The sequence below is a fragment of the Tamandua tetradactyla genome, chromosome 19, assembly GCF_023851605.1.
Source record: "Tamandua tetradactyla isolate mTamTet1 chromosome 19, mTamTet1.pri, whole genome shotgun sequence".
Taxonomy (NCBI): domain Eukaryota; kingdom Metazoa; phylum Chordata; class Mammalia; order Pilosa; family Myrmecophagidae; genus Tamandua; species Tamandua tetradactyla.
In genome coordinates, this window is record NC_135345.1 from 9,545,740 (window position 1) to 9,617,828 (window position 72,089).

The window sequence follows — 72,089 nt, forward strand, 5'->3', positions numbered from 1 at the left end:
AACTGGATGCTGAAGTACAAATGAAAATTCTCCCTCTGACTGCTGAAATCATCACTTCTTCTAAGACCTTCAGTTGATTGGATGAGACTTCTCTCTTTGCTGAAGGTAATTTCCTCAGTTGATTGTAGATGTCATCAGCCATAGGTACAATCAACTAGTGATGATTTAAATCCAGAAATAGCCTCGTAGTAACAATCAGGCCAGTGCTTCCTTGACCAAACAACTGGACACCATAACCTGGCAAAATTGACACATTAACTTAATTATCACAGATGCTATGATCCCCAAAGTCAGAACACCCCTGCTAATTCAGAGACCTAAGACAAGAATGACTACATGCTTCTGTGCTCTTTGTCATGGGTATCTAACCCTCTGGAAGCCTGCAGAAGGAAGGGGAAGATGCCTGTCTGAGTCAGCCTCAGCTGAGATTAGAGTGAATTCCAATGAATAGCCTCTGTAAAGTTCATCATTGCTTGAGTTATAGGCATTTAATGTCCTTGATCTCAGGTTTTTGAAAGCCACCCAGATATCTATATTACAGTGCAGATGTTCTGATGAGATTAATAATGAGAACGGTTATATTTTTTCTAGATAAAGTCTGCAACACTTTTATTAAAATTAAAGTCTATAGGGCGGGCCACAGTGGCTCAGTAGGCAGTGTTTTTGCCTGCCATGCCAGAGACCCGGGCTCGATTCCTGGTACCTGCCCATGCAAAAAAAAGAAAGTCTAAAAGGTGTAGAGAAGAGGAAATAATGATCTGTCAACATGCAAAGTCCTAGCAATTAAGGCTAATATGATGTTATGTGTTCTCAGAATTCCAAATGAGAAAATGATGCTTGGCTATCCTTTCCAGCTTCTTTCGACATATGGTAAGAGCTGGCCAATTCAATGCAGAATGGGTAAAATATTTCTGTGACTAGTCAGAATTGGTCAGTAGATTTGAATTTCTGAGAGATATCAACAAGAGGGGTTTCTCAAGAAATCACTCTGTGAGAATATCCCTGCTAGAATGCAGCATCATAACCTTGAGTGGTAGTATATGACAGAGAAGTTCCAAGATCATTTGCATCCTAACAAAACGTTGACAATGTGGAGCACCTATGTACATAGAAGTAAGCCATGAAACTGCAGGAATCTTCTAGGGACAATGAAGAGACACATATACCCAGGGAATTTTTTTCTTGAAGTTAAAGCCAATTCTATTTATCAAAATTTTGTCCTATGTTTGCAGGATGGACCAGTTATGCATTCTAGGGTTATATTTATTCTACTTCAGGATGTGTTTTTCACCCTATGCTGTCCCATCCAAAGTTAAATATTGTGATTTCACAAGCAAATGTAAAATAAATTGTATGGTGGTTATAATACAAAATTTTAGATTGCACCAAGCTGTTTGCGATTGAATACCTATCATCCTATGCTGGTAGTTTTTGTTCTTTCACTACATTGGAAGATCAAAGTGTCTGGTCATAAAGCTTTGGTTAAATTCAAAATTGAGGATATATTTTAAGACAGTTGTTATTCTACAATTATCCAGTTTGGGTGGTGGGGAGAAAGAGATGCCTTTCTCACTTGCTCCTGTATTACAAAGCCATGGCACCCTGATGACTTCTACGTAGTCTATAGAGGCACCAAGGAGGAATGAGTTACCCAGTTCATTTCTATTACACAGACCTTCATTTCTAAGAATGGGTGCATTCACATAGCAAGATTTTGTTCCTTTTCCTTCCAAACAAAGGAAACCAGCTAAGGTGCCTAATAGAACCTGACCCTTTTCCAATTGTAAGTCTTTAGAGAAACGTCTTAAAATGAAGGACTCCTACTTAAAGAACTGATGGATTTCCCAAGATTATACAGTAAATCCTTATATTCTAATATACTATCACTGTCAGGGACTAAGACCAAGACAAATATTTGCTTGAAAACCAAAATTATTCATTTTTTCTTTAAATGATGTATGGACCCTAAAAAAGCCATGTTTTAAACAAAATCCCATTTCATAAAGGTAGAATAATCCCTATTCAATACTCTATGTTTGAAACTGTAATCAGATCATCTCCCCGGATGATGTAATTTAGTCAAGCATGGTTTTCAAACTGGATTAGGTGATGACATGTCTCCACCCACTTGGGTGGGTCTTGAGAAGTTTCTGGAGTTCTGTAACAGAGGAAGCATTTGGAGAATGGGAGATTCAGAGACAGCAGAGAATGCTGCAGCACCACGAAGCAGAGAGTCCATCAGACAGCACTTTGGAGATGAAGAAAGATAATGCCTTCCGGGGAGCTTCATGAAACAGGAAGCCAGGAGAAGAAGCTAGCAGATGATGCCATGTTTGCCGTGTGCCCTTCCAGATAAGAGAGAAACTGTGAACTTCATCAGCCTTCTTGAGCCAAGGTATTTTTCCCTGGATGCCTTTGATTGGATATTTCTATAGATTTGTTTTAATTTGGATGTTTTCTCGGCCTTGGAACTGTAAACTAGCAACTTATTAAATTCCTCTTTTTAAAAGCCATTCTGTTTCTGGTATATTGCATTCCAGCATCTAGCAAACTAGAACAGGTAATAACACATTTATTTATTCCCAGAAACAATATTTTAAGACAACATCCAAAATAAGAGTTAAAATGGCTATGCCTAACTTTATTAAACTCCTCACGTCCATTTAGCTTCCAACTTCATCCTTCGTGCATGTGGTTCCAGGGACTATGTGGAGTTTGGTAGAAGAATCCAGAGGGCTATATGCCCAGCTATGTTGCCTGGAGGCACATTCATATTGCGTAGGCCCCAAGCTAACAGATGCTACCTGGCCAGTCCTACCAGGCATATCCACTTCTAGAGAATGAGCCGTAATTAAGTACAGCAGTTCTGAATAACAGGATGTTCTCAAAGACAGCTTCTGAGTCACAATTAGCAAATAATCCCCAATTATTATGGTTTACAAAAACAACAGTTTATTATTCTGCTTACAGGGCTGAAGTTTGGCTGTACAGCTCTGTTGACACTTGTTCATATTGGACACAGGCTAGCATATTCTTCTCATGGAATTTGCCAGAAGCTCTTAGTGGATGAATTCTGATACATGGCCTTAAAAGGCATCATGGTCTCTTCTTGTCCCTCTGCTATTTTTGTCCACATTCTTTTGGCCAAAGCAAGTCACACGGTCAAGCTCAACATTAACGAGGCAGAGAAGTATATTCTTCCCCTGGAGATGTTGGCGGGGGGACAGGGTGAGGGGAAAGTAGTGAATATTTGTGGTGGAAAAACCTAACATAGAAACAAGACATTCAAGTGGTGAGAAAAGTAAACCTACTTGGTTAGGTTCTCAGAATGATACTCTGTGGGCAGTTTAATCATCACATCCGTGTTAGAATGTGAATCATTTATTGGGCTATATTCTTTAGTCAGTAGCCAATGATTATTTAGGATATTCAGAATAATTTGTGGCACTCACATTCAGCAACTTCTCTGAGCAAGGAATGCTTTCTTTTTCAGATTAAGGGTTTTCATGGATGAAGAGTATCCTCAGATTGCTATATTGTTATAAGCCTAAGGTTGTACACAAAGTCAATATGTTCCCTCATCTCTCCAGCAAGCAAAAATGGGACCCAAGTTACCACTTCTTGGACCCACTTTAGGAAATGAAGAGGCTTCTCTGAGATCTAAACATGTCTTATATCCAATTTCTACTAAGAATTTCTACATAGGGAGGGGCTTTGTGGGTTTTCCCTTATTGTTCTTATTTCTTGAGCATGCTCTGTTTGAATCCTTTGTGAAATTGGACCAGTCTTCAGACTTTGAGCTAAGAGGACCTCGTGTGATGAGTGAGCAGCTACATCCAAAATAAAAAACTCTCCAGTTGTGAATATCTTTTAGTAATGACCCTGTTTTCATTTACCAGCTCCTAAAACATATACCATACAATGGATTGACATAACAACAGAAATGTATTGGTTCATGGTTTCAAAGGCGAGAAGGCTTGCTTCCTCTTGGCATTGGTATTGTCTGATTGGTCAGCAATCTTTGGGGTTCCTTCCTTGGCTTCTCTGTCACATGCCAATGCATGTGGCAATGTCTGCTTTATCTTCCAGGTTCGTTGACTTCCAGATTCTGGCTGCTCCACATTGGTTTCTCTAGGGAAACAGAGCCAACATGTATGTGTGTAAATATATTTTTTTAATAGGAATTGGTTTACAGGATCCATGAGGATTGGCAAGTCCAAATTCTATAAGGTGGAACACTCTAAGGTTTTGATATATCCCCAGGAGAGGAAATCTGGCTGTAGTACAGAAAGATTTCCCTCTTTCTTACTGCTGAAATAATCAATTCTCCCTTTAAGGCCTTCAAATGATTGGATGAGACTTCTCTCATTGCTGAAGGCAATTTCCTTTGCATTCGTGGCTGATTACATCAACCATCAACAATCAACTCACCAATGATTTTAAGCCATTCTTATAGTGGCAATCTGGCTAATGTCATTTAACCAAACAACTGGACACCAGAACCTATCCAAGTGGACACATGAACTTAATTATCAGACACCCTCAGTTCTGCTCCATGGCAGCACAGATTTTTGCAAATTCAGGCCAGGAAAACATCCCATTTTTTCTTCCAAATGAATCAGGACCAGGTGAAGATACTTTATAAGGAGCAAACTGAACTTCAGTCTGTTGGTTTTTTTTTTACAATTACCTGGGAATGGCTACTTGACTACTCAAATTAAATTTGATGCCAAAGTATTTATTAAGTGGCTCCTGCTTGATGGAGAGATTCTAAGAAGGGGTGTTCCAAGGAAACATTGTTTTTTCATATTTCCCCATTCTTTTTTTCTGCAGAATAATACTGTATGGTATGTATTTATCATATTCTGTTCACTCACTTGTTGATGGACACTTGAGTTTTGTCCATCTTTTGGCAATTGTGAATAATGCCACCATGAACATTGGTGTGAAAATATATGTTTGAGTCCGTGCTTTCAATTCTTTTGCATATATATCTGGAGTGAATTACCAAGTCATATGGTAATTCTATATTTAGCTTTCTGAGGAACAGCCAAACTGTCTTCCTTCCTTTGAGCTCTTCTTTGTGCAAAGTGAGACTTAATTGTGAAAGAAATGAGGCATCTATGGAGCTTGATTGAGCCTTGATGCATTGCCCCTAAAAACTTTCTTTTTTAGGGGAACCTGTCATGGACAGGTTCATGTGTCATTTGGCCAGGTGGTGGTGCCTGGTTGTCTGGTTGGGCAAGTGCTGGTCTGTCTGTTGCTATGAGGACATTTCATGGACTTAAATCATGATTACGTTGGCTGCATCCACAATTGTTTGCATTTGTAATCAGCCAAGGGGTGTGTCTTCTGCAATGAGTGATGCTTAATCTAATTACTGGAAGGCTTTTAAGGAGTATTCAGCAGAGTGGGTCTGTCTTCCTGTTTCAGCTGGTGAGCCTCTCCTGTGGCTCCAGACCTTTCATCATAGTTACCAGGTTGTGGCCTGCCCTACAGACCTTGGACTCTATGTTCCAATGGTTACATGAGATAGTTTTATAAATTTTTTAAATATCTACAGACATTTCCTGCTGATTCTGTTTCTCTAGAGAACCTTAGCTAATACACATGTCTAATCCTGCTTAGCATCTGTATCTCAGAGGTCTAAAACAAATACAATTGATGCCAAGAGTTGTCTGGGAAAAGAGGTGTGAGAAGGAAATTTAGGACTGGTCACCCACTATCTGAAGAAGACACCAGCCTGATTGGGGGGGGGGCATGGCTAGGCACTGTCACAAGATGAATCCTTGTTCTAGTTTGCTGCCTGCTGGAATGCAATATACCAGAAACAGAATGGCTTTTAAAAAGGGGAATTTAATAAGCTGCTAGTTTGCAGTTCTAAGGCTGAGAAAATGTCCCAATTAAAACAAGTCTATAGAAATGTCCAATTTAAGGCATCTGGGGAAAGATACCTTGGTTCAAGAAGGCTGATGACATTCAACGTTTCTCTCTCAGCTGGAAGGGCACATGGTGAACATGGCGGCATCTGCTGGCTTTCTCCTGGTTCTACTAAAAAAGGGACTCTCTTCAAAATGTTTCCTTTTTTAAAGGATTCCAGTAAGCAACTCCACATTCAATGGGTAGAGACACACCTCCATGGAAATAATCTAATCAAAAGTTACCACCCACAATTGGGTGGGTCACATCTCCATGGAAACAATCAAAATGCTCCCACTCAGCAATATTGAATGAAAATTAAAGGACGTGGCTTTTCTGGGGTCCACTGCAGATTCAAAGTGGCACAATCCTCAACTGCTAAATATTTTATTGGTGGTGATCTGAGACTATGTCCTGAGGGAGGGGAATGTTGTGGCAGTTGCACAATTCAGGCATTTTCAAGAAATGGGGAAAAAGCTACATGGATGGTGGTGGGGTCTCATTCCTGCTAAGTTGTTTTGATACCCTGAAAAGGATAATGGGAGACTGAATATTGTTAAGGAGCAGTAGGTGGCTGTGCCAGTTTGAAAGGATTGTGTACCCTAGAAAAGCCATGTTTTAATTCTGATCCATCTTGTGAAGGCAGCCATTTCTTTTAATCCCTATTCAGTACTGTAGGGGGGAAGCTTGATTACATTATCTCCATGGAAATATGACATGCCTAATTGTGGATATTAACCTTTGATTAGAGGGAGATGTGACTTCACCCATTCCAGATGGATCTTGATTAGTTTATTGGAATTCTTTAAAAGGAAATATTTTGGAGAGAGCCAAGAGAACCACATGAGCCCACACAGCCACAGACCTTTGGAGATAAAGAAGGAAAATATCCCCAGGGGAGCTTCACAACAAGAAGCCTGAAGAGAAAGCTAACATATGTCACCATGTTTTCCACATGCGTTTCCAATTGAGAGAGAAACCCCAAACATCATCTGTCTTCTTGAACCAATCTTTCCCTGGATGCCTTAGAATGGACATTTCTGTAATCTTGCCTTAATTTGGACATTTTTGCCTTAGAACTGTAAACTAGCAACTTAAAGTCCCCTTTTTAAAAGCCATTCCGTTTCTGCTATATCACATACTGGCAGCTTGCAAACTAGAATAGTGGCTAAGTTGAGAACAAGAGGGACTCTGTGGAGCTTACAAAGAGATCTTTACCTCCTCTATGGAAAGGCAGACCTAGCTAAGCAGCAGGCTGAAGACCTGACTGTGAGATTTTAAGACCCCATGGAGTTGGAGAGATTAGTAGTTTGGAAAGATATAGTGTGTGGCTCATTTGGAGAAGTGACACAGGCCCCTGGAGAAAGTTGATGCCATCTGCACTAGGAAATTATATACTATTGAGAGGAAGCTTAAGATATGTTACTGGGTGTTCATGGCTGTGCTGGTTTGAAATTGTGGTGTACCCCCGAAAAAGCCATGTTCTTTAACCCTGATTCAGCACTGCTGGGTGGAATCTTTTTAAGTTGTTTCCATGAAGATGTGACCCACCCAACAGTGAGAGGTACCTTTCGATTAGGTGTTTTCCATGGAGATGTGTCTCCACCCATCCAAGGTGAGGGTTGCTTATTGGAGTCCCTTAAGAGGGAACCATTTTGGAAAAAGCTTTAGAGCTCATACAAGCAAGAGACCTTTGGAAATGAAGAAAGAAAATGCCCCCATTTTCAAACAAGGAAGCTGTTTGAAACAAGAGGCCAAAGATCCCAGCAGGTGCCAGCCATTTGCCTTACTCACTGACAGAGGTGTTCCAGACCCATTAGCCTTTCTTGAATTAAGGTATCTTTCCCTGGATGCCTTTGTTTGGATGTTTTTATAGCCTTAGAACTGTAAACTTGCAACTTAATAAATTCCCTTTATAAAAGCTAATCCATTTCCAATATATTGCATTCTGGCAGCAATTAGCAAACCAAAACAGTGAAATGCTTGACCATTGGACACCTATAGTATAGAGCTATGTGTTCTGGTGGGCCCAGAGGCCATCCATCTGGCAGGCCCACAGGAAAAAAAGAAGCTACAGAGCGAGGTAGCTGAGACTACATGAAACCCAGCACAGTTGCTCTGGTGGTCCTCCCCCGACTTCCACCTGTGACTATATAGGGAGTCCTGTATGATTCCTGAAAAGCAGGAAAATCCTTAAGCTTTGTTGAAGTATGTGTTGCTTTTCTGTATTAGCACTGAGGCTAAGGGAAAGGGATTGCCAAATATGTTAGCCTGATTAATGCCAGTACATGTTAATCAAGTCCTGAAATTCTTTCATTGGGGGTGCTATTTCTTCTTGGATGGAGGATATCTATACACATAAAGACTGTACTAGATTTTCAGCAGCTGCTGTGGAGTTCATCTGACTTTTACACTGGGATTTCTATGGATACCTGACCTAAGCCTGTCATTTTCTTAATTAAAGGAATTGTGGAGTAGGCTAGCTTTTGTTTGTTGGTTTGGAGATCCTAAATTATATCATTGCCCCACGTGTTTCAGATGGTAGTTGCCCTTCAAACAATGATTCATCTTCCCATCCCCATCCCGACCCACCACCATGAGTGTCTTTGTAATCGAGATGGTACCACAAGCCATGGTATCACCATCAGAAGTGAAGTCCTCATTAGTGATCTGGTTTCCAAATCTTGTGCTGAAGGTTTGATTTCCATGGCCACTTCCAGATCTAAATGTCTTAGCCTTGGTTACCCAAGAAAGAAAAGCCTGGGAGAAGGGAGTATGCCAGTAACTATTGGGAAGTTATCTCAGGGAGCAGATGTCAGGGAATGGCAAGAGTGAAACCAGAAAAGAGGGAAGGTCAACTTTGAGTGACCTTTAACAAGAGGGCTATCACTGTGAGACCTGGACCCAATTATTTTTTTATGTTTTCTATTTGTAAATTTAGAAAATTCAGGAAAAGTGTGAAGTAGGAAAATGGACCCCAGTGAAAAGGTCCATATGTAGGTGTATAGGCACATGCATGCATGCTTCTTGTGCCTCTTAACAATGCTTCAGCGAATGAACTGTAATAACCTCTCTACCTCCAACCTAGAGGTATGCTGGACTCCAGAAGTGGTTCCTACAGTTTTGGCTTCTGCTTCCCAGGGAAACTCAATGTTCTAGGAAGAAGAGCAAATGCAATGTCACGCAGGCATCTTGCGTTCTAACAACTTCTAGCTCATATTAGGTACCAGCTCATCTCTGGAGAAATCGCCATTGATTTAGGTTTCTCAGTTACTATTTCAAGACAGTTGTTTCCTTTGGTAAGTGTGTGTTTTAGTTACCTGAGATGATTGAAGCAGATAGATACCAAGAAATGTATTGACTTAAACAATGGGGCTTTATTAGCTTAGAGTTTGAGGCCATGAGAATGTCCAAATCAAGGCATCATCAAGGCAGTGCTTTCTTCCCAGAGGCTGGCTGTCAAAGACCCATGTCTCCTCTGTCACATAGGAAGGCACACAATGGCATCTTCTGGTCTCTGCCTTCTCTTTTGGGCTTCATCTATTTCAGCTTCTTGCTTCTGTGGCTTTATTTCTCTGTCTTGCTCCCATTTATAAAGGACTCCAGTAATGGGATTAAGACCCATCCTGAATGAGGTGGTCACATATTAACTGAAGTAGCCTCATCAAAACATTCTATTTACAATGGATTTACACCTACAGGAATGGATTAAGTTTGAGAACATGTACTTCTTGGGTGCATACAGCTTCAAACCTATGGATAGGTTAGAGAGTGTGGTCTAAACAGAGTCCCAGGGGAAATGGAGCATGATTTCAGGACTCAAAGCACATCTCAGTGTAAACCACTCTTATCTAGCTGTTCCTCCTTGGTTTATTCCAACACCCCTTATGCTAGAGGCCTGACACTGCCTGGCATATATTTGGGTATCTGTCAGAACTTTGCCTACATGGACCTATCTGTGTTACAATTGATAAATGTCTTTCAGAGACTTTTTTATTGTGAAATATAACACAATAAATTTTTTATATTATAAATATAATATAAAAGCAATAAATTTTAAAGTGCATTGTAACAAGTAGTTATAGAATAGACTTCAGAGTTTAGTATGGGTTATAGTGCCACAACTTTAGGTTTTTACTTCAAGCTGCTCCAAGACACTGGAGACCAAAAGAAATATCATTATAATGATTCGGCAATCATGCTCATTTGTTAAACCCTGCCTTCTCTGTGTAACTCCACCATCACCTTTGATCTTTCTCCCACTCTTTAGGGGTATTTGAGCTACGCCCATTCTAGCTTTTACATGTTGAAAGGGGCTGTCAATAATAAGGGGTAGTGGGATGGAACTAGTTGATGTTCTAGAGAGGCTGGCTCCTCTGGGTTTCAGGACTTGTCTGGCCTAAGAATCCATCTGGAGGCTGTAGGTTTCCAGAAAGTAAACAGAGTGCATGGAAATTTTTTAGAATCTCATATAGAACCCTAGGTATTCTTTCGGATTGGCAGGAATGGTTTTGGTTAGGGTTTGGGAAACCATGATAAATAGCAATATCTAGCTGAAGCTTCCATAAAAGTAGCCTTTCTACTCTACTTGAAATCTCTCAGCCATCGTACTTTATCTGTTATAATTCTTTTCCCCTTTTGGTCAGAAAGGCATTGTCGATCCCATGGTGCCAGGGCCAGGTTCATCCCTAGATTCGTATCCCACGTTGCCAGGGAGACTCTCACACCTTTCAGAGACTTTTTAAATGTAGTGGGGAAGTGGTGAAGGAAAATCTTGTTAGGATCGCCTTCTCAATACATGCCAGCAAGAATAAACCTTTTCCAAGCCAGGCTTCTGCAGCTTTGCACTGGTCCCATAGGAACTTCTTTCTCTTTCATGCAATAATATGACTTGCCACAAGAGGGAAGATCTGTAATCAAAAGTCCGCATTGAATCTGGGATTTAGCTACAGCTCCTGCCAGGCCATGGAATTTCCTAGCAGTTGTTAGTGAATTAATGACCTGAAATCCTATTCTAAATTAGGTGGCATCTTCAGAGAGACCATTTGTCCTCTGATAGCATATAAATACCTAATGGCTTAAATATATGGACTAGCTAACACTAAGGCAAAAATAATTCAGGGAAGTTCATCAGAAATTAGTTGAACTGATAAAATTAATTTTATATTTTTATTTATAATTCTCATTTTTGTTAACTTTTAGAAGAATGTCCATGGTGTATCTTAGGAAATTTGTTCCCAAAGAACAATTTGTCTCTTCTTTCTAATAAAAATTTTTAGGTTTTGGGGCTAGTCTTCTGGGCTAGCTTGAAACTGATATGGATCCTAGAAAAGCCATTTTCTTTCAATCCTGATCCAATCTTGTGGGGCCAGCCTTTGATTAGATTGTTTCTGTGAAGAGTGGCAACCTACTTGTGAGTGTGACCTTGGAAATGTGACTCTACCCATTCTAGGTGGGTCTTAATTATTTTACTGAAAAGAGACAGTTCAGAGCTAACATAGATGCAAACTTTTGGAGTTGCTTGGAGCACTGACAGAGAGAGCAGATGTCTAGACACGGATGTTTGGAAATGCAGAAGCACCAGGAGATGCACGGAGCTGAGAGAGCTGACAGAAGCTAGACAGGAAGCAGAGTCCGGCAGACATCGCCATGTGTCTTTTCATGAGATGCTAAGCAAGCCAGAACCCAGAGACAGCCAAGGGAAACTAGGAGAAGGAATCCAGGGTTTGTCCCAGAGAAGTTAAGCAAGGACGTCAGATGCCAGCCATGTGCCTTCCCAGCTGACAGAGAAATCCCAGATGCCATTGAGCCTTTGTCAGGGCATCTTTCTCTGAATGCCTTAGTTTGGGTGTTTTTAAGGACTTAGACCTATAAACTTATAACTTAATAAATCCCCTTTATGAAAGCCATTCCATTTCTGGTATATTACATTCTGGCAGTATTAATAAACTAAAACATCCTCATTTTCATGACCAACTCGAAACCTAAATACTAACTGATTTTTCTTTTCCACTTATTTTTTATTGCATATCCACTGAATGCTATTTTGTACCAGGTCCTGTTTGATATGGCTCTTTGCTACCAGTCCTAGATGGAGGAGGAAGCTGAAGAGGATAAAAGGACATCTTTGGAAATTGACCTGCTTTTATGAAGGAGTGCCCTGTAGTCTCTGAGTCGTTGACAGTGTGCTCCCAGGGAAAAAAGAGAGAGATCTCTGCAAGGTGATGATGGTTAAGAGGGACGTCTGTCTGTGTATGTGGCAGGAAGACTCTGACTTCACACATCGGCTCAGAAAAACTGTGAAGTAGAGGCCAGTTCCAAATTCAGGTTTCTAATCACTCTGTTTTAAAATGCATATTAATCACTTCTCTGTATAAGAAAAGCTTCTGGTCTACTAACTGTGATTTAGAATATTGATATATTGAAAATGGGGTTAAAAGTTAGGATTTGAGCAGAGGGCCCAGCCCTTCCAGAACAACAACTAGTTTCATCCTCCAACCCATATTATTGACAGCCCCTTCCGACGTGAATAGGTTAGAATTGGCATAGCCCAAATACTCCTAAAGAATGGGAGAAAGATCAAGGGTGATGATAGAGTTATACAGAGAATATTGGGTTTAACAAATGAGTTTGAGTGCTAAATCATTATACCGATATTTCTTTTAGATTCTAGTACCTTAGAGCAGCTAGAAATAAAAACCTAAAATTGTGGAATTGTAATCCATATAAAACTCTGAAATCTGTTCTAAACTAATAGTTTGTGCTATGCTTTGAAATTATTGTTATGTATATATGTTGTTTAAAGAAAAGGAGGAGAATAACAGAGAAGATAGGGTTAACAAATGAGTATGATTGCTGAGTCATTATACTGATATTTTTATTAGTCTCCAGTGTCTTGCAGCATTAGAAGAAAAAATGAAAAAATCATGGAACTGTAACCCATACCAAATTTTAAAACCTGTTCTATAACTACTTGTTAAAATGTACTTAGAAATTTTTTGCTTTTTTGTATCTATGTTACATTTCACAATAAAACATATAAAAAATTAGGATTTGAAACATATGTGACAATGATAAATACTGAATTCCTGACTCAAGAGAGTCCTGCTCAACAATAGTTCTGCCCCCATGAGATTGGATTAGGATAAAGAACATGGCTTTTCTGGGGTACACAACAGTTTCAAACCAACACAGTAATCAATACAGTTAGCTTTTTATTAATGCTGCTATTGATAGTGATATTTTGATATTTTACATTTTAATTTGTTTTTAATATAGGGCAAATAATGCTAAGGCAAATAAAAGATGGGAGGCAAGTATCGGGCCTTCATCATACATTACATTCTCTTTTCTATGTTTAAAGTTTTCTCAATTAAAAAGCAGCAAAACAAATTATGATTCAGGAATATATGTCTCTTGGCAAACAGGCATTTTTTTCAGTTCTTCTTTATGAAACATGTATATGTATGTCTGAGAAATACAGACACTCTAAATTTGCTCATTTCTTAATTGTAGATGAGGTTCCCCAAATTTAGGTTCATCACTCATCACAGCTTAATGCACAGACACAGTGAACAGACTATAGAGGAAAGGCAGTTTATTTATACTGGCAAAACTGCAGGGGAAACTTCCAAAATCTGCCTTTCAGTAGTGATTTTTCACTTGGCTTTTACTTAAGTTAGTGACAAAGAAAGATCATCATCTTGGGTACCAAGTAATAGGGGTCTGGAAAACTTCATTAGTTTCTCATCACATTTTTTTCCTACCTCCTTTATGATTGGCATCCTCTAATTTCCCTGGGCATGGGGCCTCCAAGTCTGGGTGATAGATAAAAGCCTATTCATGTCTGCGTGCAGACTTGACATACTGTTCCTCAATGAGACTAAAGCTCAAATTCACTACTTGCTTATAGTTTTAAGATCGCACTGAAAATGCTAACACTACATTTTCCCCCTCAATATCTATGTCCAATCTTGGAATTCTGGCCATTGCTTATTCTGGCTACTTCTTTATGAGCTGGGGAGATGTAGTTAGGGATCACCTGGTTAAATTTCTGACTCATAACTTGAAGATATTGTCGATTTACGTCAGGGGAGAATGGATCACCTTTGGCAGGAGTCCTGGAAGATGAAACGGGTTTCATACATGCTTGAGTTGTAATTAGAGTACACCAAGACAAGAAGCATTTAGCGAGAACAAGAGTAAGTATGACAAGCAGGAAGATTATAAGCCTTGTTTGAAGAAGGGTTCACATCCACAGCCCTATTCCTGAAGCTAACCAACTGAAGAGTTAGTGTAGTGCTCATAGCCTGAACTCGATCACATCGGTGAAAAGACATGCTACCAGATTCATCAGGAAAATAGGCACAGCATTCTGTTTGACTATAGTACAAGGTCCCCCTTGGGAGGCAGTAAGAATATCTAGGGCCATTCTATTTTGTAGTATTGTTTTGTGCATTAAAGCCTTTTCTGCATTTATTGGAGTTTTACTCTGATAGTAACACATTAAATGCATCAGGCAACAAGGTGTTTAATGCATCTACCATGTAAGATCACATCTTCACCTCCTACAGATAAGACAAAAATTACAGCTACATGATCATGTGAACAGAAAAGAGAGTGAGTTCTTCAAGCTTATAACGGGTAAATTAGCTGCCATATGAAGAAGCATGCTGTGAATTGTTCCTTGAGCCCTTGTGTACTGGTCTGAATATGTACCCCAGAAAAGCCATGCTTTAATCCTGATCCAATCTTGTGAGGGCAGTCGTTTCTTTAACCCTGATTGAATACTGTCGTGGAATCTTTTGATTATATTATCCCCATGGAGATGTGACATACCCAATAGTGGGTATTACACTTTGATTAGATGGAGATGTGACTCCATCCATTCCAGGTAGGTCTTGAACATTTTGGGGAAATGCCAGAGATGACAGAGCCTAGAGAAACAGAAGCATCAGAGCTGACAGAAACTTCACAGCAGAGCTGACACAGATGCAGACACATGGATAACAGAAACACAGATGTTTGGAGATGCTTGGAACCCTGTAATGTTGCCATGAGATGTTAAGCAAGCTAGAACCTGGAGAGGTCGATGCCAGCCATGTGGCTACCCAGCTGACAAAGGAGTTCCTAACCCATGGACCTTCCTTGAATTAAGGTAACCTCTTGTTGGCACCTTAATTTGGACATTCTCATTGCCTTAGAACTTGGAACTTATTAAATTCCAGTTTTATAAAAGCCATTCCAGTTCTGGCATATTGCATTCTGGCAGCTTGCAAATTAATACGCCACGGTAACCCTAGAGTGCAGCATCTATCCAACCAGGTGGGAGCCAGGGTGCTAAATTAGATCTGTAGATCCACTGGGTTCTGTCAGAGGTGACCTAATATATTCTGGGGTAACGCAAATGTTCAAAAAGTGGTCATGGTGATGAAAGCACAGCTATGTGAAGATACCGTGAACCACTGAGTGCATACTTTGGATGGACTGTATGGTGTCAATATATCCCAATAAAATTACATTAAAAATATTTTGTCTCTTTTTATGTAATTGATAGGAATAAGAGCACCATTTCACTAGCGATTTTGACATAGAAAACAAGACAATGTCCTGGCTGGGTTAAGTTTACTGGCCAGTGACAAGGACAGGCTCTGGTGATGTCATTAGTGCTTAGCACACTGTGTTTCTCCTGTATCTCAATTATTAATGACTTGGGAGCCATTTAGGCCAGGGGTTATCTACTGTGGCAAACTGGAGACACTAGAGGTAGGCAACTGGCAACCATCCAGCAGTTAGACTGGTTCATAGAGGCAGCATATGAATGGGCCCATTGCAAGAAGAGATTCCTCTTTTGGGCTGTTACTAAAAAGCACATTAAAGTCATGGAAAAGTAGAAAATGAGGAACACCATAACTAATCTGACTAGGAAGATTTCTTCTTAAACAAAACTTTTAGGTTATCTAGAAGTTAGCAAGAATACTTATGTTCTGGATCATTAGAAGGATCTACTGTCATTGTGGCTTTCCACCTAACAGGAAGGGTGTCCTATCCTGGAATGGTTGTGGCTTGACTCTGGTGTAGTAAATCCAGAGCTTTATTTTCTTCAATTTAAGAGAAGAATGAGTCAAAATTCTTCTAAATAAGGTCTAACCCATTTATGATTTAGTTGAGCCTGGGAATGCTGGCCCTCCCAAATGTGGAGCCAGACTCACCTCCTTACACTATTTCCAGCCTGGAGATTATCTGTGGGGAATTTGAGATGATTAGAGACATAATTAGTAATTCTAGTCAAAGTAGCACTTAAAGATTTTACATATTGAATTGTAGCTAATTTCCTCCCTTTTTTTTCCTTAGAATTTTTTTTTGTATGCTATATGGCGGGGTCATATTTCATTCTTTTTCATGTGATTATTCCATCATTGCAGCACCATTTGTTGAAATTTTTTTTTTTTTCCTTTGTTTTGCTTGCTTGTTTGTTTTTGGGAAGTGCGTGGGCCGGGAATAAAAAGGGTCTCCCACATGGCAGGCAAGAATTCTACCACTGAACTACCAATACACCCCTTTTCCTTAGATTTTTGTTTTGGATTGAGTCATATCTCCCACAGACAAGTTCAAGTCCCAAACCAGTTCTTGTGGGTGTGGACTCATTTGTAAATAGGATCTTTGTAGATAAGGCCAAATTGAATCATGTGGACCTTAATCCAATATGACTAGAGTCCTTATATGCAAAGGAAACTTGAACATGTGGAAGCAAAAGGAATAGGAGGAGAGAGGAGACAGATGGCCATGTGTCAGAGGCAGAGACTGATGACCATCAAGCCAGAACCACAAAGCCAGAGACTTCAGAGGAAGCAGGGCCTGCCAATACCTTGATTTGGGGACTTTTAGCCTCCTAAATGATGAGACTAAATTAATTAAATTAGACGAATTAGTCTGTCGTATTTGTGATAGCAGCCCTGGCAAACCATCATTTCTTGCTGTTCTAACTGATGCCAGAGAATTCCAGGAATTCTCAGAGATATCAAGACCTCAACCAGGAGCTGGCACCATGAGGGTTCTTGACTCAGTCTCAGGAAAGAATGCAAGGACTAGTCAGTGTGTAATGCTCGCCTTCCATGCGGGAGATCTGGGTTTGATTCCTGGACTATGCACCCAAAAAAATGAAAAATAAAGCTGGTTTCCTTAAATTTGTCCTGATTATTTACATAGGTACAGCAAGAATGGTTACTTACCAATAGGTCTTTTTGAGTTTCCTTTGCTGGAAATTTTCATGAGGAATTTCAGATTGACTTTTTAAAAGCTTCTGGAGGTTTGGAAGCCCAGCTTCTGGAATGCAATGTCCCAGAAATGGATTGGCTGTTATAAAGGGCATTTTTTAAGTTACAAAATACAATTGTAAGCTTGTGAAAATGTCCAAATTAAGGTACCAACAAGAGGATACCTTCACTTGAGGAAGGCCGATTGAGTCCAGGGTTGATTTCTCTGTTACATGGGAAGGCACATGGTGATATCTGCTACCTTCTCTCTGGGCTTCTGGTTTCAATGAACTCTCAGCATCTCCAAGTGTCTGTGTCTGAGCTTTCTTCAAAATGTTCCCCTCTTAAAGGACTCTAGTAAACTAATTAAGACCCACCTTGAATGAGCACCAAAGAAACAACCCAATGAGAGGATCCCAGCCACAATAGGTTTGCCCCTACAAGAAGAACACAGCTTTTCTGGGGTGCATAAGAGTTTCAAACCAGCACATTTCACCCTCTAGACCCCCAAAAGACAAGTTCTTTCCATATACAAAATACATTCATTCCAGCACAGGATCACAAAAGACTTAAATCATTTCAGTAGCAATACAGACAAAATACCCATCAAAAACAGTACAAAATCTCATCAAAATTACCCACAGGCATGGTTCATCTTAAGACAAAATTCTCCTCTGGCTGTGGATGTGTGAAGCTAAGAACAAGCTTTCTGCTTCCAAAATACAAAAGAGGGACAGTCATAGGATAATGTTCCCATTTTCATAGGGTAACCTGAAAGGAAAACAGGGATTACTGGACCCAAACAGTTCTGAAAGCCTGCAAGGCATAAACCATTAGGTTTCAAATTCTAAAAGTCATTTATAGAATGATGTTTCCTCCTTGGGTGTTGAGAAAGCAGCAGTCCCAACATTTTCAAGGATTTACACAGAGGCCCTGCTCTCTTCAAACACTGGGGTGAGCGTTCCAACATATCCAATCATTGGGGTGAATACCTTGTTCTCAGGCCCACCCTCTTTAAGCATCTGAGTGGTACCCTGACCCTCTGCCATGTCTTGGGCACGAGCTCAACCCCATCAGAACAGTATGGTGGCGGCAAGGCTCTCCCCAATCCCTGGGGAATGTGCTCCACCCTCTCTGAGGTGGCCTGAGGGAGCCACACTTATCCCAAGCCACAGAACAGAAGGACTCCCCACCCCCCACTTCTGGGGTAAACTCACCCTCTCCACAGGCATGGGTGGATCCACCCTTCTGGCTTGAGATTTCCTGGCTCCAGACCTTAGCTCCCATGTTCTGTCTTGAAGTCATTTTCCCTTCAATCTGTCCTTTTTCTGTTCCTTATGTCCAGGCTGCAATGATTCTGTTCATCCAGGTCTCACAAAAAATTTTGCTGTCTTGGCATGCAACATAGAGGGGTCAAAACCATCAGACAATTGTACTTTCCACAAACAATTTCTGGATAACTCCATCTCCAATCCTTTCTGAAATGGCTGACTGGGTCCACGTTTGGGTGAATCCTCATATGGGACAACATTCTCTGAGGTCTCATTTTCCAAAAGATCAGAATTTTCCAAAATACCAGTTTCTGGTTCCCTTGTTCCTAAGATTTTATTTCTCAGCTTATCCCTTTCCAGTCACATTTTACTATAAACTGCAAGAAGAAGCTAGGCTGCATTCTCCACAATCTTCACCTTACCATTGAAAAAGCCATTCCAACATGTTTGGTATTTGCAGACACAGTAGCACCCCACTCTCAGTATAAAAATCAGTTTTGGTTGCCAAAGCTGCCAGAATGCATTATACCGAAAATGGATTGGCTTTTATAAAGGGGACTTATTATGTTACATATTACAATTCTAAGGTCATGAAAATGTCCAGATAAGGTACCAACAAGAGGATGCATTCATTCAAAGAAGGTCCATTGAGTCCAGGGTTTCCCTGTCACATGAGAAGGCACATCTGGTTTCAAACGACTCTTGCAGCATCTCCAAGCATCTGTATTTGAGCTTTCTTCAAATGTTCCCCCTCTTAAAGGACTCCAGTAAGCTAATTAAAACCCACCTTGAATGGGCAAGGTCACATCTCCATGGAAACAACCCAATGTAAAGGTCTTACCCAACAATCAGTCTGCCCCCACAAGAATGGATTAGAAGAACATGGCTTTTCTGGGGTACATAGCAGTTTCAAACCAGCACAACCCATTTACATTTTAAAAAATAACTGAAGTTGACTGATAACACTATCCTGATGTTTATAATATCAGACAAAGCAGACTTCTGATAAATAAAAGCAGGTCATGGACAGTGAGAGCACTGACAAATATCTGGGAACTGCGTACAGTTTTTAATATATTGATATGAATAATTTACCCATACAAACTTAACCTAGGAAGGCTAAGCATCTCTTCTGATTTGCCAATATTTCCCATGTAACTTATAACATTAAATAAACCAAATTATATCTAGCACATTCCTTTCACACAGTGAAAGAACAAATTCCTTGTGATTTCCCATGGAGTTCTGGAAAATCCCAAAGACAATTTGAGGTGCAAAAATTATAACTTAGAATTTGATTTTGGAAAACCATAATGTCAAAAGTTGTCAGGAAGTTAGAACAGTTGATTAAGTAGGATCATAGGTTAGTGAGAAAAAATACTTGGTTGCTTAACAAAAGTGATAAAAGATTTTTAAAAGTAAACACAGGAGGTAATAATATCATTGTAAGAATGTTAGTTCATTTAAAAGTGAGAAGACTTTGTTCTTTTCATAATCAAGAACACAAAAAAAGTCAGTGTAAAGCTCAGAGAATTATTCTAAAAAGACACAGAAGCTTTGCTCTTTAGGCAGATTGCTCAGAAGGTAGAGAAAAAAAACTTCAACAAAATTATTAAGGGAAAATCAATAAATCAAGAAAAATTTGACATTTTAACAGAGAAAAAATCTAGTTTTACATAAATATATTTGACAATAAAGCTCTTTTTGAAAATTTTATAAATTTATCAAATCTTAGCCACTTTTGACCAAGTTGAACAGAATTTCTTTTCCATAAACCTTCTACAGCTTTCTGCATCCATTCAGGATTTGCCCCATATTTTCCTCTTTCTCATTTGGGAACAGAGCCATTATACTTTAGAACAAAATTACTCTTCTCCCTTCATACAAAACTGTTCCTTTCTGCCACAATTTTCCCTACTAATGTAATTCACATATATTGATTATAATGCTTTAACTACAGAAACTTTTATTTTAAATATAAAACTAGGAAGTAAATAATTATGAACTGTCAAACACCAGGATTTTGTATTTTATAAGCTTTGGTAGAACTACCAAAGCTTACAAAAATAATCTCATTACTTTTTTATAGATACAGACTTCCTTATAGTACAGTTTCTCACAGTGGAAAAAATAAACATGTTCATTAACAGACTCAAATATATATAGCCTCTCTGTTTCATAAAAGTAAGAGGCTAATTGTGCGGAATTTAAAATTATGCTTCAGGATCCTCGCATACTTAAAAATGAGTTAGATATTTAATGACTATCCTTCAACTTAATTTAGTCACACTTTTTAATTGAAGCTGTAACTTCTCTGTATGTGTTTGTATATGTTTACATATGTGTATTATGTGAGTATATGTAGGCTATGTATGTGTAATATTTTCCTCTCTTCAGATGAAACTGTAAGGGGGTACACTCTAAGGTGGTTTATCTGATTCCTGTAGAGATAAACAAACATTTATATAAATTAACTATTCCAAAAATCCCCCAAATTTCATAATTTGCATTTCCAATACTTTCAAAAGTTTTCCTATATAAACTAATACACGTTGTTTTAAGAATTCAAGTTCACATCCCTTTGGAAAATCTTTGGAAAACAAAAACTAGTATTATTGACTTAAACATAGAAAACAGCTATGCTTTCTGAGTTATCAGTGTTAAATATAATACAGGCACACATTTTATTCTATTTAGTTTGCAAGTTCTTTCTAAATTTATACAGGTTAACTGCAAATAAGCTTGCATTGTATCTACTAGTGTTTAAGAATATGAAAAATGGGATCCAGAGAAGATGGAGGCTTAGTAAGGCACGTGGGTCTTAGTTCCTTCTCCAGAACAACTACTAAAGAACTAGAAACAGTACAGAACAGCTCCCAGAGCCACGACAGAGACCAGACACATAGCGCACCCCATTCAGGACCACCTGGACCGGCTAAGGGACTCCAGTGCGGTGAGGTCCCCGAGAGGCACGCGCTTCCCAGGGCCGAGGCGGCTGGCAGCCGGAGCCCCTCCTTCCCTCCTTCCCGGGCTGGCTGGGAGCTTTGGATCGGGTTCCCCAAGCCACAGCGACTGGAGCCCCTTCCACACACGCGGCTTCCCGGGCCAGCTGGAAACCTTGGATCGACGATTCCCCAAGCCGCGGCGGCCCTCCCACACGCAGCTTCCTGGACTGGTTGGGAGCTTTGGAGCGGCGGTTCCCCAAGCCGCGGTGGCCGGCAACCCTCCCCCACACGCGGCTTCCCAGGCCGGCTGGTAGCCTCGGAACAGTGGTCCCCCAAGCCACGGTGGCCGACGACCACAGCCCCTTCCACACACGCGGCTTCCCGGGCCGGCTGGTAGCCTCAGAACAGTGGTTCCCCAAGCCACGGCAGCTGGCGACCCTCCCCCACAGGCGACTTCCCGGAGGGAAAGGAAAGAATCTCCAACAGTAGTAGAGACTGAGCCCAACCTAACACCAATAGTGGCATTAAGGAACAACTTCTGACTACTAAAAATAGGCCCTCAGCTCAGGCGAAACTGATCAAGGCAGAAGTCGCTGATTGGGCTAACTGAAAAAGAGGAAAGGGGGCGAAACAGAGCCTTCTGCGGCTGTTTCTATGGAGGCTTCGTTGCCTCTGGGCTCAGCACTGGGATTACATAGGTTACAACTGCCCCAAACACAGAAACAGGCTGCTTTTAGGGCTCTCTACCACCTGAACCTTCCCCGTGGGAGGAGTGAAACACAACTCAGGTGGAATCTCTCTCTGAAGGAATTCAGATCCCAGGACTTCACAATTTGAAGCCATTAAAACGAACCTACAACCTTTCCTCTGTCTCCACCACACACCCAGCAGTGAGAGTCTTCCAAACTTAAAGGAACCACAACATCTTTTGCTGGTGGGACCCGCAGACAGACAAGCACCATGTATTGGGCAGGATAAGAAAAACAGAGCCCAGAGACTTCACAGGAAAGTCTTTCAACCTGCCGGGTCCCACACTGAGGGAAATCTGATTAAATGCCCAGACACCAGCAAAAAAAACAAATCACACCAGGAAAATTGAAAATATGGCACAGTCAAAGGAACAAACCAATAGCTCAAATGAGATACAGGAGCTGAGACAACTAATTCTGAATATACGAACAGAAATGGAAAACCTCTTCAAAAACCAAATTGATAAATTGAGGGAGGACATGAAGAAGGCATGGGATCAACAAAAAGAAGAAATCGAAAGTCTGAAAAAACAAGTCACAGAACTTATGGATTGAAAAACACAGTAGAAGAGATGAAAAAAACAATGGAAACCTACAATGGTAGACTTAAAGAGACAGAGGATAGAATTAGTGAACTGGAGGATGGAACATCTGAAAGCCAAAAAGAAACAGAAACTATAGGGAAAAGAATGGAAAAATTTGAGCAGGGGCTCAGGGAATTGAATGATAATATGAAGCGCACAAATATACATGTTGTGGGTGTCCCAGAAGGAGAAGAGAAGGGAAAAGGAGGAGAAAAACTAATGGAAGAAATTTTCACTGAAAATTTCCCAACTCTTATGAAAGACCTAAAATTACAGATCCAAGAAGTGCAGCGCACCCCAAAGAGAATAGACCCAAATAGGCATTCTCCAAGACACTTACTAGTTAGAATGTCAGAGGTCAAAGAGAAAGAGAGGATCTTGAAAGCAGCAAGAGAAAAACAATCCATCACATACAAGGGAAACCCAATAAGACTATGTGTAGATTTCTCAACAGAAACCATGGAAGCTAGAAGACAGTGGGATGATATATTTAAATTTCTAAAAGAGAAAAACTGCCAACCAAGACTCCTATATCCAGCAAAATTGTCCTTCAAAAATGAGGGAGAAATTAAAACATTTTCAGACAAAAAGTCACTGAGAGAATTTGTGACCAAGAGACCAGCTCTACAAGAAATACTAAAGGGAGCACTAGAGTCAGATACGAAAAGACAGAAGAGAGAGGTATGGAGAAGAGTGTAGAAAGAAGGAAAATCAGATATGATATATATAATACAAAAGGCAAAATGGTAGAGGAAAGTATTACCTAAACAGTAGTAACACTAAATGTTAATGGACTGAATTCCCCAATCAAAAGACATAGACTGGCAGAATGGATTAAAAAACAGGATCCTTCTATATGCTGTCTACAGGAAACACATCTTAGACCCAAAGATAAACATAGGTTGAAAGTGAAGGTTGGGAAAAGATATTTCAAATAACAACAAGAAAAGAGCAGGAGTAGCTATACTAATATCCAACAAATTAGACTTCAAATGTAAAACAGTTAAAAGAGACAAAGAAGGATACTATCTACTAATAAAAGGAAAAATTAAACAAGAAGACATAACAATCATAAATATTTATGCACCGAATCAAAATGCCCCAAAATACGTGAGGAATACACTGCAATCACTGAAAAGGGAAATAGACACATCTACCATAATAGTTGGAGACTTCAATTCGCCACTCTCATCAATGGACAGAACATCTAGACAGAGGATCAATAAAGAAATAGAGAACTTGAATATTACAATAAATGAGCTAGACTTAACAGACATTTATAGGACATTACATCCCACAACAGCAGGATACACCTTTTTCTCAAGTGCTCATGGAACATTCTCAAAGATAGACCATATGCTGGGTCACAAAGCAAGTCTCAACAAATTTAAAAAGATTGAACTCATACACAACACTTTCTCGGATCATAAAGGAATGAAGTTGAAAATCAATAATAGGCAAAGCACCAGAAAATCCACAAATACGTGGAGAGGCTCAACAACACACTCTTAAACAATGAGTGGGTCAAGGAAGAAATTACAAGAGAAATTAGTAAATATCTCGAGGCGAATGAAAATGAAAACACAACATATCAAAACCTATGGGACGCAGCAAAGGCAGTGCTAAGAGGGAAATTTATTGCCCTAAATGCCTATATCAGAAAAGAAGAAAAGGCAAAAATTCAGGAATTAACTGTCCACTTGGAAGAACTGGAGAAAGAACAGCAAACTAATCCCAAAGCAAGCAAAAGGAAAGAAATAACAAAGATTAAAGCAGAAATAAATGAAATTGAGAACATGAAAACAATAGAGAAAATCAATAAGACCAGAAGTTGGTTCTATGAGAAAATCAATAAGATTGATGGGCCCTTAGCAAGATTGACAAAAAGAAGAGAGAGGATGCAAATAAATAAGATCAGAAATGGAAGAGGAGACATAACCGCTGACCTCACAGAAATAAAGGAGATAATAACAGGATACTATGAACAACTTTACACTAATAAATACAACAATGTAGATGAAATGGAAAAGTTCCTAGAAAGGCATGAACAACCTACTTTGACTCAAGAAGAAATAGATGACCTCAACAAACCAATCACAAGTAAAGAAATTGAATCAGTCATTCAAAAGCTTCCCAAAAAGAAAAGTCCAGGACCAGACGGCTTCACATGTGAATTCTACCAAACATTCCAGAAAGAATTAGTACCAACTCTGCTCAAACTCTTCAAAAAAATCGAAGTGGAGGGAAAGCTACCTAATTCATTCTATGAAGCCAACATCACCCTCATAGAAAAACCAGGCAAAGATATTACAAAAAAAAAGAAAACTACAGACCAATCTCTCTAATGAATATAGATGCAAAAATCCTCAACAAAATTCTAGCAAATTGAATCCAGCAACACATTAAAAGAATTATACATCATGACCAAGTAGGATTCATCCCAGGTATGCAAGGATGGTTCAACATAAGAAAATCAATTAATGTAATACACCATATCAACAAATCAAACAGAAAAATCACATGATCATCTCAATTGATGCAGAGAAGGCATTTGACAAGATTCAACATCCTTTCCTGTTGAAAACACTTCAAAGGATAGGAATACAAGGGAACTTCCTTAAAATGATAGAGGGAATATATGAAAAACCCACAGCTAATATCATCCTCAATGGGGAAAAATTGAAAACTTTCCCCCTAAGATCAGGAACAAGACAAGGATGTCCATTATCACCACTATTATTCAACATCATGTTGGAGGTTCTAGCCAGAGCAATTAGACAAGAAAAAGAAATACAAGGCATCAAAATTGGAAAGGAAGAAGTAAAACTATCACTGTTTGCAGACGATATGATACTATACATCGAAAACCCAGAAAAATCCACAACAAAACTACTAGAGCTAATAAATGAGTACAGCAAAGTAGCAGGTTACAAGATCAACATTAAAAAATCTGTAGTGTTTCTATACACTAGCAATGAACAAGCTGAGGGGGAAATCAAGAAACGAATTCCATTTACAATTGCAACTAAAAGAATAAAGTACTTAGGAATAAATTTAACTAAAGAGACAAAAGACCTATATAAAGAAAACTACAAAAAACTGTTAAAAGAAATCACAGAAGACCTAAATAGATGGAAGGGCATACCGTGTTCATGGATTGGAAGACTAAATATAGTTAAGATGTCAATCCTACCTAAATTGACTTACAGATTCAATGCAATAAAATCAAAATCCCAACAACTTATTTTTTGGAAATAGAAAAACCAATAAGCAAATTTATCTGGAAGGGCAGGGTGCCCCGAATTGCTAAAAGTATCTTGAGGAAAAAAAGCGAAGCTGGAGGTCTCAAGCTGCCAGACTTTAAGGCATATTATGAAGCCACAGTGGTCAAAACAGCATGGTATTGGCATAAAGATAGAGATATTGACCAATGGAATCGAATAGAGGGCTCAGATATAGACCCTCTCATCTATGGACATTTGATCTTTGATAAGGCAGTCAAGGCAATTCACCTGGGACAGAACAGTCTCTTCAATAAATGGTGCCTAGAGAACTGGATATCCATATGCAAAAGAATGAAAGAGGACCCGTATCTCACACCCTATACAAAAGTTAACTCAAAATGGATCAAAGATCTAAACATTAGGTCTAAGACCATAAAACAGTTAGAGGAAAATGTTGGGAGATATCTTATGAAACTTACAATTGGAGACGGTTTTATGGACCTTAAACCTAAAGCAAGAGCACTGAAGAAAGAAATAAATAAATGGGAGCTCCTCAAAATTAAACACTTTTGTGCATCAAAGAACTTCATCAAGAAAGTAGAAAGACAGCCTACACAATGGGAGACAATATTTGGAAATGACATATCAGATAAAGGTCTAGTATCCAGAATTTATAAAGAGATTGTTCAACTCAACAACAAAAAGACAGCCAACCCAATTACAAAATGGGAAAAAGACTTGAACAGACACTTCTCAGAAGAGGAAATACAAATGGCCAAAAGGCACATGAAGAGATGCTCAATGTCCCTGGCCATTAAAGAAATGCAAATCAAAACCACAATGAGATATCATCTCACACCCACCAGAATGGCCATTATCAACAAAACAGAAAATGACAAGTGCTGGAGAGGATGCGGAGAAAGACGCACACTTATCCACTGTTGGTGGGAATGTCAAATGGTGCAACCACTGTGGAAGGCAGTTTGGCAGTTCCTCAAAAAACTGAATATAGAATTGCCATACTACCCAGCAATACCTTTGCTAGGTATCTACTCAAAGGACTTAAGGGCAAAGATACAAACGGACATTTGCACACCAATGTTTATAGCAGCATTATTTACAATTGCAAAGAGATGGAAACAGCCAAAATGTCCATCAACAGACGAGTGGCTAAACAAACTGTGGTATATACATATGATGGAATATTATGCAGCTTTAAGACAGAATAAACTTATGAAGCATGTAATTACATGGATGAACCTAGAGAACATTATGCTGAGTGAAACTAGCCAAAAACTAAAGGACAAATACTGTATGGTCCCACTGATGTGAACTGACATTAGAGAATAATCTTGGAATATGTCATTGGTAACAGAGACCATCAGGAGTTAGAAACAGGGTAAGATAATGGGTAATTGGAGCTGAAGGGATACAGACTGTGCAACAGGACTAGATACAAAAACTCAAAAATGGACAGCACAATACTACCTAATTGTAATGTAATTATGTTAAAACACTGAATGAAGCTGCATCTGAGCTATAGTTTTTTTTGTTTGTTTGTTTGTTTTTTATATATTTTTTGTATTCTTTATTTTTATTTTTTTCTCTATATTATCATTTTATTTCTTTTTCTGTTGTCTTGCTATTTCTTTTTCTAAATCGATGTGAATGTACTAAGAAATGATGATCATACTTCTATGTGATGATATTAAGAATTACTGATTGCATATGTAGAATGGAATGATTTCTAAATGTTGTTAATTTTTTTTAATTAAAAAAAGAATATGAAAAATGTAAATTTATGTTTAGCAGAATTGATTTATTATAATGACAAAGTTTATTTCAACAGCTCAAAGATAATTCCCAAGTTCTTTAATTTTTCTAACTCAAGATAGAGAGGAATGAACTCAAAGATTCAAAGAATTGAGTGTGTCAGAGAGAATATACTGTGTGTGCTGGTTTGAAATGATGTATGTACCCTAGAAAAACCATATTTTAATCTTAATCACGTTTTGTAAAGGTAGCCATTTCTTCTAATCCCTATTCAGTATTGTATGTTTGAAACTGTAATTACAGCATCTCTCTGGAGATGTGATTTAATCAAGAGTGGTCGTTATACTGGATTAGGTAGAGGCATGTCTCCACCCATTTGGGTGGGTCTTGATTAGTTTCTGGAGTCCTATAAAAGAGGAAACATTTTGGAGAAAGAAAGAGATTCAGAGAGAGCAGAGCAGAACAACATAGCCACGAGAAGCAGAGTCCACCAGCCAGTGACCTTCAGAGATGAAGAAGGAAAATGCCCCCCAGGGAGCTTCATGAAACAGGAAGCCAGGAGAAGAAGCTAGCAGATGACACTGTGTTCGCCATGTGCCTTTCCAGATGAGAGAGGAACCCTGACCGTATTCACCATGTGCCTTTCCAGATGAGAGAGAAACTCTGTGTTCACCATGTGCCCTTCCACTTGAGGGAGAAACCTTGAACTGGCCTTCTTGAACCAAGGTATCTTTCCCTGCATGGATGCCTTTGATTGGACACTTCTATAGATTTGTCATAACTGGGACATTTTCTTGGCCTTAGGACTGTAAGCTATCAACTTATTAAATTCCCCTTTTTAAAAGCCATTCCATTTCTGGGATATTGCATCCCGGTAGCTAGCAAACTAGAACACTGTGCAAGGCCAGAAAATTTGAACAATGATCATGCTCTGTGGGCACATCCAGAGGATGCACCACTTATGCTGGACTTTAGGAATATACTGGTGAGAGGACACTAACATTAGGAAGATGTTCAGTGATTCTCGGTTCTGTTAGCTGGGGCTGACGATGAAAGAAACTGCTTCAGAATTAGGCTTGCTGATAGCAATGAGGAAGATAAGTACCATCTAGGCTATGGTTTCAGGGTTCCTCATCCACAGATACCAGGTAGATGCAATAATGACTGGCCAACACTGAGTGGCAGTCATGGAGCCTGGCCCACAGAGAGTTATGGAAGTGGTTCATAGAACACACATCCCTGGGGCAATACATAACTTCTGCCATCAGAAGAAATCAGGATGGATGGTCAGGAGACTGAGACCAGATAACTTACAGATGTTGCCCAGTTTCCAGACCTGAGCCAGTTTGGTGATCTAAGACGATTGATTAAAAAGATGAATGGATCCCAAGGAAACAAGACCCTATGACACCAAGTCAAATGACCACAGTAATAAATTCCTCAGTCCTTCTCCTAAAGGGACCCATGGCCATTTACTTGGGAAACTGGAAAAAAGGAAATACCTAAATGTTTTGCAGACTGTTGGGCATAGGATCAAAGTTGACATTAATACTGAGAGACTTAAAAGTGTCATCATGGCCCCCTTAATATAGTGGGGACTTACCAGAGCTGGATTATAAATGGAGTTCTGGGCAAGGGCTGATTCAATAGGCTCATTTGATCTGTGGAGATTGGCGGGTCTTGTCTCCAAATCTATAATTGGGATAGACATAATTAGTAGTCGGTACAACCCCCACATTACATTTTTAACCTCCCCCACTATGATAGCTATTATCGTATGGGGCAACTGAGTCCCTGAAACTGCCACACCACCCCCAAAAAAGATAGTATGTCAAATATAATATTGTATCCTAGAGTAGGAGTAGGACGATAGGGAAAATTGTGCCACTATTAAGATCTAAAGGATGCATAAGTAGGCCCCTGCTATGGTATAATTTACCATTTGGCCCCTGGAAAGAACACTCTGGAGGATAATGGTAGATAGTACCAGGAATCCCAATAGCAGACACTATACCAGATGTAGCATCTTTACCAGAGCAGGTTATTGTGGCCTCAGATATATTGTTTGTGGCCACTGATTTGCCAGATTTATATTTTCTCATTATCAAAAAAATAGGATAAGAAATTGTTCACATACCCATAAAATGGACTGCATCAGGGGTCAGCAAACTCTTTCTGTAAAGGCCCAGATAATAAACTGTTTAGGTTTTACAAGCTGTACACTCTCTGTCATAACTATACAGCTCTGCTGTTGTAGAATGAAAGCAGTCATAGACAACACAAAAAGGAATGAGTGGAGCTTTGTTCCAATAAAAATTTGTATATGAAAGCAGGTGTTGAGCCAGGTATGGCCTGTGAACTGTAGTTTGCCAATACTTTAAGCAACAGTATACATATACATTTTCACCCCAAGGGTATATTAGTTCCACTCCATGGATAAGTCTTCTATCATAATATAATCTGAAGAAATCTAGGCTTTCTGAATGTCCTGCAGAGCATCACACTGACCTACTATGTTGATGGTGGTATGCTAATCAGGGCATATGAGTGGCTGGTATGTTGGGGACTTTGATGAGACACATGCTCCAAAGACACAACCTCTGTGAAGATTCAGTCTGTGTCAGCAAAAGTTCCGGGGGCAAGGTTGGGGGGGGGACTGTAGTAACATGCCAGGATATTTCAACTGTGTCATTTTGATTCCTCTGAAAAGCAGACATCAAAATATGTATCCATGTAGGAGACTGGATAAAAGATGAGGAAGAAGAAACAAGCAGGGACAGCCTTCAATCCTTGATTTGAGTGTAACACCTAAGAAAGAAGAGAGGGAAGGAAGGAGGGCTGGGTGGAAAGGGCCTCAGTTTGCAAGTCAGTCCAATGGGAATCCCCAGGCAAAAGTTACCCATTAGAAGAATTCCCTGTTGGGCAGGAAAGGGATGGACTAATATCTAGCTGTACTCTTTCATTGTCTGGGAGTTGCTGAAGGGAAGCATGACTTTGGTATGAATGTGCCTGTAGATCCAAATAGGTAGTACCTGAGGCTTTCAGTCAACTCTATTTCCCATAGCAGGTCTTCTTGAGGATCTGTGTGACTCACTTCCTCAGCTACGCTATCACTCCCCCACCTTAAAAATACAAATTATTGCACCTTTCACATCCCACCCCAAAGAAGGAAACTCAGTGTCTGGCCTGCCTCTTCAGGTTCTGGAGAGAGCAAATTCCACCCCTGGGAATATTGCCTCCGTCTATATAGGAGATGGCAGGAAAGACTGCCCACTTTGAAGGGAGCCCAGAGCACAAATGTGTCTGCAGCAAGTTCAGAGTATGGTGCAAGCAGCCCTGACTTTTGGGCCATATACTGTGGTTTATTTGGTCATCTACTTTGTATAGAAGGGTTATAAGGTTAGAAATAATATGGACTCACAGTTGCATGTGGCCTGGATATCCAGGCAGAGGTCTGAAAAGAGAGATTGGAAAACCAAGAACAAGCAGGTCTGGGATATTGGCATATCAGACATAAAGGAGCAGGTATAAAGTACAAAGAGTTTTGACTTCTGTGCTAATTCTCACTAGAAAGCATTCCCCAAAACTAAAGAGGTAGACAAAATGATTCAGCAAGTTAGCCTCATGCAGCCAATGACATTGGCCTCTCCAGTGCTAGGAAGATAAGCACATGAACCAAGTGGCCCCAGTAGTAAAAGTAGAATGTGTGAATGGACCACAACATGGGCTTCCTCTTACTAAGATTGAGCTTGCTACTGCTGGCACTGAATGTTCAATTTGCCTGCTATAGAGACTAACCTGATACCCCAATTTGACACAGTTCCTTGAGGAAACCTACTATAATTGGTAACAAGTTGACTACATTGGAACCCTCTCATACCATAATGCCGAGTGGTTTATTCCCACAGTGATACCTAAACCAGGTATGTTTTTGCCTTCTGTATCCTCAGGATCTTAGCAAGTGCCAATATCTGAAGGTTTATGGTATGTTTGATCCAGTAGAACCAGATTCCACATAGCATCATGCATACTATGCGACTAACTTACAGCAAATGAGATATAGGGGAGAGTGAATTGCCATGGAATCCACTGCTTGCATCTCACTGTGCTTTTCTAAACTGACAATTTAGATCCTTGAGAGGTTTAGTGTCTGTACCTTTTTCAAATCCTCATAAAAAAAAAAGAAAGGTCTTGAAGTTCATCTGTATTCTGAGACCTCTCTAGATCCTTGTAGGACGTGCATGGACACCTTTTGTTTTTGCCTGCTTAGCTTCCATTGCCCCTCCTCCACATTTGGCAGTCTTAGCATGGCCTGCTGCCTTTTCTTGGGACCCAAAAATACATCCTGGCTCAGATCCAGGTATGTCAACCTGGAGAGATAAAATGCAATCCTCCAGTAGATAAGGCACTGCTGGTACATTCCTTCCTCTATTGTTGTAAGCACATGTAAATATTCACTGGAGATTGTCTTCATAAGATGGACATTTTTATGACATCCAGCTCACACCATAGTGGTGTTTCTATCTCTGGAGTTAGGTTCCTCCACCCCAGCACACATGCAAGAAAGTGGTGCTGCTCATAGAGCATCTCCCTGTATGGAAAGGGATTGAAACCCCCTGGCTATGGGGAACTGATGCCCATCTCCTGTAAAACTGACTTTGCTCAGCCCCTTCTCCATGTAAGTAAGTTGTTCTACCTCATGCTGTGAATCGTGCTTCTGTTGACAACCCCAACACCAGAAAACTGTGGAACAGGTTGGTTCCCCTGTCATTGAGTTCTGGTGGTAGGCATTTTCATGTACTTGCCACCCTCAACATGGTGAGACACCACACCACCACCCCTGAGGGTAGCAGTAGGCGGCTCTCTTTCTGACTAACACCTAGAAACACAACCCTGCTTTTCCTCTGTCAGTGTGTTTGGGTTGAGTTGACTCTGCCCAAGTCAAGAAATCTAGCCCTGACCAATCATGTCACCTCTGGTCACACAATGGGTTCAGTGACAGATCAGTGAGAGGACATGGTTAGAAGCAGGCCTCTAATGCATTCTTTTCACTTACTGGAAGAACACCCCTTAGAAAGGCAGGATGAAGGTAAACTCGTCAAGTCTTTGTAAACATGTTAGATAGGCCTCCCAGCAAACCACTATTGGTATTCTCTAGCAGGGGATTCCTTATCTATGGAATGCCTTTAACAAGATGCACCTGATTTGCCTAGGATTTCTTATTCTAACAAACCTGAAATCTATGAATATATGGGGACATGACCCTCTGAAAAAAATCAGTGGAGCTCTGTAAATATCAGAGTGGATATGTTTCATGATGAAACAGCTCCAGTCTGTGTAATTGATGCATGTTCACATTGTTTAGAAACATTGCCTATTAAATCTTAACTAGAGAGAATGTCCTAATGTGGCAAGAAAGGATATGGGGAGTAATGTTGTCATGCCTTGTGACTACTCTTATCCTTGAAATTATTAGTCAAGCTTGACACTGAGCAAGATCTGTGATTCTTGTGAGGCTGATATGATAATGCTATTTTAGTGTGGGGCCCAAATCATCAGAACCAAAAAGCTCATTTCCTGCCAGACTGTTGGCAAGAGTAACACCCAATATACTGAGATTGGAGAGAAGATAGGATGTAAATGTAATAATGCAAAAAAACCCTTGCTATAATAGAGTGATCTGTTAAACAATGAAGCCATGTGGAGAAAGAGGAAACACATACAAGGTCAACAAAAATTACTTTTGACACCATTGGTGTCCTAGATCCAGGTATATTTGAGGTTATACCTCCAGACTCCCCAGTTAAATGAAGGAATTAATTAGCTTATTTTTAAAGTCATTTTAAATTGAATTTTCTTTTCTAGGCATCTGGAAGAACCTTAAAGAAGGTACTCATTTTCCAGTGTTGAGATTAGGAAACAGATTTTTCCACATGAGAGTATATTCATTTGGGTAATAAGGAATTATAAAATATACTTGAAAAGTATATACACTGTTAAATTAAATGAAAGCAGATTCTCAAACTCTTTAGTAAGTCAACTTGTTTCACAATATTGAAGTGGTTAAATCAGTTTCTGGCAGACGTATTTAATAGCACTGGAGTTGTACAAGAATTTTTGTACGATTACCAGATACAAAGTGTTCTGTAATGTAGTGTAGGAAGAAGTACATAGCGCTGTCTTCAAAGTAGTCTTAACCAAAAATAAAACCTTTGATAAAGCCTCTAGATCTAAGTACAGTTTACAGGAAACAGAAAATAGAAGAGAGAGAATTGATGCCCTGCCCAGATTAACCAGGCCTGCTGCTGGAAGGTGGGATGCTACAGGCTCACAGTCTCCTTCCTAAGGAGAAGTGCCCCTGGCCAAAAGGGAGCTTGCTACCCAAGAGGTAGCCATACCAACCCACTCAGGGTAGCCTGCACCCAGTGATTATTTGGGTATTGGAGGTACCAAACATTGGTCCTCTTGTCTCAAGGGGGATCAACTTGATGGTACAGTCATGTTCCTGAGCCCCAGTGGCATCAATGAAACTATTCTCCAAATGTGGCTTCATCCCTCCCTATTTTGCTCTCCCACCGTGTTTTCCTTCTCCTGAGAGCATTTAATCCACATTACTGGAGGCCTTATAAAGATGAAGCCAGAAGATGTAGAGGCCAAAAGAAAGAGCGCAACAAGAAGAGACAAGGACATCACCATGTGACAGAGGGCTGACGTCATTAGAATGCTGATGCAGGGGGAAAGCACAGCCTTGCCAACATCATGATTTTTGGACTTCGAGCCTCCAAACTATGAGGGAATAAATTCTTTTTATTTAAGTCAACCCAATGTGTGGTATTTGTCATAGTAGCTCTGACAAACTAAGACAGGTGGCTCCTGCTTGGATCTTGAGCCAAACAACCAACTGTAAAGGAGTATTTATGAGACAGTGGGAGACTATTCAAGAGATTAAATATTTTAATATTGAGGATAATGGGTATATTTGATTTATATTATTGTGCTTATTAATTGTTGTCAAAAGTCCCTTTTACTCAGAGATATATAACAACGAATTATTTATGATATGATATAATTATGGAATTTTCTTTAAAATGATCTGGCAGAGTGCATAGGTAGTTCAGTGGTAGAATTCTTGCCTGCCATGCAGGAGACCCAGGTTTGATTCCCAGCCCATGCACCCCAAAGACAGAAAAATAAAACATTGAGCAAATGGTGCTGCAATAATGAGATATTCACATGGAAAACGAAATCTGACTCCCACTGCATAGCATGCAAAAAAAAAAAAAAGTAGATTAATCAACTGCACCAAATTTCTGTATCGCAAATACTCATAATAAAGCATTTAAAAATAATAGCAACCCAGAGTGGAGTGGGGTAGTGGGTGAAAACAAAAATGAGAAAAGATTAGCTATATGTTGATAATTCTTGAAGCTGCTGATAGAGACGCAGGTTATACAGTTCTCTCTGATTTTGGGTTTGCTTTAAGTTTTCCTAAAATATTTTAAATAACTTTTCATACTCTTTGGACCATTTTGCATGGTGACCTCCAATTAAACAAATAGATTAGATGATGCCCTTTGGAAGGTTTTCTTCAGTCTCACCATTTGTCACAGAGTAGAACTCCAAAATTTTTGCGGCTTAGTTGCAGGTTTAGAGTAGAAGGTCTATGTGTTTGGGAGAATTTAGTCACCTAAAATCCATCTGATTTGACTACCAAATTTATGGACATTTGATCTTCAATAAGACCCCCAAACCCATTGAATTGGAACAGAATAGTCTTTTCAATAAATGAGCGTTAGAGAACTGGATTTCAATGGCCAAAGGAATGAAAGAGGATCCCTATCATATAACTTATACAAAAAATAATTCAAAGGATCAAAGACCCAAATGTAAGTACCATAAAACTTGTTGAAAAAAAATGTAGGGAAACATCTTTAAGATCTAGTAATAGGAAATAGCTTCTTAAACTTTACACCTAAAGCACAACCTGCGAAAGAAAAAAATAGACAAATGGGAACTCCTTAGAATCAAAAGCTGCTGTGTCTCAAAGGACTTTGTTAAAAAGATGAAGAGGCAGCCAACTCAATGGGAGAAAATATTTGGAAACCAAATATCAGATAAAGGCTTGATATTTGTGTACATAAATTATACAGCTGACCAACAAAAGAACAAGCAACCCAATTATAAAATCATCAGAGGAAATGAATAGGCACTTTTCTGAAGCACAAATATGATGGCTAAGAAGCACATGAAGAGATGGTCATCTTCATTAGCTATAGGGGAAATGCATATTAAAAAGACAATGCGATATCACCTCACACCTATAAGAATGGATGCTATTAAACAAACAGGAAATTATACATGTTGAAAAGGATGTGGAGAAAATTGAAACACTTATTCACTGTTGGTGGGAATGTAAAATGGTTCAGCTGCTGTGTAAGTCAATTTGACAAGTCCTCAGAAAACTAAATATTGAGTTGCCCTGTGACCCGGCAATACCAGCACTCAGTATATACCCAGAAGGGTTGAAGGCAGTGGCATGAACAGACAAGTGGACACGGATGCTCATAGTGGCACTATTCATAATTGCCAAGAGATGGAAACAATCCAGGTGCCCATCAATAGATGAGTGGATAAACAAAATGTGGTATATACGTATGATGGAATATTATGCAGCATTTAGATAAAATTATATACCAGGTGTGCTTTGAAAGTTAATCCTTTTTTTATTTGCATAGTTGTTACATTCTACAACAAAAACCAGTTAAAAAAAACTATAAGACAGTTATAGCAATATTAGATCAAATAAATTCCTGAAATAAAAAAAATCTGATAATTGCTTTTGGTTGTATTGCTATTATTGATGGATCACTCATCAATTTGTTGGCTAATTAAGAAAATTCTTCCTCATATGGCTTCTAGCCCTTTGCAATATTGCATAAGCACTTTCATTGAGTGTTAGTGAGTCAGGAAACAGCATTGCAAAAACACTTCAGGAGCATCACTTCTCAATATATACCTCTGAGAAAGAAGCACTTTTCTAGAACACTTCAAACATTTGCTCTGGGTCATCTATACCAGAAGGAAGTGGAGAAACGTTGTTGCCCTATTCTGCCACATGCAATCCTACAGACTGCCATCAGGAGAGAAAAATGCTCCCTTATTTTTGCATATATAAACAAATGCCCATGAAAAGGCCTCTTTACTAAAACTAGTGGGTAATGGCTAGATAGAATTTATTTACAGTGCAGTGACACCATTCCAGTAAATGGATTTTCCAGAGAAGTTATCTTAGTGTCTATTCTGTCAGGGTTCTGTAAAGAAACAAAAAAAGCATGATATATAAATGGAAAGGGAGAGGGAGATTTTTTATAAAGAATTTCCTCATGTAACTATAGGGGCTGGAAAGTCCAAATTCCACAGGGCAGGCCCACAAACTGGAAACTCTGATAAAGGTAGCCGGGAAGTCTGGCAAATTCTATCAGCCAGTTTTCCCTGGAGAATTTGAAGTCAAGGCAGAAAGTTTTTTGATCCCTGAAGTTTTCTGTTCTGAATTTTAAGTACCGCAAATGATTAGAAGATGAGACACTCCTCATTGCTGAGGGCAAACCCCTTTGTTGATTTTAGAGGAAATTGGTCATAGATGCAAACAACTGATTATACATGCAAATGCACCTACAAAATACCTTCACAGTACCAATCAGGCCAGTGCTTGCTTGATTAAATAATGGGTACTGTAACCTAGCCAAGTTGACATATGAAAGCAACGATATAGGGTCATTGATATAATAATAATTAAGGGATTCCAGTCCTAATACTGGGAACTTGGAAAGTCATAATTCCTTTTTTTTTAAAATGAGCAGGCACTGGAAATCAAACCTGGAGTCTCTGGCATGGCAGGCAAGAACTCTGCCAGTGAGCCACCACTGCCCGCCCAGGAAAGTCATAATTCTTTAATAAATATATGTGATATTACATTGTCAAATATGACTATAGAAAATAGTTACATTAAAATCCTATCTGGGGTGGGCCACGGTGGCTCAGTGGCAGAGTTCTTGCCTGCCATGCTGGAGACCTGGGTTTGATTCCTGGTGCCTACCCATGTTAAAAAAAAAATCTATCTGGTACCTAATACCAAAGTCAGATAAAGGTACACAAGAAAAGAAAATTACAGACCAATTTCTCTAATGAGTATAGATGCAAAAATCCTCAAAACAATGCTTGCAGATCAATTTTAACCTCACATTAAAAGTATTAGAAACCATGACAAAGTGAATTTTATTCCATGTATAAGAGATGGTCAACACAAGAAAATCAATTAGTGTAATACACCACATTAATGAATCAAAGAGAAAAACCACATGATCATCTTGATTGATGCAGAAAAGGCATTTGACAAAATTCATCCTTTCTTGATGGAAACACTTCATAAGATAGGAATGGAAGGAAACTTCTTCAACATAATAAAAGACATACATGAAAATCCATAGCTAACATCGCACTCAACGGGGAAAGACTGAAAGCTTTCACTCTAAGATCTAGAACCAGGTAATGATGCCCACTTTCACCATTGTTATTCAACATTATGCTGGAAGTTCTAGCCAGAGCCATTAGGCAAGAAAGAGAAATAAAAGGCATCCAAATAGGAAAGGGAGAAGTAAAACTTACTGTTTACAGATGACATGATCCTATATGTAGAATGTTAAAAAAAATCTACACCAAAGCTATTATGGCTAATAAACAATTTCAGCAAAGTGGCAGGATACAAGATCAACATGCAAAAATAAGTAGTGTTTCTATACAATAGTAATGAGCAATCTGAGGAGGAAATCCAGAAAAAACAATTTCACTTACACTAGCAACCAAAATAATCAAATATCAAAGAATAAACTTAAACAAGTACATAAAGGACCTATACCAAAAAAACACAAAAATACAAAACATCACTAAAAAAATCAAGGAAAACCTAAATAAATGGAAGACATATCATATTCATGGGTTAGAAAACTAAATATAGTCAAGATGTCAATTCTACCCAAAATGATTTATGATTTAATGCAATACCAAACAAAATCCCAACAACTTACTTTGCAGAAATAGGAAACCAATAATCAAATTGATTTGTAAGGGCAGGGTGCTAAAAACATCTTGAAAGAGAAACGAAGTTGGAGGTCTCACACTTCATGGCTTTAAAGCATATTACAAAGCTACAGTAGTCAAAACAGTATGGTACTGGAATAAAGATAGATATACCAACCAAAGGAATCTATGGATAGTTGATTTTTGACAAGGTGGCCAAATCCACTCAACTGGGACAGAACAGTTTCTTCTGGTGCAGAGAGAACTGGATATCCACGTCTAAAAGAATGAAAGAGGACACCTATCTCACATCTTATACAAAAATTTGCTCAAAATGGATGAAAGATCTAAACATTAGAGCTAAGTCCGTAAAACTTTCAGAAGAAAATGTAGGGAATGTCTTAAAGATCTTGCAATAGGAGGTGAATTCCTAGAACTTACACCCAAAGCACAGGCAATCAAAGAAGATATAGATAAATGGGATCTTCTCAAAATTGAATATTTTTGTGCACCAAGTGACCTTATCAAGAAAGTAAAAATATTTGGCAGAAATATTGGGAGAAAATATTCAGAAACCACATATCCAATAAGGGTTTAATATCCAGACTATATCAAGAGATCCTACAATTCAGAAACAAAAAGCCAAACAACTCACTTAAAAATAGCAAAAGACATGGATAGACACTTTTCCAAGGAGGAAATACGAATGCCTAAGAAGCATATGAAAAGATGTCCAACCTCACTAGTTATTACTGAATTGCAAATCAAATCTACAATGAGATACTATTTCACACCTACTAGAATGGGCCTTATATATATATTATAAAAAAAAAAACAGGAAACTATAAGTACTAGAGAGGAGGTGGAGAAATAGATATACTTATTCACTGTTGGAGAATGTGGAATGGTGTAGCTGCTCTGGAAGTCAGTTTGGCGAATCCTTAGGCAGCTAAGTGGAAAATTGCCATGTGATCCGGCAATCACACTACTAGGTATTACATATACTCAGAAGAACTGAAATCAGCTACATGAATAGACATTTGCACAATGTTTATAGTTGTGCTATTCATTATTGCCAACAAATGGAAACAGTCCAAATGTCCATCAACTGATGAATGAACAGAGTGTGATATATACATATATTGGAATATTATGCAGCCTCGAGACAGAATGAAATCATGATGTCAAGTGATAGGCAGGTCGGGAGCCCTTGGAGCTGTAAGTGGAGCTTTGTGGCGGAGTCCGGTGCCCGGAGTGACAACCACAATTGCGGGGAGTGCAGGGCAGGGGAACACCAGACCGTGGGGGCAGCTGCCAGCTACAGGGCAGCCCTCGCCTGCACCCAGCGAGTCACCCCTTCGCGACGCTCACTCATCCCCGAAGCCCACTCCCCCACCTTCTCCCAACTTGGGTAAAGTTGACAACTCCTGTGTCTCGGTGACCATCGTGGTGGAGTTGTTCGTGGTCACTTTCAAAGTGCCCTGGGCGTTGGTGCGGGCCGCGGTCCACTGGCTGGTGCAGTCCAAGGAGAAGAGTGTGGCAGGACAGGCGTGTCTCCTCACGCGCACCGGAGTGGCCTGGGCCGCCCCTTCACGCTCGAGTTCTCCCGGCATTGGGCGCTGCGGGTGCTCTGGAAGGCAACCAGGAGATGGCGGGCATGGTGCTCCCGGTCTCTCGACCTGGAGGCGGCCTCTCTGCGGTCTGGGAATGGTGAGGAAGAAATTCTGCCCCTCTGTAACTTGCAGGCTTTTACCTCCACCTGTGAAGTGGGGAAGAGGGAGAAAGTTAACCTGACAGCTGAAAGGGTCCGCCAGGAGATTGGCGAGGTGCTGGTCAGTCGTGCCGGCGTGGTCGCTGGGCATCACCTTCTGGAATGTCCTGATGAGCTCATTGACAGAACCATGATGGTCAGCTGCCACGCACACTTCTGGGCCACTAAGTCTTTTCCTCCTACAATGCTGGAGATCCATCATGTCATACTGCAACAGTTCCAAGGTCCTTGGGATTGTTCAATATTGCTGAGTTGAGGATTACTCTGCCAGTAAATTGGGCGTGGTGGGGTATCACGACTTAAAAGCTGCTGAAAAGGATGGAATTAAAGCTACATTGGTTTGCCCTACCTTGTAGACACTGGCATGTTACGAGGCTGCCAAATCAGGAAAGAAATTGAGCCTTTGCTGCCGCGCTTGAAGCCGGATTAGTGTGTGAAGCAGGCTTGGTGAAAGCCATCCTCATCGGCTGGCCCATGGTCTGCACCCCAGGCTCAGGGGCAGTCTGACCTTCATGGAAAGCATCCTCCCTTTGGGAGCAATTGTGTGCATTTATCGGGCCCTAGGAGCAGATCAGTGTATGTGCTCCATTATTGCTCAATGAAAGCAAGCCGCAAATAACAATGACACAAAAAACAGAATCTAGAATCTTTTTATACGGAATATCATTTGCATCGAAAGATGATCAGAACTTTTCAACTCAGTAAGCACCAGCGTTACTGACATTCTCTGGATTCTGAACCTGTGTTGACTTTTTTTTTTAATCATCTTTAAAAAAACAATAAAGTGTAAGTCAACTGAGTAGAGTATTTGGAAAATGTGATCAGCCAATGTGAGCTTAGGTTGTCGCCCACAAGGTCCTTTTAGACAGAATCCTAAAACCAGTCAGAACTTTAGACATGCACTGTGTATTATCTTCAGACTATCATTATTCTTTTTTTTTAAATGAGCAGAAAGTCTAGAGATAATACCTACGGTGTGTTTCATGTGTGTGATTGTTTTTAGTTCCTATAGAGTTTATTTTATTTCATTTTATTTTTTATTTTTTTGTCATGGGCAGGCTCCAGAAACTGAACCCAGGTCTCCTACACCGCAGGCCAGGATTCTGCCACTGAGCCACCATTGCACCACCCCCTATAGAGTTTATTAATTATTGTAATTAAACTCTAGCTAATTAACATCCTTGCTATATTTTCTCGTGTCTAGTAAGTTTCAGTTTTGCAAAGCCTGTGTGACTTTTTCATGATGTTTTTTCAGTTCTTTTAAAAAGTAATCTTGAAATCTCCATCAATTTGAAGTAATTGGTGTTTGGGTAAAGATAATCAGATCTCTTTTTTAAAGTCATAATAGCTAAACTATTAGCTGAAGTTGTTATTTTATCTTTGAAATATTTCACTAAGTATCTATCACTCTGGAGACCTACTTATCCCAAAACACTATACATTTTCTACCTATAAATTTTGCTGTATACAGAAAGTGCCTTTCCTCAGGAAATTGCTGTTTCATTTCCTTGTATGGACTCTTTATCTAGAATACATAACAACTCTGCTAAGAAACAGTTTCTGAAGATGTGAACTTCTACATAGAAAAATTACCATCTTTGTGCCAACTATGAAAATTGAGGGGAAAAAAATCTTACTTTATGGAATATGTATGGAAGGGTGTAGAGATTCTTTTGAAAGTTTTATTAATATTATAGAACAGCAAATGACATTTTTACAGTATCTTTTTGTAAAGCAAACTATTTTGTGCCTTGAATTTGGTACATGTGTATTAGTGAAATATTGTAAAAGTAAACTCTACCTCTGTATCTAAATGTATACTATCCACTTGCAAATTACTGTGAACTATTATGTGATTGTTTTTTTTAATGTCTTGTTTAAATACTGACCAATGTTTTCTAATAAAATAAGCCAACTTTTACTGTTTATGGAAGTTTTAAAAGGACCGATTAAATTTAAAGAATTTAATCAGCTGACTATGTGATTATTAGTTATCAACAATGTCATAAGAAAAATCTTTGTGTGTGCTTTCCCCCCATGTCCTGCCTTACAGAAAAATGTTTGAATGGCATAGTATTTGGGAACAGACGTTAACAGCTTAGGGTGACATACTCTCAAATTTCCAGTGTTAACATTTATTTAGACACTGTCATGGGCTTATTTATACCAAAAGTGGAAAACTAGAAAGGACACCACTACCTAGTGTGGGTTAGTTTGGCTACATATGTATCCACATATAAGCAAGGTCCTAGCTCGCAACTAGTGTCCCCCAAAGCTAGTCTTAAGGAATAGCTTCATTATACGCTTGTATTTGTCTTAATAAATAACCAAACTGAGGCCACTAACAAATGAGGCATTGGTTGTCTGCTCATTTTCCATTATGGATTAAAATAAAGACTTTGAATTAGTCTCATAATCATACTGAGTGGAAACACATTCTCAGAGGTTATCCAGGACTGCCTGCCAATTAGCGAAGAGCACACTCAAGCCACCCAAAGCAAATCTGTTCTAGTTTAATGTCCATTTATCAACCTTAAGACTAAGGAAAGTCATCTTTACATTTATTTTATTCTTACATTTTGCAATTTAAGAATTATTTCTATTTTTGTTTGATATTACCATTATGAGGTTGTTCATCTCTAAGTTCAATAAACCTAATTCATTAAAAAGATAATAAAAGAAATTAAAAGACAGGAGCATGGTAGCTTGGAGCAGTATGAAGAAATGAAGAGCTCCAGTAAAGATAATTACATATGTAAATGCAAAACCTGGTAGTATGGTCTCATCATTATGTAAATCTATCCTTTATTTTATATAATATTTAAAATACAATTGGATAAGAAAAAATTATTTTTACATTTTACAGATACACAAAGTATGAAGATGTAATATGTGACAAAAACAAAATAAAGAAGGAAAACAGGAGAATAGAAGCAGAGACTGTGTATGCTATTGAAGTTATATTGATACTTTTTTGAAATAGTAGATAGTAGACTTAGGTTGTTTAATAAAACCCCAGGATAACAACGAAAAAGTATTTTAAAAAATATGGAAACATAATTGAGAAACGGATATGTCAATTATATCACTAAGGATTAACTAACACAAAAGAAGATTACAATAAAAGAAAAGAGGGATAGAAAACATATAATGTAGAAGAAACAAAAGACAAAATGGTTGAAGTAAGTCCTGACTTATAAGTAATTATACTAAATGTAAATGTATTAAAACACCCAGACAGGTGTGACAGTGGCTCAGTGGCAGAATTCTCACCTGCCATGCTAGAGACCCGAGTTTGATTCCTGGTGACTGCCCATAAAAAAAAAAAAGAAAAATCCAGACTAAAGACACAGATAAGCAGAATTAATAAAACACAATCCAACTATATATTTGTTTTAGTTTGTAAGCTGCTGGAATGTGATATGCCAGAAACAGAATGGCTTTTTAATAAAGGGGAATTTATTAAATTGTAAGCTTAAAATTCTAAAGCAGTGAAAATGTTCAAATTAAGGTAAAAGCTATAAAAATGTCTAAATACAGGCATGCAGGGATAGATACCTTAGTTCAAGAAGGCCGATGATGCTCAGCGTTTTTCTAAGCTGGAAAGGCACATGGCAAAACTGCTGGCTTTCTCTCCAGACTTCTTCAGTGTCTTTGCTTGGGGATTTTTTTTTCTCCATCTCCAACAGTCTCTGGCTGTGTGGATCTTGTTGGCTCTGGTGGCTCTAAAGCTTTTTCCAAAATTGTTCCCTCTTAAAGGACTCCAGTCAGCAACCCCACCTTGAATGGGTAGAGACACATCTCCATGGAAACCACCTAATCATAAGTTACTACCCATATACAGGATGGTATCACCTATATTTTAAAACTTCAACTTCTGTTTGAGGATAAAGGGAGAGATGTTTATTGGATGTAGAATTTATATTTGGGGTAGTGCATTTCCTAATTTAACTTGATAGTCAGTTTAGTTGAACACCATAAATACATGAATCATGAATAGGGCATGAGATTTTGTTGGTTCATCCAGGTTAGTGTGATTTGCCCCAATATATCCTGTAGTAATCTGGGCAGAGAATAAAGAAGTATTTGCAAAATCCCCTTGGGAGACTGTTGGGAAAAGGGGAAATACTCAACTTCCCCATTTGGAGAATTTTTGATATCCTCCCAAGCAATATGGGAAACCAATTCAATAGGCTGAGCCCTTAATCTTGGGGTTCACCACTATGAAGCTTATTCCTGCAAAGGATAGTCTAAGCATACTTAAAATTAGGCCTAAGAATCACCCCCAGAGAACCTCTTTTGTTGCTCAGATGTGGTCTCTCTCTCTAAGCCAACTTGTCAGGTGAACTCGCTGCCCTCCCTCCTACATAGGACATGACTCCCAGGGGTGTAAATCTCCCTGGCAATGTGGGATAGAAATCCTGTGATCAGCAGGGACTTGGCATCAAGTGATTAAAAAAGGCTTCTTGACCAAAAGGAGGAAGTGTGAAATGAGACAAAACAAAGTTTCAGTGGCTGAGAGATTTCAGATTTGAGAGGTTTTCCTGGAGGCTATTCTTATGCATTATGTAGATATCCCTTTTCAGTTTATGGTGTATTGAAGTGGCTGGAGGGAAGTACTTGAAACTGTTGAGCTGTATTCCAGTAGCCTTGATTCTTAAAGATGATTGTATAAAGATACAACTTTTCCAATGTAACTGTGTGATTGTGAAACCTTGTGTCTGATGTACCTTTTCTCCTGAGTATGGACAGATGAATAAAACTATATATGGATAAAAATAAATAAGTAATGGGGGGACAAAGGGTAAAATAAATTGGGTAGATAGAAATACTAGTGGTCAATGAGAGGAAGAGGTAAGATGTATGGTATGTATGAGTTTTTTTCTTTTTTTTTTATTTCTTTTTCTGGAGTGATGAAAGTGTTCTAAAAAAGGGACTTCCTGGAAGATGGCGGCTTAGTAAGACGCGTGGATCTTAGTTTCTTCTCCAGGACAGCTACTAGGGGAGTAGAAACGATACAGAAAGCGCCCAAAGCCACAACAGAGATAAAAAAGACAGCGTACCCCATCCTGGAACGGCTGGCTGGCTGAGAGAAGCAGCTCGGGTGAGATCACCAAGGCGTGTGACCTCACCGGGCGGGGCGGCAAGCGGCCGGAGTTGCTCCCTTCCCCCTTCCCGGGCCGGCTGGGAGAATTGGAGAGGCAGTCCCCTGAAACCAAGGCGGCTGGCGCCCACACCACGCATGGCCCGCCGGACCAACTGAGAGAATTGGATCGGAAATCCCCAGGCCGCGGAGAACGGTGACGGGTGGGGGAGGCCCCTTCCAAACCCGTGACTCCCGGGGAACGTGCACTCTCTCGGGCGGGCCGCTGCCACTGGCGCCCTCCCGCCACGCTTGTCGCCCAGGGCCGACTAGGAAATTCGGACGGGCTCTTTCCCGGGCTGCGGCGACCAGCAACCCTCCCTGCGTTCAGACCCCGGGCCGGCTCAAGCCGCTTCGGCTAGCGAACCCCCCGGACGGCGAGAGTTTTCCAAAGTTTAAGGTCCCACAGCACCTTTTACTGGTGGGACCCGCAGACAAACGTGTGCCACGAGCGCCACCTACTGGGCATGATAAGAAAAACAGAACCCAGAGATTTCACAGAAAAATCTTCCAAACTTTTGGATTCAATACCCAGGGAAATCTGTCTAAATGCACAGACGCCAACAGAAGATAACGGATCACGCTCAAATAATTGAAAATATGGCCCAGTCAAAGGAACAAATCAATAGTTCAAATGAGATACAGGAGCTGAGACAACTAATGCTAAATATACGAACAGAAATGGAAAACCTCTTCAAAAATGAAATCGATAAATTGAGGGAGGACATGAAGAAGACATGGGCTGAACATAAAGAAGAAATAGAAAAACTGAAAAAACAAATCACAGAACTTATGGAAGTGAAGGACAAAGTAGAAAAGATAGAAAAAACAATGGATACCTACAATGATAGATTTAAAGAGACAGAAGATAGAATTAGTGATTTGGAGGATGGAACATCTGAATTCCAAAAACAAACAGAAACTATCGGGAAAAGAATGGAAAAATTTGAACAGGGTATCAGGGAACTCAAGGACAATATGAACCGCACAAATATACGTGTTGTGGGTGTCCCAGAAGGAGAAGAGAAGGGAAAAGGAGGAGAAAAACTAATGGAAGAAATTTTCACTGAAAATTTCCCAACTCTTATGAAAGACCTAAAATTACAGATCCAAGAAGTGCAGCACACCCCAAAGAGATTAGACCCAAATAGGCGTTCTCCAAGACACTTACTAGTTAGAATGTCAGAGGTCAAAGAGAAAGAGAGGATCTTGAAAGCAGCAAGAGAAAAACAATCCATCACATACAAGGGAAACCCAATAAGACTATGTGTAGATTTCTCAGCAGAAACCATGGAGGCTAGAAGACAGTGCGATGATATATTTAAATTACTAAAAGAGAAAAACTGCCAACCAAGACTCCTATATCCAGCAAAATTGTCCTTCAAAAATGAGGGAGAAATTAAAACATTCTCAGACAAAAAGTCACTGAGAGAATTTGTGACCAAGAGACCAGCTCTGCAAGAAATACTAAAGGGAGCACTAGAGTCAGATACAAAAAGACAGAAGAGAGAGGTATGGAGAAGAGTGTAGAAAGAAGGAAAGTCAGATATGATATATATAATACAAAAGGCAAAATGGCAGAGGAAAATATTATCCAAACAGTAATAACACTAAATGTTAATGGACTGAATTCCCCAATCAAAAGACATAGATTGGCAGAATGGATTAAAAAACAGGATCCTTCTATATGCTGTCTACAGGAAACACATCTTAGACCCAAAGATAAACATAGGTTGAAAGTGAAAGGTTGGGAAAAGATATTTCATGCAAATAACAACCAGAAAATAGCAGGAGTGGCTATACTAATATCCAACAAGTTAGACTTCAAATGTAAAACAGTTAAAAGAGACAAAGAAGGACACTATATACTAATAAAAGGAACAATTAAACAAGAAGACATAACAATCATAAATATTTATGCACCGAACCAGAATGCCCCAAAATACGTGAGGAATACACTGCAAACACTGAAAAGGGACATAGACACAAATACCATAATAGTTGGAGACTTCAACTCACCACTCTAATCAATGGACAGAACATCTAGACAGAGGATCAATAAAGAAATAGAGAATGTGAATATTACTATAAAGGAGCTAGACTTAACAGACATTTATAGGACATTACATCCCACAACAGCAGGATACACCTTTTTCTCAAGTGCTCATGGATCATTCTCAAAGATAGACCATATGCTGGGTCACAAAGCAAGTCTTAACAAATTTAAAAAGATTGAAATCATACACAACACTTTCTCGGATCATAAAGGAATGAAGTTGGAAATCAATAATAGGTGGAATGCCAGAAAATTCACAAATACCTGGAGGCTCAACAACACACTCTTAAACAACGAGTGGGTCAAAGAAGAAATTGCAAGAGAAATTAGTAAATACCTCGAGGCAAATGAAAATGAAAACACAACATATCAAAACTTATGGGATGCAGCAAAGGCAGTGCTAAGAGGGAAATTTATTGCCCTAAATGCCTATATCAGAAACGAAGAAAAGGCAAAAATGCAGGAATTAACTGTTCAATTGGAAGAACTGGAGAAAGAACAGCAAACTAATCCCAAAGCAAGCAAAAGGAAAGAAATAACAAAAATCAGAGCAGAAATAAATGAAATTGAAAATATGAAAACAGTAGAGAAAATCAATAAGACCAGAAGTTGGTTCTATGAGAAAATCAATAAGATTGATGGGCCCCTATCAAGATTGACAAAAAGAAGAAGAGAGAGGATGCAAATAAATAAGATCAGAAATGGAAGAGGAGACATAACTACTGACCTCACAGAAATAAAGGAGGTAATAACAGGATACTATGAACAACTTTACGCTAATAAATACAACAATTTAGATGAAATGGACAGGTTCCTGGAAAGACATGAACAACCAACTTTGACTCAAGAAGACATAGATGACCTCAACAAACCAATCACAAGTAAAGAAATTGAATTAGTCATTCAAAAGCTTCCTAAAAAGAAAAGTCCAGGACCAGATGGCTTCACATGTGAATTCTACCAAACGTTCCAGAAAGAATTAGTACCAATTCTCCTCACACTCTTCAAAAAAATCTAAGTGGAGGGAAAACTGCCTAATTCATTCTATGAAGCCAACATCACCCTCATACCAAAACCAGGCAAAGATATTACAAAAAAAGAAAACTACAGACCAATCTCTCTCATGAATACAGATGCAAAAATCCTCAATAAAATTCTAGCAAATCGTATCCAACAACACATTAAAAGAATTATACATCATTACCAAGTAGGATTCATCCCAGGTATGCAACGATGGTTCAACATAAGAAAATCAATTAATGTAATACACCATATCAACAAATCAAAGCAGAAAAATCACATGATCATCTCAGTTGATGCAGAGAAGGCATTCGACAAGATTCAGCATCCTTTCCTGTTGAAAACACTTCAAAAGATAGGAATACAAGGGAACTTCCTTAAAATGATAGAGGGAATATATGAAAAACCCACAGCTAATATCATCCTCAATGGGGAAAAATTGAAAACTTTCCCCCTAAGATCAGGAACAAGACAAGGATGTCCACTATCACCACTATTATTCAACATTGTGTTGGAGGTTCTAGCCAGAGCAATTAGGCAAGAAAAAGAAATACAAGGCATCAAAATTGGAAAGGAAGAAGTAAAACTATCACTGTTTGCAGACGATATGATACTATACGTCGAAAACCTGGAAAAATCCACAACAAAACTACTAGAGCTAATAAATGAGTACAGCAGAGTAGCAGGTTACAAGATCAACATTCAAAAATCTGTAGCATTTCTATACACTAGTAATGAACAAGCTGAGGGGGAAATCAAGAAATGAATCCCATTTACAATTGCAACTAAAAGAATAAAATACCTAGGAATAAATTTAACTAAAGAGACAAAAAACCTATATAAAGAAAACTACAAAAAACTGCTAAAAGAAATCACAGAAGACCTAAATAGATGGAAGGGCATACCGTGTTCATGGATTGGAAGACTAAATATAGTTAGGATATCAATCCTACCTAAATTGATTTACAGATTCAATGCAATACCAATCAAAATCCCAACAACTTATTTTTTGGAAATAGAAAAACCAATAAGCAAATTTATCTGGAAGGGCAGGGTGCCCCGAATTGCTAAAAACATCTTGAGGGAAAAAAATGAAGCTGGAGGTCTCGCGCTGCCTGACTTTAAGGCATATTATGAAGCCACAGTGGTCAAAACAGCATGGTATTGGCATATAGATGGATCTATCGACCAATGGAATCAAATAGAGGGCTCAGATATAGACCCTCTCATCTATGGACATTTGATCTTTGATAAAGCAGTCATGCCAACTCACCTGGGACAGAGCAGTCTCTTCAATAAATGGTGCCTAGAGAACTGAATATCCATATGCAAAAGAATGAAAGAAGACACATCTCTCACACCCTATACAAAAGTTAACTCAAAATGGATCAAAGATCTAAACATTAGGTCTAAGACCATAAAACAGTTAGAGGAAAATGTTGGGAGATATCTTATGGATCTTACAACTGGAGGCGGTTTTATGGACCTTAAACCTAAAGCAAGAGCACTGAAGAAGGAAATAAATAAATGGGAACTCCTCAAAATTAAACACTTTTGTGCATCAAAGAACTTCATCAAGAAAGTAGAAAGACAGCCTTCACAATGGGAGACAATATTTGGAAATGATATATCAGATAAAGGCCTAGTATCCAGAATTTATAAAGAGATTGTTCATCTCAACAACAAAAAGACAGCCAACCCAATTACAAAATGGGAAAAAGACTTGAACAGACACCTCTCAGAAGAGGAAATACAAATGGCCAAAAGGCACATGAAGAGATGCTCAATGTCCCTGGCCATTAGAGAAATGCAAATCAAAACCACAATGAGATATCATCTCACACCCACCAGAATGGCCATTATCAACAAAACAGAAAATGACAAGTGCTGGAGAGGATGCGGAGAAAGAGGCACACTTATCCACTGTTGGTGGGAATGTCAAATGGTGCAACCACTGTGGAAGGCAGTTTGGCGGTTCCTCAAAAAGCTGAATATAGAATTGCCATACGACCCAGCAATACCATTGCTGGGAATATACTCAAAGGACTTAAGGGCAAAGACACAAACGGACATTTGCACACCAATGTTTATAGCAGCATTATTTACAATTGCAAAGAGATGGAAACAGCCGAAATCTCCATCAACAGAAGAGTGGCTAAACAAACTGTGGTATATACATACGATGGAATACTATGCAGCTTTAAGACAGGATAAACTTATGAAGCATGTAATAACATGGATGGACCTAGAGAACATTATGCTGAGTGAGTCTAGCCAAAAACTAAAGGACAAATACTGTATGGTCCCACTGATGTGAACAGACATTGGAGAATAAATTTGGAATATGTCCTTGATAACAGAGTCCAGCAGGAGGTAGAAACAGGGTAAGATAATGGCCAATTGGAGTTGAAGGGATACAGACGGTGTAACAGGACTAGATACAAAAACTCAAAAATGGACAGCACAATAATACCTAATTGTAAAGTAATCATGTTAAAACACTGAATGAAGCTGCATCTGAGCTATAGGTTTTTGTTTTGTTTTGTTTTGATTTTACTATTATTACTTTTATTTTTTTCTCTATATTAACATTCTATATCTTTTTCGGTTATGCTGCTAGTTCTTCTAAACCAATGCATATGTACTAAGAAATGATGATCATGCATCTATGTTATGATGTTAAGAATTAATGATTGCATATGTAGAATGGTATGATTTCTAAATGTTGGGTTAATTTCTTTTTTTCCGTTAATTAAAAAAAAAAAAAAGAGAAGGGATAACTGGAGCTGAAGGGATACAGACTGTACAATGGGACTGGATATAAAAACTCCGAAATGGACAGCACAATACTACCCAATTGTAATGCAATTATGTTAAAACACTGAATGAAGCTGCATGTGAGGTATAGGTTTTTTGTTTTTGTTTTTGTTTTTTTTTTCTTTCTATTATTGTTTTAATTCTTATTCTGTTGTCTTTTTATTTCTTTTTCTAAATCGATGCAAATGTACTAAGAAATGATGAATATGCAACTATGTGATGTTATTAAGAATTACTGATTGTACATGTAGATTGGAATGATTTCTAATTGTTTTGTTAATTCTTTTTTTAATTAATAAAAAAAAAAAAGAAAGTGTTCTAAAAAAATGATCATGGTGATGAATACACAACTATCTGATGTTATTGTGAGCCATTGATTGTACACCATGTATGGAATGTATGGAAGATTTCTCAATAAAAATATTGTTTAAAAAAAGTTACCACCCGCAATTAGGTGGGTCACATCTCCATGGAAACAATCAGAAAGATCTCACTCAGCAATATGGAATGAGGATTAAAGGGCATGGCTTTTCTGGGGTACATAAGGGCTTCAAAATGACACATTGCACCTTTTGGACCCCCAAAAGACATGTTCTTTCCAAATGCAAAATGCATTCATTCCATAACAATATCAAGACAAACATCATCAGATTTCAAAGTCTGAGAGTTGCTTATCCTCAAGTCTTTGGAAATCAGCAGTCTCACCCTTTCCAAGAGCCTGTGCAGCAGCCAGGCTCTGTCCAAATGCAACCTGGGAGACTTTGGGGACACCACTTTTTTCTCAGCTCTACCCTTTTCAAACATCACGGCCATACCTGGGCCCTCTACTATCTCTGGGCCATATGCTTAACCCCTCCAGAATAATGGGGTGGCAGCCAAGCTCTCCACAATCCCCAAGGAATGTGTTCCACCTTCTCTAAGGCCTGAGGCAGTACAACTCTTCCTGAGCAATAAAGTGGAAGTCTCACCCTCTGACTTAGGGGCACACTCATCCTCTCCAAGTGCTTGCATAGGTCTGATCTCCTGGCCTGGTGTTTCTTAACTTGAGACCTTAGCTTCCATAGTTCTGCCTCTGAAGTTATTTTTCCTTCAATTTGTCTCTTTTTTTGTTCCTTTTAGTTCAGGCTGGCAGTGGCTCCATTTATACAGGTTTTACAACACTTTTGTTGGTTTTCTGTAGAGTACATTGGGATCATGCCCCTGAGGCAAAAGGACTTTCCACAAATCCTTCCAGGATAGCTCTGTCTCAAATCCTCACTTGTCCTATAATGGCTGACTGCTTCAATGTTTGGTTACATCCTCATGCGGGGCACTATTTTCTGGGGTCTCCCTTTTTGGAAGCCCAGAGTTTTTTAGACCATCAATTTCTGGCTTCTTTGTATCCAAAGTTCAGTGCTCAGCTATCTCTTCCCTGCCACATTTCACTATAAGCTGCAAGGAGAAGCCAGGCTGCCTTTTCCACATTTAGTTTGGAAGTTGCTTCAACTGAGTATCCTGAGTTGTCTTCTTTAAATTATAACTTCCATCCAACAGAGGTACTCAATTTGGCCAAACTATCTGCCGTTTTAAAACAAGGGTCACCTTCCTTCTAGTTTGCAACGGCAAATTCTGCATTTATGTCTAAAGCCTCATCAGAGGTATTTCTACCAACTGTCTCTTCAAAGCACTGCAGGCCTTCTCTATCAAGCTTTCTAAACTTCTTCCAAAATCTTCCCCTTATCCACTTAAGAAGCCACTCCCACGTGTTTGGTATTTGCAAACCACAGCAGCACCCCACTCCTGGTACCAAAGTCTGTTTAATTTGTAAGCTGCCAGAATGTGATATACCAGAAATGGGATGGCTTTTAAAATGGTGAATTTATTAAGTTGCAAGTTTACAATTCTGAGGCCATGAAAATTCCAAATTAAGGTATCCAAGGAAAGATACCTTGGCTCAAGAAGGCCAATGATGTTCGGGGTTTCTCTCAGCTGGAAAGGCTAGCATCTACTAACTTTCTCTCCAGGCTTCTTCAAAGGCTTTCCAGGCATGCATTTTCTTCATTTCTAATGGTCTCTGGCTGTGTGGACCTTGTTGGCTCTGGTGGCTCTAAAGCTTTTTACAAAATGGTTCCCTCCTTAAAGTTTCCATTAAGTAACCCCACCTTGAATGGATGGAGACACATCACCATGTTAACTTTCTGATAAAATGTTACCAACCATAATTGGGTCACATCTCCATGGAAACAATCAAAAAGATCTCACCCAGCAATGTCGAATGAGGATTAAAGGACAAGGCTTTTTTACATAATAGCTTGAAACAAGCACAATGTTGTTTACAAAATGGCTCACATTAGACCCCAGAACACAAACAGGTTGAAGGTGAAAGGATGGAAAAAAATAGTAATCAAAGGAGAACAGCAGTAGCTATGGTGATATCTGACAAAATAGACTTTAAGTCAATATCTGTTACAAGAGACAAATAAGCACACTATATATTCTTTAAAAGACCTATTTACCAAAGAGTAACAATCATACACATTTATACACCTAAACACAGTGCCCCAAATACATGAAGTAAACACTGACAAAATTGAAGGGAGAAATAGACACTTCTACAGTGATTGTTGGAGACTTCAATACCCAACTTTCATCAATGCAGAGAACATCTAAGCAAAAAAAAAATAAGGAAATGGAGAAATTTAAGAATACTATAAATTAAATATACAAAGCAAACATGCATAAATTGCACCTGAAAACAACAAGATACACATTCTTCTCAAGTGTACATGCATCAATCTCCATAATAGGCCACATGTTACTTCAAAAACCAAGTCTCAATAAATTTAAAAGGATTCAAATCATACAAAGCATATTCCCAGACTACAATGGAATTAAACTAGAAATCAGTAAAAGAGGGAGAATTGGAAAATCTACAAATATAGGAAATTAAACAATATACTCTTAATCTTCCAACAAAGAAAACCCCTGTATCAGACAGCTTCTCTGGTGAATTCTACCAAACATTCAGAGAAAAATTTACTGCTTTCAAAAAGTTGAAGAGGAGGGGACACTCACTAACTTATTTTATGAGGCCAACATCACCCACCAAAGCCAGATAAAGATACCAGAATAAAATAAAATTACAGACCAATATACCTTATGAACATAGATGTGAAAATCTTTAAAAAAAGTACTAGCAAACCAAATCCAACAGCAAATTGAAGAATTATTCACCATGATCAAGTGGGATTTATTTCAGGAATGCAAACATGGTTCCACATTACAAAATCAATTATGTAATATACTACATTACTAGAATAAAGAAAAAAAACACTTGATCCTCTCAATTGACACAGAAAATGCATTTGAAAAAAATCCAGGACACTGTTTTTTATATATCTCAATTGCATTTTTATACTCCCCAGTTAATTTTGAAACCAATATTTTCTGATATATATACAAATGAATGTGAAATTATAGTTATCTCAAAGTACACAGAAATTCCCTATAAATAAAACACTAATAACAAAACACTTAACATATTATTTAAGTACTTCAACATAATAGAATTCTCTTTTTCTGGCTTTTGAAACTATTTTTCCCATCTACGTTGATACATAATTTTTGACATTTGGGTTATATGTTCATGTACAGCAGGCACATTTGTCAAAGTGAGCATAAGATGAAACAGCATGCAGTATACTTTCTGGATATAATTAAAGTGTCAGAGGCAAATTAATCCAAATGGGAGAAGAAAGCTTGCTTCCTCATGAAATAAACTAGATACACAAAAATTAAGAATAATGCTGAAGATTTATACAATAAGTCATTCTCTTTCTTATCCTTTTAACATACAAGTGTGCACTCTGGGTATGTTGAATTAAAATATTTCCAATCAAGATAGTGAACTCCTATGATGGGGGTATGTAATTCAGTAAAAGGTCCTGGGACAAAAAGAGGGGTAGCATAGGTGAATAGAGGACATTTATCCATCATGTTATACATACTGAACTCAAAAGAGGTAGATTATTTAAAAGTCAACAGATTCAGATATAGACTTGGGCCTGAATGTGATATTTTAATTATTTAATAATGATTATAAGCAAGCATGTTAGAAGGCTGACCATCACAGGGTAGTACCTTAACATTTAAAACTGGAAAGAAATGATTGTCATAAAATACACAAAAAATATTACATTTTGTTTGTTAAACTGTTTTTGTAATTGGGACAAGATAAGTGGTCCATTTGTTTTACAACATTCAATGTACCCCATAAGATGTCTGAATCAAAAATTTTCATTGATTCTTCTGCCAAACACAATATTGATTTTCATCTTCAATTATTTTTTAAGATAAGAAATCATAAGTCAATTGAGAAAACAGTGTGGCCTTGAGCTCTGAAACATTACACTTTTAACACACTGATTGACTGAAAAAAACTAGAACATCACTGTAGAGTGTTAATCAATGTTGACCTTCAGTAATGAATGGGTGGACATTTACTGCTACTTCTCCAAAAATGTTTTGCAGCACCTAACACACTTTTGATACAGTCTCAAAGTTGGAGTGTTTCCCATAATAGGGATCTTCAATAATAAGTTGTTTTTCATAGATCACAGCTCCCAAGTAGTTCAATTTTTGCTTTGCAGTTTTTAACTTCACTACTTTTTCTATTCAAATCTGTCAGATTACTTTCATCCATGCACAGTACATAATCACATGTGGCAAAGTTTTCTTTGGTAACCTGTTGGGCAATGTGAATCATAGGAATATTATGCTTCTTTCTACAATTTTGCCCTCAATAATCAAGAGGGTTTTCTATCTCATAATTGGATGTTGCAGCACTGTCTGTCCTCCAATTATCTGTAATACTTTGATCAGTTACAAGTTTTCTGAAAACTGCCTCTGCAACGGGTGACTGACAAACATTACCAAGACATACAAACAGCAGTGACTTGGGCAGCTGTGCTGCCATCTTCTCAAGTGCAAAAGGGTACAGAGCTCCAGGGCAGCTTTTGATAAAAAGACTTAGAACACTAGGAATATAGGGAAAATTCCTTCACATTATAAAGGGCATATAAGAAAAACCCACCAATAACATCATACTCACTGGTGAAAGACTGAAGGCATTTCCCCTAAAATGAGAAATAATATAAGGATGCCCATTGTCAAAACTGTTATTCAACACTGTATTGAAGTTCTAGATAATTAAGCAAGAAAAAAGAAATTAAAGGTATCCAAATTGGAAACAAAGAAGTAGAGCTTTCACTATTTACAGATGACACAGCCCCATATAAAAAGTCCTGAAAATCTATAACAAATCTATTAGAGCCAAAAAAACAAATTCAGCAAGTAGTGGGGTATAAGATCAACAAACAAAAATCAATAGTGTTTCCATATACAGTAAAGTGCAACCTGAGGAGGAAATTAAGGGGAAAAATCCATTTATAATAGCAACTAAATGAATTAAATAACTAGGAATAAACTTAACTAGGGATGTAAAGGGCATGTACATGGAAAACTATGAAATATTGCTGACAGAAATCAAAGAAGAACCAAATAATGGAAATATATGAACATGGAATAGGTTCATGGATTGGAAAAGGAAATATTGTTGTTCTAGTTTGCTAGCTGCCAGAATGCAATATACCAGAAACGAAATGGCTTTTAAAAAGGGGAATTTAATAAATTGATAGTTTACAGTTCTAAGGCTGAGAAAATGTCCTAATTAAAGCAAGTCTATAGAAATGTTCAATCTAAGGCATCTAAGGTAGGATACCTTGGTTCAACAAGGCCAATGAAGTTCAGGGTTTCTTTCTCAAGTGGAAGGGCACATGGCAAACACAGTCAGAGTTTCTCTCTCATCTGGAAAGGCACGTGGTGAACACGGTTAGGGTTCCTCTCAAGTGGAAGGGCACATTGCGAGCATGGTATCATCTGCTAGCTTCTCCTGCCTTCCTGTTTCATGAACCTCCCTGCGAGACATTTTCCTTCTTCATCTCCAAAGGTTGCTGGCTGGTGGACTCTGCTTCTCATGGCTATGTTGTTCTGCTCTCCTCTCTCTGAATCTCATGCTCCAAAATGTTTCCTCTTTTATAGGACTTCAGAAACTAATCAAGACCCACACAAATGGGTGGAGACACACCTCTACTTAATCCAATTTAATAACAGCTCTTGATTAGATCACATCTCCAGGGAGATAATCTAATTACAGTTCCAAACATACAATACTGAATAAGGATTAGAAGAAATGGCTACCTTTACAAAATGGGATTACGATTAAAACACGGTTTTTCTAGGATACATACATCACTTCAAACAAGTACAATTGTTAAGATATCAATTCTGCCCAAAGTGATGTACAGATTTAATGCAATTCCAATCAAAATCCAAACAGACTTCTTTGTGGAAATGGAAAAGCCAATCACCAAATTCATATGGAAGGGTAATCAGCCCCAAATAGCCAAAATGATCTTGAAGAAGAAAAACAAAGTTGGAGGACTCACACTTCCTGATTGTAAAACTTAATTACAAAACTACAGTAATCAAAACAACATGTTACTGGCACAGGGACAGTTATAAAGACTAATTGAATTGAATTGAGAAGGTAGAAATAGATCCCAAGACCTTTGTCCAATAGATCTTTGACAAAGGTGCCAAGTCCACTTAGTGGGGAAAGAATAGTCTCTTCAACAAACCATGTTGGGAGAACTGGATAGCCATATGCAAAAAATAAGATGAACCCCACCTCACATCATATACAAGAATAAACCCCAAATCAATGAATGGCCTAAATATATAAACAAAAACTGTAAAATCTTAGAAGAAAACATAGGGAAAATATTCAGGATATTGTTGTAGGTAATGGTTCCTTAGACTTTACACCAAAAGCACAAGCAACAAAAGACAAAATAGATAAATGGGATTTAATCAAAATTGAAAGCTTTTGTACATCAAAGAACTTTATCAAGAAAACAAAAAGGCAACCTATAGAATGGAAAAAATATTTGGAAATCATATGATGTCTGATAAAGAGTTAATATTCTGAATATATAAAGAACTCCTACAACACAACAAAAAAGCAATATCCCATTTAAAAATGGGAAAAAGACTTGAAAAAATATTTCTTCAAAGAAAGTATGCAAATGGTCAATACATACATGAAAACATGGCAAATGTCATTAGCCTTCAGGGAAATGCAAATAAATCAAAACCACAATGAAATACAATCTCACACCTACTACAATGGCTACTATTAAAATATTGGAAAGTAAGTATTGGAGACTATGTTAAGAAATAGGAACACTCACTCATTGCTGCTGGGAATGTAAAATGGTACAACCTCTAAGGAAAACAGTTTGGTGTTTCCTATGACTCAGAAAGTTAAGAACTCTAATGGTGCACTGCCATCTAGCACACCAGTTGGTTTCTCGTACAAAAATTATGGTCCTGCTTCATATAAAATCTTATCCCACTGAACCTGGCACACTAGAGAAAATCTTGAATTATAATGGTCTGCATACTCAACTAGAAAATAGAGTCTTTAAAACTGAACAACCCAAATGGGATCCTTATTTAAAAAGAAAAACTTTCTTATTGTATAATATAACAAACATACAAAGCAAAGAAAGAAAAAAGCAAGAGTTTTCAAAGCACTCTTCAACAAGTAGTTATAGGACAGATTCCAGAATTTGTCATGGGCTACCATACCATCATCTCAGATTTTTCCTTCTAGCTGTTCCAGAACATAGGAGACTAGAAGGAATAAATATTTTTTTGTATCATTACAATTGACTTTTTTTGTGAAAAATGACATATATAGACAAAAGCAATAAATTTCAAATCACAGCACAACAATTAGTTGTAGAACAGATATCAGAGTTTGGTATGGGTTACAATTCCAAAATTTTAGTTTTTTCTTCTAGCTGCTCTAAGATACTAGAGACTAAAAGAAATATCAATTTAATGATTCAGCATCATACTCGTTTGTTAAACCCTACCTTCTCAGTATAACTCCACCATCACCTTTGATCTTTCTGCCCCACTCTTAAGGGGTATTTGATCTTTGCCCATTCTAATTTTTTCAGGTTGGAGGGGGATGTCAATAATATGGCATCAGAAGATGGATCTAGCTGATGTTCTGTAGAGGCTGGACCCTTTATGTTTCAGGACTTATCTTGTCCAGGGACCCATCTGCAGGTTTCAGGTTTCTGGAAAGCTACCCTAGTGCATGGAACCTTTGTAGAATCATATATTGCTCTAGATGTTCTTTAGAATTGGCTGGAAAGGTTTTGGTTGGGTTTTGGCAAGTTAAGATAAGTAGAAATGTCTAACTGAAGCCTGAGTAAGAGTGACCTTCAGAGTAGCCTCTGGACTCTATTTGAACTCTCTCTGCTACTCATATATTTTAGTTACATTTATTTTCCCCCTTTTGGTCAGGATGGAATTGTTGATCCCATGGTACCAGGGCTGGACTCATCCCAAATGGGATACTTATTTTAATTAGCACTCAGAAGCTTCCAAATGTATAACTAATTCTACAGTTGCCTCTCTTCAAGAAACAAATAATAAATTAAAAAAGACTAATAATGACTTCTCTAAGCATATTATCAAGCTTGAAAAATCCAGAACTGCTGACTCTGACTGTTCTAACCTTCATCCCTTTTAAACCATTCCTGGACATTCGATGGAGGAAAAATAAAAAATAGCTCTCATGTTACATAATTCCTAGATGCTATAATATTACCAAGGGCCTTAGCTACAATTAGAATTCCTGATCAGTCAATTACAGAAGGAAGTTCTGCCAACCATATGACAGATACAGCTGCAAAAAGTGCAGCAATAAATTCTAATCCTATTCCTGCTTCTACAATGATGTTTGAATCAAATAACTCTACTGGAAACCTAAAAGCATTACTCCTTGAGGCTCAATAAAATATTTCTCCTCTGGAGAAAAAAAAGGAAAAATGTCCTCTGCCTTTATAAGCCCATGATTAAATCATAGTTTGGCCCTAAGGTAAACCAGTTCTCCCTACTTACCTCCAGGAAAAAGTTTTGAAAATTATTTATCATATGTCTCCTGGTATACTGATAAAATGCTAAGTTTAAGAGAGCACTATTTCTGGAAAACAACCCCAAAATAGCTTTGAAAATACATCACAATTGCTTAATTTTTTCCAAGCATAATTCAGGAAATCCTTTTCATAGCTCTCAAGGACATTTTCTCTCACCAACTAGACCTTTTGAAATTTGGCAATTGTATTTTATTCCATTACCCCATGTCAAGACTATAAATATATTTTAATAATGATTTGTATGTACACCCATTGAGCTGAAGCCTTTTCCTGTAAACAAGCTACTGTGGCTACCATCACAAAGGTATTGTTAGAAAAAATAATTACAAATTGAGAAATTCCCTCAGAACTTCACAGTAACCGAGGAACCACTTTATAGGAAAAATTATGAAAGCAATATGCAAAATATGGTCCATTTTGCCACATTTTCATTGTGGCTATGACCTCCATCTTCAGGCTTATGGAAAAAACAAATGGCATAATTAAAATTCATTTAACCCACTTGAACACCATAAGTACATGGAACCTTGAATAGGGCATGAGATTTTCTAGGTTTGTCTAATGTGATGCCCTGATAAATCCCAGAGTGATTTGAACAGTGAATAAAGAAGTATTTGCAAAGTCCCCTTTGGGGAATGATGAGAAAGAGCGAAAATTCAACTACCCCATTTGAAGAATTCCTGATATTCTTGCAAGCAGTGGGGACAACCAAATCACTAGGCCAAGCCCTCAATTTTGGAGTTTGTTCATATGAAACTTATCCCTGCAAAGGATAAGCTAAGCTTACTTTAAATTAGGCCTTAGAGTCACCCTCAGAGAACCTCTTTTGTTGCTCAGATGTGGCCTCTCCCTCTCTCAGCCAACATGGCAAGCAAATTCACTGCCCTCCCCCTGTCTATGTGGACAGAATTCCCAGGGGTCTAAACCTCCCTGGCAACATGGGACAGAAATCCTAGAATGAGCTGGGACTCAGTATCAAGGGATTGAGAAAACCTTCTCGACGAAAAGAGGGAAGAGAGAAATGAGTCAAAATAAAGTGTCAGTGGCTGAGAGACTTCAAACAGAGTTGAGAGGTTATCCTGGAGGTTATTCTTATGCATTATATAGATATCCCCCTTTTAGTTTAAGGTATATTAGAGAGGCTAGAGGGAAGTGCCTGAAACTGTAGAGCTGTGTTCCAGTAGCCATGTTTCTTGAAGATGATTGTATAATGATATAGCTTTCACAGTATGACTATGTGATTGTGAAAACCTTGCATCTGATGCTCCTTTTATCTATGGTATGGACAAATGAGTAAAAAATATGGATAAAATAAATAAATAAGAGGGGAATAAGGTATGGAATAAATTGGGTAGGTTGAAATACTAGTGATCAATGAGAGGGAGGGGTAAGGGCTATGGGATGTATGAGTTTTCTCTTTTTTATTTGTATTTCTTTTTCTGGAGTGTTCTAAAAATGATTGTGGTGATGAATACATACTATGTGATGATATTGTGAGCCACTGATTGTACACCATGTATGGACTGTATTTGTGTGAAGATTCATCAATAAAATATTTTTTAAAATACATATAATGAAAATTAAAAAATAGTTTTAGTACTCTTTAAATAACCTTTTATCAATTGTACCAAATGTAATTACTGCTAAAAATAGTAGAATTACAGAAAAGTTTTAATATCAATTGTAACAAATTTCCACACCAATGCAAGTGTTGGTGGTAGGGTGGTGTTCTAGTTTGAAAGCTGCTGGAATGCAATGTACCTGAAATGGAGTAGCTTTTAAAAGGGGGAAGGTATTAAGTTGCAAGTTTACAGTTCTAAGGCTGTGAAAATGTCCAAGTGAAGGCAAGGGTATGAAAATGTCTTTATCTAAAGCATCCAGGGAAAGGTATCTTGGTTCAAGAAGGCTGAGGCTCTCAGGGTTTCTCTCTCAGCTGCAAAGGCACATGGTGAGAGCTGCTAACTTTCTCTTCAATGGCTTCCTTTGGTCTCTGTCCGTTCTGTTGGCTCTGTTGAGTCTGGTGGCTCTCAAGTTTCTTCCAAAATGGTTCTCTCTTAAAGGGCTCCAGTAAGCAACCCCACCTAAAATGGGTGGGGACACATCTCCATGGAAATCATCTAATCAAAAGTTACCATCTGCAGTTGAGTGGGTCACATCTCCATGGAAACAATACAAAAGATCCCACCCTGCAATATTGAATGAGGATTAAAGGACATGTTTTTTCTGGGGTACACTGTAGATTCAAACTAGCACAGGTAGTAGTGGGAATCCTGTATTTTATGCATGATTGTTCAATAAACCTATAACTTTTCTAATAAAAAATTTAAGAAAGAAAAAACTCAATTACCTAAATTCATGGCTAAAAACTCAATTACCTAAATTCATAGCCTTAATATACCATGGCTATAAGACTTATCTATAATCTTATGAAATGTAATTTCCACTCCTTGTGGAAAATATAAATTATCCCCATTTGAAATTATAAGAAGGAAATGTATGAAAATAAACTTTGGAATATATAAGCCTTGTCTCACAAAAGAAAATATGCTAATCAATTGCGAGGAACTAATCAAAACCTTTAAAAAAAATGAAACCTTGGTAGAATATTCCCTTTCCAGCACACTCCTGGGAGAGAAAGATACTTGAAACTGCAATCTTCAATTCCTGGTGACTTTGTATATTGGAAAAGATATCTCCATTAAGATGCACTCCACCCTTGCTGGAAAGGACCCTACCATGTACTTTTAACTAACCCATACACAGATAAATTAAAAGGTATTGATTCTTAGATTTATATTTCTCACTTAAAGAAAGCTCCCATCCCTGCCTGGAGAGCCATTCCTACCAGGGAACTATTGCTCAAAATTGCCAAGGATCACAAGTAAACAGTATCTGATGTAGACAGCTAACCCAAGACCTAGGACAAAGCTTGTACAATTAATACTTACTGGTAATCTTAGACTTAAGTCACTCAGAAATAGACAGTATATGATGTAAATGGCTAATGCAAGAACTGGGACCTGACCTGATTTTCATCAAATTGAATGAACTCAATAATGCCTGCTATAATCTTCATTATTATTTTATTGGCTCTCTTAGTCATATATTTTATTTCTCCCTCAACTCTTCTTTTCTATCCTAGGCCATCTCTGATCTGCCCATAATGAATCCTGCACCTTTTAAAATTATTCGTTCTTGCCCTTAGGTTTTCTTCCTGGTTCCTTGCCATTCATCATCCTTTTTTCCTAGCATGCACAAGACTGCTGACCTTAGAAATCTATCAAATTACTGTGTCTGTGCTAATTTAGACTCTACAGAGGGGCCAGTTATTGGCCATACCCATCTAGTTGGCTATACATAAGTCCTTGGGGAGACTGAATTCATACATATTGCAAACTCTGCTAATCCTTTTTTCTTATTATAGTCCCTACAATATCTCTTATTCATTATCTCATCTCCAGAATAATAGCTGCAGCTACTACCTGAGTCATGCTAATGCACCAAGCCCTTGATCTTGAAGTTTTCATTTATGAAACATTTCTGTAATGATGAAACTAAATTTAACTATAATTAATGCCTAAGAGTCTCCCCCCAAAACCTCCTTGTACTCAAACATGACCACTCTCTAAGCCAAACTGCAAATAAATTCATTACATCCCCCTTTCGTAGGACATGACTCCCTGGGTTGAATCTCCCTGGTGCTTAGGGGTTAATATCAAATGTTATTCAGTTATGCTTTTGGAGAAAGGTCTTGATCAAAAGCGGGAAATGTAAAAGGCAATACAAGTAAAGTTCTGTGCTAAGAGATTTAAAATGGAGTCAGGAGGTCATTCTGGAGGTTTCTCTTAAGCAATCAGATGTCACAAACTGCCAAAGTATGCAAAGCCTCAAGCAACAATGTTCCTCAAAACCCTGATGACATCCAGACACCAGAAGTGAGCCACAATATAAAAAACTCAGTAAACCACTAACCTGAAGGACATTTGAAATACCCCTAATAGCCACCAACCACAAACAGCTTATCTGCTCTTTTTCTTTTTCTTTAAAAACTCTTGCCTGGAAATGTCAAGATAGGATATAATTTGGGTTGCTACCTGAATCTGTGCTCCAAAATTGCAAATCAGTGTCCCCAAATAAATGCTTTTTTTTTTTTTTGCCTGGCAACTTAGTTTATTTCTCAATTGACATCATGCAATAGAACATTATTTAGCTGTAAAAAGGAATGACATTTTAATACATACTACAACATAACTGAACCTTGAAGACATCATGTTGAATGAAATAAGCTAGACACAAAAGGACAATACTGTATGATCTCACTGATATGAAATCAGCAAAATATGCACATTCATAATGTCAGAAACTAGAATGCAACTTATCAGGAATTGGGTAGAGGAGGGGAATATGTAGTTAATATTTAATTGATGTGGAGTTTCTGTTTGGAGTGATAGAGTCATAACATTATGACAGGAATTAACATCATTGAATTATATATTTGAAGGGGATGAAAAGGGAAATGTTAGGTTATATATAAATTACACCATGAAGCATGGATCATAATATAAACCTTAATGTTAACTTTATCAGGCTAAAGTTAACAGCACAATTATAATAATATTGCTTCATCAAAGGTAAAAAAATTACCACCAATTCAAAATGCTTATAACAGGGAAAGCTGTGTGAGTGAGAGGGAATATATAGGAACTCTGTATTTTCTTGGTGATTTTTCTGTAAATTTGTAGCTGTCTAACAACAACAAAAAAGTGGTAATCTATATTTTCCAATTCTCTTCTATCAGATCTTTTAAAAAATAAACATATTTAATCCTATTTTCGTTGATAGCGAAAATGTTTTAGAATTGTCAAGCTGTAAAATTGCTTTTAAGAGTAGCTTGTTAGGGTGCACGGGTGGTTCAGTGGTAGAATGCTTGTCTTCCATGCAGGAGACCGGGGTTCAATTCCTGGACCATGCACCCCCAAAAAAAATTTGGAAAAAAGAGGGGTAGTTTGTTTTCCTGACCAAAAAAGGGGAAAATAAGTGTAACAAATAAAGTATCAGTGGCTGAGAGAGTTCAAATAGAATTAAGAGGGTACTCTAGAGGTCACTCTTATGCAAGCTTCAGTTAGACATTGTTATCTACAATAACTTGCCAAACCACAACCAAAACCATTCCAGCCAATTGTAAAGAGCACCTAGGGCAATATATGTGATTCTACAAAGGTTTCATGCATTAGGGTAACTGTCCAGGTACCTACAATCTCCAGATGGGTCCCTGAGCAAGATAAATCCTGGAACCTAGAGTGGGCAGCTTCTCCAGAATATCAGTTAGATCCATCTCCTACCCCATATTATTGATAGCCCCTTCCAAGATTGAAAAGTTAGAATGGGCATAGATCAAATACCTCTAAAGAGTGGGAGAAAGATCAAAGGTGATGGTGGAGTTATACAAAGAAGGTAGGTTTCAACAAACAAGTAATATTGCTGAATTATTAAATTGATATTTCTTTTAGTCTCCAGTATCTTAGAGCAGCTAGAAATAAAACCTAAAGTTGTGGAATTGTAACTCATACCAAACTCTGAAATCTGTTCTATAACTAGTTGTTACTCTGTGCTTTGAAATGTATTCCTGTTTTGTATATTTGTTATTTTTCACAAAAAAAGTCAATTGTGATGATAAAAAAAAATTTATTCCTCTAGTCTCCAATGTTCTGCAGAAGCTAGAAGGAAAAATCTGAGGTGATGGTCTAATAGCCATGACAAACTCTAGATTCTGTCCTGTAACTACTTGTTGAGGAGTGCTTTGAAAACCACCACTTTCATCTTTCTTTGCCTTGTATATATGTTATATTATACAATACAAAAATTTTTTTAATAATAACAAAAAAAGAAGAGTAGCTTGTTTCCAAAGAATCACTTTTCGAACTTTTATCAGAAATGTGTAAAAATCCCAAAAGCTTCATCCAGTAGTATGCTAGTAAATGCCACCCTCTGGGGAAAAACATTCTGATTTGTAAACTTTGCTAGTTTCCCTGATGTAAATTCTCCCACCATGTTCAATGTAATGCTACTGTAACTGACAAATTGGGATTTAAGAGATGATATTGGCTAATGAATTATTTTGTACATGTTCCTTTATGCTTTCTGGTATATTAGAGTAGACAAAAGGAAATACCTGAAATTTTTGAATTGTAATCCAGCTGCCTTGATCTGTGATAATGATTGTATATCTTGTGCCCTGTGATTGTAAAAACCTTGTGCCTAACTTTCACTTGTACCCATTTATCCAGTTTTTCAACTTTAGAGTTTGTGACACTGTAGACAACCTCCAATGTTTATTAATGAAGGGTCCTGGGTCAGCCCAGAACTGAACCACCCCAAATCCAAAGTTATCTTGATGATTGAAGCTGGAGCTAACCAAAATGGGCACCCCGATACGTGCAGTAGCTTAGACTTTAACCTACTGAAGTAGGAAAAACTCCAAACACATACAAGAAAGCACCGGAGCCTCTGAGAAGTGGACAAAACTTTTATCTCTGACAGTCTCAGAGGTCTCCCGTCCAAACTCTGAGCCCCAAACATCCTTTCTTCTAGATTATATAGGCTAGTAGGCAAGGAAAGAGTTACTGTGGGAACAGGCAATAAACACTGGAAAAGTAGAGAATTTCTTTCATCTGAGGTGGAACATGCGCAGAGGACTCCTGTTCTGCAGATGTGACTAAGGGCAGGTTCTGTGGACGTGACTAAGTGCAAGTTCTGCAGATGTGACTAGAAGAAAGCAGATGCAGCAGACATGTTTCACTTTCTGCTTTCTACATACTTTAGGAATACATAATTTCATACATGAATTCATAAAGTGGTACATAGGAATGCACAAGTGATACACATGAATTCATAGGGTTATACAATAATAATACTGAAGCTAGACTTACAAACTACCTCACTACAAGTCACCTGTACCTCATTATAATCCTAAAAAGCATGCCTGTCATCACATTAAGGTCACCATTTTCTTATATACATTATGTGACTAAGTATGTAATCAATCTGCACATGATCAATAATTAGATCATATCTAATTACATCATCTGGCAACATGGTGCTTATTATCCTAAAACCTACCCAACTTTTAATAATATTAAACTACAGAATTATTGCAGTTTGGGGAGACTGCTTTTTGGAACTCTAGGCCATCTGATCTCCTGCTATGTGACTAGTAATAACTTTTTCTCTCTTTGAAACCCTGGGTCTCAAGAATTGGTCACGTGAGTGCATGGACAAGAATCCACCACCTTTGTCTGGTAAGGAGGTCCAGCCAAGCCCAGCCAGGTACCACTCTCATCCCAGTCCTTGTTTGAATCATATTTTTGAAATAACTTTCTCCATATTAGTATTCTAGAGTAGGTTTTCCTAGATTTTATAAAATTTTAGATTTTTGCAACATGGTCCTGGAGCAGGATAAAATAGGACAACTGTGAGTCCCTGGTTTCCTATTCAGCTCTGAAAGAGTTAGCAGACAACTCCAAGTTCCTCATTTCTTATCTAGTTCCAAAGGAACTAATACAGAACTACAAACTTCAGCTGCAAACTTCCAGGGACAAAAAATTCCCTAAAGCCCTCAAGCCACCCCAAATCATTGAATCCTCCCCAAACCACAAAAGCTTATAAAATTCTGGGCCCAAAGCAAACTCAGTTAGTAATAGAAAGAATAGGGTTATAAAGATTGTTAACATTTGGCCAAAGACAAATTTTAGGCATGTGAGAAAAAAACATGAATTCTACTAGCTATCTCCTCCTAGAACAAAGAAGACATCCAGTATTCAAAGGTGTGCTGGTTTGAAATGATGTATGTCCTCTAGTAAAGCCATGCTTTAATCTAAATCCCATTTTGTAAAGGCAGAATAACCCCTATTCAATACTGTTTTGTCTGAAACTGTAATCAGATCATCTCCCTGGAGACGTGATTTAATCAAGAGTGGTTGTTAAACTGGATTAGGTGTCAACATGTCCCCACCCATTTGGGTGGGTCTTGATAAGTTTCTGTAGTTCTATAAAAGAGGAAACATTTTGGAGAATGAGAGATTCAGAGAGAGCAGAGCAGAATGACATAGCCACGAGAAGCAGAGTCCACCAGCCAGCGACCTTTGGAGATGAAGAAGGAAAATGCCTCCTGGGGAGCTTCATGAAACAGGAAGCCAGGAGAAGAAGCTAGCAGATGATGCCATGTTTGTCATGTGCCTTTCCAGATGTGAGAGAAACCCTGACTATTTTCACCATGTGCCTTTCCAGATGAGAGAGAAACTCTGCCTGTGTTTGCCATGTGCCTTCTCACTTGAGAAGAAACCCTGAACTTCAATGGCCTTCTTGAACCACAGTATCTTTCCCTGGATGCCTTAGATTGGACATTTTCTCAGCCTTGGAACTGTAAACTAGCATCTTATTAAATTCCCCTCTTTAAAAGCCATTCTGTTTCTGGTATATTGCATTCTGGCAGCTAGCAAACTAGAATAAAAGGTTACTAAGGAAGCCTACCACCGGTAAAATTTTCCTATAAAACAAGCTGGCCCACTCCACTCATTGCTTGTCCCTCCCTTGGGCACATCATCATTAACCTCTTTAACGTGTGCTTTCTTCTTTTAATAAACTTTACTACTTATTCCTACTGGTCCCCTGGTGCTGGTTTGAATCTATGGTGGACCCCAGAAAAGCCATGTCCTTTAATCCTCATTCAATATTGCTGGGTGGGAGCACTTTGATTGTCCCTATGGAGATGTGTCCCACCCAATTGTGGATGGTAACTTTTGATTAGATGATTTCCATGGAGGTGTGTCTCCACCCATTGAAGGTGGGGTTGCTTACTGGAATCCTTTAAAAGAGGAAACATTTTGAAAGAGTCCCCTTTTTTAGAGCCATGAGAAAGCCAGCAGACACTGTCATATTCGCCATGTACCTTTCCACCTTAGACAGAAACATTGAACTTTATCGGCCTTCTTGAACCAAGGTATCTTTCCTTAGGTGTCTTAAATTGGACATTTCTATAAACTTGTTTTAATAGGGATATTTTCTCAGCCTTAGAACTGTAAACTAGCAACTTATTAAATTCCCCCTTTTAAAAGTCATTCTATTTCTGGTATATTGCATTTCGGCAGCTAGCAAACTAGAACACCCCCTCACCTCTAAATTTTTTTAGTTTTAAGACTATCAAACCTGGATTGGAGCTCAGCTGGCACCGCTGCCAGCAGGGTGCCAGTTACAGTTCTTTAACAGTAATAGTTCAGGAATGTTGTATCCCACCACCATTTCTGATCAGTAGTCTATGGCACATGCCTCTTGCCTCTTCCCACTCTATTAAGTGCCCTAATATGTTTGTCACATGATCGTGTATTTAAACTCTGACTCTGATGATTCCAGGCCCTGGAATGCATCAATTTCTGCCACGTTTTCCTTTAGTGATGATATATGTGTCTAATGGCTGAAAGGATAAATACAAATTTAAAAAAATGAATTAATTTTCCCCTAAAAATAGCAGACATTCCTTCTTTTTCTTCCAGGATTTACTTTAGAAAAACTTGTCATTCATTGTAAATCCTTTCTCTTTCTCTTTTAAAATGTATGCAAATCTTTACTTGTAGGGTCAACATGCCCCTTGCAAATTTTGCCACTCAAGAATGTTTCCTCAAGAAAGGAAGCCATTTCTTTGAAATGTAATCAAGGAAATGGCACCTCTTTCTCTCTTTTTCCTCAGAAGAATTGAGCATAATTTAGGTGAGGGCTGGGGAAGACCTTCTGGCTCTAAGTCTTAGATCTATCTCCAGCCCTAAAGATATAAGAAATATGTTGAGAACATGTATGTAATGCATTGTATCAGCTCAGCCACATAAAAAGGATGAGTTTTCTTTCTGTATACAAGCTTTTTTGTGATTGCCTGTGTTGCATTCTGGTTTGGTGCTGTTCGGTAATATATTTTTTTTCTCTTCTATTTTTGTCAAGAGGTTTTTTGAATTGGGAGGAGTTTTGTTTTTCATTGTATTTCCCCAACAATTTTTGTGACAAGGACGGATTTGCTTGGCATTCCTGAATTGATCAGACTAACTGAAAGTCAGTCATCACAGAGCAGTCAGATAAGAGACCCTGAGTTATAAAATGTTTCCCTTCTAACCATTTGTATTTCTTGGAATACTAGTTGATGAAATTCCCTCTCCAAATTCAAGAGTTCGCTATTGAATAAGCATGAGTAATATGGGATCTAACTTCCTGTCAGGAAAATACAGGAAGTCAGAAATATTCCCAGCATGCCTTTTCTTAAAATGACAAATGACAAAACTTTGCAAATGACAAGACCGAATTTTACCTGAACCCTGTGGTCCTGGAAACCAGTGTAGGTTAAGAAATTCCACATCTCTGGCCTCTCTCTCTAAGCAAACATAGCACGTGAACTTACTGCCCTCCCCCCTGGCTCCCAGGGATGTAAATCTCCCTGGAATGTGAGACCTGATTCCTGGGGATGAGCCAGGACCCAGCATCACAGGATTCACAAAGCTTTCTTGACCAAAAATGGGAAGAGTGACGTGAGACAAAATAAAGTTTCAGAGACTGAGAGATTTCAAACAGAGTCAAGAGGCTACCCTGGAGGATATTCTAATGCATTATGTAGATATCCCTTTTTAGTTTATGGTGTGTCAGAGTGGCTAGGGGGAAGTTAAGTTTAGTAGTCTTGATTCTTGAAGATGATTGTATGACAGTATAGCTTTCACAATGTGACTGTGTGATTGTGAAAACCTTCTGTCTGATGCTGCTTTTATCCAGGGTATGGACAGGTGAGTTTTAAAAAAAAAAGATAATAAATAAATAAATAATAGGGGGAGATGAAGGGTAACAATTGGGTAGATTGAAATGCCATGGGCCAATGAGAGGGAGGGGTAAGGGGTATGGGATATATGAGTTCTTTTTTTTTCTTTTTATTTCTTTTCTGCAGTGATGCAAATGTTCTAAAAATGAGCATGTAGAAGAATACACAGCCATGTGATGACATTGTGCACCATTGAATGTATAATATGGTTGGACTGTATGTGTATGGATATTTCTCAATAAAATATTAAAAAAGAAAAAAGAAATCCCACATCTCACCCGTCGTGTTGCCATCCAAGATGGCCTTCACTCTGCTTAGTTTGACTAAACGTTAGACAGGCTTCTCCTTGTCTCCGGGCCCCTGATCTCGCTTATCTCTAGGCCTTTACCTAGACCAGATAGAACGTGTTCTACCTGCATTGACAGTAAGCTCAGGACATAGCATCATGGCACATTCACACCCCATTGCTCAACCTCTCCTCCACTACCTTCCTTTAGCTCACCCATTCTTAAAACTATCACCCCGTTGGTTTCAGGGAGTTGAGCTGTCCCTTTCTCTCCTACTGTGATGAACTTCTAGTCATTCTT

General features: G+C 38.5%; 2 pseudogenes; one reads left to right on the forward strand and one right to left on the reverse strand.

The window, feature by feature from the left end:
• Window positions 1-3,098: 3,098 nt before the first annotated feature.
• On the forward strand, window positions 3,099-41,211 carry LOC143663336 (retinol dehydrogenase 10 pseudogene; annotated as a pseudogene).
• Window positions 41,212-56,087: 14,876 nt separating this feature from the next.
• LOC143663467 (low molecular weight phosphotyrosine protein phosphatase pseudogene) lies at window positions 56,088-56,557 on the reverse strand (annotated as a pseudogene).
• Window positions 56,558-72,089: the final 15,532 nt, after the last annotated feature.